The sequence below is a fragment of the Nycticebus coucang genome, chromosome 2, assembly GCF_027406575.1.
Source record: "Nycticebus coucang isolate mNycCou1 chromosome 2, mNycCou1.pri, whole genome shotgun sequence".
Lineage (NCBI taxonomy): Eukaryota > Metazoa > Chordata > Mammalia > Primates > Lorisidae > Nycticebus > Nycticebus coucang.
Window position 1 is genome coordinate 139,150,155 of NC_069781.1, and position 72,089 is coordinate 139,222,243.

The window sequence follows — 72,089 nt, forward strand, 5'->3', positions numbered from 1 at the left end:
GTTCTTTTCTTGCTAATACGTTTGAGTTCTCTGTGGATTCTGTGTATTAGACCTTTATTGAAGGTATAACCTGCAAATATTTTCTCCCATTCTGAGGGATGTCTGCTTGTTTTACATACAATGTTATTGGCTGTGCAGAAGCTTTTTAGTTTGATCAGGTCCCAGTAGTGAATTTTTGATACTGCTTCAATTGCCTGGGGAGTCCCCCTCATAAAATATTCACGCAGGCTAATCCTTCAAGAGTTTTCCCTGCACTTTCTACAAGTATTTTTATAGTTTCATGTCTTAAGTTTAAATCTTTTATCCAGTGAGAGTCTATCTTGGTTAATGGTGAAAGATGTGGGTCCAGTTTCAATCTTCTACAGGTTGCCAGCCAGTTTACCCAGCACCATTTGTTAAATAGGGAATCTTTTCCCCACTGGATGTTTTTAATTGGCTTGTCAAAGATCAAATAATGGTAAGTAGCTGGATTCATCTCTTCGTTCTCTATTCTGTTCCAGACATCTACTTCTCTGCTTTTGTGCCAGTACCATGCTGATTTGATCGCTATTGATTTATAGTACAATCTCAGGTATGGTAGCATGATTCCTCCTGCTTTGTTTTTATTGCTGAATAATGTTTTGGCTATTCGAGGTTTTTTCTGATTCCATATAAAATGAAGTATTATTTTTTCAAGATCTTTAAAATATGACAATGGAGCTTTAATAGGAATTGCTTTAAAATTATGTAATGCTTTGGGTAGTATGGACATTTTAACAATGTTGATTCTTCCCAGCCATGAGCATGGTATGTTTTTCCATCTGATAACATCTTCAGCTATTTCTTTTCTTAGAGTTTCATAGTTTTCTTTGTAGAGATGTTTCACGTCCTTTGTTAGGTATACTCCCAAATATTTCACCTTCTTTGGCACTACTGTGAAAGGAATAGACCCTTGACTGTTTTCTCAGCCTGGTTATTGTTGGTATATATAAATGCTGCAGACTTATGGGTGTTCATTTTGTAGCCTGAGACATGGCTGCATTCCTTTTTCACTTATAAAAGTTTTCCAGTAAGATCCCTACTGTTTTCCAGATATACAATCATATCATGCGTGAAGAGTGAAAGTTTGATCTCTTCTGACCCTACGTGGGTACCCTTTATTGCCTTTTGTTCCCTAATTGCAATGGCTAAAACTTCCATTACAATGTTAAAGAGCATTGGAGACAAAGGGCAACCTTGCCTGGTTCCTGATCTAAGTGGAAATGATTTCAATTTAACTCCTTTGAATATGATATTGGCTGTGCATTTGCTGTAGATGGCCTCTATCAGTTTAAGAAATGTCACTTCTGAAGGAGAGCAAGATGGCGGCCGAGTAACAGCTTCCTTGCATCAGCGTACAGTGAGTCTGAAGAGATAGGACTCCAGGCATCTCTGGCTGGTGGGATCTGCCTATCATCAACCCTGTGAGGATACAGGGAGTCAGCGAGACTTCTGGACTAGAAGAGGAGAACTAAAACATTGGAAAACCGGCAAGTGGTCACATGTGTTAAATCGGTCAAAACCCGCCCGCAACTTCCACAGGCATGAGAACTTAAAGAGCAACAGGAAGTGAAAGGAAATTAGGGCAAGGAAACAGATTAAAGAAATCACTAATGAGGAAGAATCAGCAGAAAACTCCAGGCAACATGAAGAACCAGTCCAGAACAACCCCGCCAAGGGACCATGAGGTAGCTACTGTAGAGGATTCGACCTGTAAAGAAATGTTAGGAATGGCAGAAAGGGAATTTAGAATACACATGATGAAAACAATGGAGAAATGATGGAAACAATGACGGAAACTGCTAATTAAGTGGAAAATAACCAAAAGGAAATCCAAAAACAGAATCAAATAAGGGATGAACGATATGAAGAATATAAAAAGGATATAGCAGAGCTGAAGTAACGGAAACAGTCAATTAGCGAATTTAAAGATGCAATGGAAAGTATCAGCAACAGGTTAGACCATGCAAAAGAAAGAATTTCAGAGGTAGAAGACAAAGTTCTTGAGAGGGAGGAGACAAGATGGCGGACTGAAGCCAGCTTTCAACAAAGGCTCCCGTCCAGAAGGAGAGTTAAGGGACAGGAATTTAGTAAGTATCCTGGTGGACTTGAGCCTCACCAAGAGAGAAGGCTGAAGAACGCACATCAACACCGCTGAGGCAAGTTGTGATCACAAGGACGCAAACAAAAGGTACAAAATCCACTACCAAGCGGACGGGAGTCCCCCTCCCCCATGAGACTGGCTCTAGAGCCCCACAATTTAACAAGTGGGCAAAAATTAAAGGCCCTCCCACTACACTCCACGGGAGAGACCTTCTAAAAACTGGACCTACCTCCCCTACTGGGGTGCCGTGGCGTTCTCCTGCCGGACATAGGGCTGAATAAAACTTTGGGAATCCTCTGCCGGCAACCCTGAATCCCCGGCGCTCCCCTCCCGCCCACTGAGGTCTGGAGGCCTGTCCCCCAGGACTTCGGATCCTTGGGTGATTTCTCAAGGGGAGTGGACAGTCCCCGAGTTGCGACTGGTCAGCATTGACTCTGAGGCGCGCGAGTGAGGAGAGGGCACCGGGCTGATGGGGAGTCACGCCTCGCGGCACTTCCCTGCGGTGCAGTGCAGCAACCCTCCCCAGGCATACAGGGCCTAAGACTGAATCAGACTCTGGCCTCCCCGCTGAGAGCTGAGAACCCCTACTCTCACTCGGGGTCCGAGGGCCTATCCCCCAGGAGTTTGGCTCCTTGGGTGATTTCTCAAAGGGAGTGGACAGTCCCCTTGAGTGCGACTGGTCAGCATTGACTCTGAGGCGCGCCGAGTGAGGAGAGGGCACCGGGCTGAGGGGGAGTCACGCCTCGCGGCACTTCCCTGCAGTGCAGTGCAGCAACCCTCCCCAGGCATACGGGGCCCAAGACTGAATCAGACTCTGGCCTCCCCGCTGAGAGCTGAGAACCCCTACTCTCACTCGGGGTCTGAGGGCCTATCCCCCAGGAGTTCGGCTCCTTGGGTGATTTCTCCAGGGGAGTGCACAGTGTCTGAGCTGCGTCAGGTCAGCGCTGACTGTGGGACACGTGAGCGAGGAGAGGGCACTCTGCTGAGGGGAAATCAAGCCTTGGCGGCACTTCCCTGCGGTGCAGTGCAGGAGCCCTCCCCGGACCGTAGTATTGCGTGAAACTGAATGAAACTCTAGCTTCCCCCCGCCCCACTCCCAATCGGGGTCTGGGGGCCCATCTCCCAAGAGTTCTGATTCTTGGGGGATCTCTTAAGGGGTGTGGACCCAGCACAAACTGCGGCCGCTCAGTGCTGACTCTGGGGCGCGGGACAGAGGAGAAAAGGGTCGCCTGAGTGCCCACACCAGAGCAGCAGTTCCCTGGAGGTAGATCAACAGCCGTTTTTTCTTTAACGGCAGAACGCTCACTTCTGGATATTCTGAGGCCACACCCCCTGTCTCCCTGGGCAACCAGAGGAGGCCACCGGTGACACGGCTCACAAACCCGGAAGCCTCCAGGGCGGGGCCGACCAAGAGAGGTGTTCAGACGCAATTCTCCAGCAGCAAAGACGTTTGAACTCAAAACAGCCCGTCTCCTGTAGGCGACGACAGGAACAGAGACAGAACCTCACAAAGTTGTCTGTTCTGTTCTGTTCTGTTAGCAGCATCCATCAGGGACGGGGCTAAGCCTGAGTGAACACCTCCTTCCCATCACCTGCATCAAACACTCAAAGATGTCAGGCCCCATCTCCTCCTGCTAGATAGCGGCAGTCTGCGGGGGCCTGGCAGACTTCCTTGCGATTCAGGCAGGTGCAAACCCCTGGAGTGTCTGTTCACTGCAGGCATCTGGGTTAGCCATCTGCAGAGATACCAGTGACTGGGTCCGACGGAGGGGCAAAGTGGGGAAGGAGACGTCAACCTTCCCAGACTGCTCTGTTTGCTGGGTGGCTCCTCCTGACTCCACGCTGCACTGGGGTGAGCCGTGTCAGAGGAGTCACCAGGCCCCTGTGATCCAGTTCCCAGAGACCTCTTGAACCCTTCCACCCGAGACAAGTGCCGATTGAGACAGTTGATTCGGACCTTTTGAACTGGGCTAATAGACTGAGGACTCTTCAGGCGGTGCCCTGGGTGTGCGATTGTAGGACGGTTTGATTCTCCTTTTCCAACTGGGGCCAGAGGTGGGCAGGCGGGGTGACTTAATTGCTGATTTTTCCACACAGCTGAGACTTCAAGCCAGAGTAGAAGTTGCAATAGGATCGAACAGAAACCAGCTGAAAACAAGACAGAACCACTTTGCTCCACCACACCAGACAGGGCCCCAGTTTCTCAGGCCAGAACACTGTACGGGCCCTCGATAAAACCCCAGGGGAAAATCCAAAGGGAGTAAAATAACAATGGGGCGGAATCAGCGGAAAAACTCTGGTAACATGAATAACCAGAATAGATCAACCCCCCCATGAAAAGATACGGCAGATGTGATTGAAGATCCCATTCATAAACAACTGGCTGAGATGTCAGAAGTCGAATTCAGAATTTGGTTTGCAGACAAGATTAATAAAATGGAAATAGGAATTCGAGGAGAAATTCAAAAATTGTCGCAAGAATTTAACGAATTTAAAGACAAAACCACCAAAGACTTAGACACACTGAAACAAGAACTTACAGCCCTCAAAGATATGAAAAATACAGTAGAATTCCTCAGTAACAGAATGGAGCAAGCAGAAGAAAGGATTTCTGACATTGAAGATAAAGTCTTCGAACGCTCCCAATCTCTCAAAGAGGAAGAGAAATGGAGAGCAAAAACGGATCACTCACTCAGAGAGCTCTCAGATAATTCGAAAAAAAACAACATAAGGGTTATAGGAATTTCGGAGACTGATGAAGTAGCTGCCAAGGACACAGAGGCCCTTCTACATGAAATTATGAAAGAAAATTTTCCAGACATGCCTAAAGAATCTGAAATTCAGATAGCAGACAGCTTCAGAACCCCAGCACGATTCAACACCAATAAGCCATCTCCCAGACATATCATAATTAGCTTCACTAAAGTTAACATGAAAGAGAAGATTCTCAAAGCAGCCCGGCGAAAGAAAACTATAACGTACAAGGGTAAGAATATTAGAATAACTGCAGATCTCTCTGCTGAAACTTTTCAAGCAAGAAGAGGCTGGTCATCAACTTTTAATCTACTAAAGCAAAAAAACTTTCAACCCAGGATCTTGTATCCAGCTAAACTGAGTTTCATCTATGATGGAGAAATTAAATACTTCAATGACATTCATATGTTGAAAAAATTTGCCATAAGTAAACCAGCTCTTCAGGATGTTCTCAGACCTATCCTCCACAATGACCAACCCAATCCTATACCACAAAAGTAAACTCACTCAGAATCTTCGGATCAAACTCCAACTTCCACACTGGTGAAAGGATTAAAAATGTCCACTGGACCTTTGAAAAACTCGATACCCAAAATTCCACGAGACTTATCAATACTCTCCATCAATGTGAATGGCTTAAACTGTCCTCTAAAGAGGCATAGGTTAGCTGACTGGATACAAAAACTCAAGCCAGATATTTGTTGCATACAAGAGTCACATCTCAACTTAAAAGGCAAATACAGACTCAGGGTGAAAGGATGGTCATCCATATATCAGGCAAATGGTAACCAGAAAAAAGCAGGTGTTGCAATTTTATTTGCAGATACAGTAGGCTTTCAACCATCAAAAGTAAGGAAGGACAAGAATGGTCACTTCATATTTGTTAAGGGTAATACTCAATATGACGAGATCTCAATTATTAATATCTATGCACCCAACCAGAATGCACCTCAATTTATAAGAGAAACTCTAACAGACATGAGTAACTTGATTTCCCCCAGCTCCATAATCGTTGGAGATTTCAACACTCCCTTGACAGTGTTGGATCGATCCTCCAGCAAGAAGCTGAGCAAAGAAATCTTAGATTTAAACCTAACCATCCAATATTTAGATTTAGCAGACATCTACAGAACATTTCATCCCAACAAAACTGAATACACATACTTCTCATCAGCCCACGGAACTTACTCCAAAATTGATCACATTTTAGGTCACAAGTCTAACCTCAGTAAATTTAAAGGAATAGAAATTATTCCATGCATCTTCTCGGACCATCATGGAATAAAACTTGAATTTAGTAACAACAGGAATCTGCATACCCATACAAAAACATGGAAGTTAAATAACCTTATGCTGAATGATAGCTGGGTCAGAGATGAGATTAAGAAAGAAATCACCAATTTTTTGGAACAAAACGACAATGAAGACACAAACTATCAGAACCTCTGGGACACTGCAAAGGCAGTTCTAAGAGGGAAATTTATAGCACTGCAAGCCTTCCTCAAGAGAACGGAAAGAGAGGAAGTTAACAACTTAATGGGACATCTCACGCAACTGGAAAAGGAAGAACATTCCAACCCCAAACCCAGTAGAAGAAAAGAAATAACCAAAATTAGAGCAGAATTAAATGAAATTGAAAACAAAAGAATAATACAACAGATCAATAAATCAAAAAGCTGGTTTTTTGAAAAGGTCAATAAAATAGATAAACCTCTGGCCAACCTAATCAGGAAAAAAAGAATAAAATCTCTAATATCATCAATCAGAAACAACAAAGACGAAATAACAACAGACTCATCAGAAATCCAAAAAATCCTTAATGAATATTACAAGAAACTTTATTCTCAGAAATATGAAAATCTGAAGGTAATAGACCAATACTTGGAAGCATGCCACCTTCCAAGACTTAACCAGAATCAAGTGGAAATGTTGAACAGACCCATATCAAGTTCAGAAATAGCATCAACTATACAAAACCTCCCTAAAAAGAAAAGCCCGGGACCAGATGGTTTCATGTCAGAATTCTACCAAACCTTTAAAGAGGAATTAGTACCTATATTACTCAACCTGTTCCAAAATGTAGAAAAAGAAGGAAGACTACCCAACATGTTCTATGAAGCAAACATCACCCTGATCCCCAAACCAGGAAAAGACCCAAAAAGAAAAGAAAATTATAGACCAATATCACTAATGAATATAGATGCAAAAATATTCAACAATATCCTAACAAACAGAATCCAACAACACATCAAACAAATTATACATCATGACCAAGTTGGTTTTATCCCAGGGTCTCAAGGCTGGTTCAATATACGTAAATCTATAAATGTAATTCAGCACATAAACAAATTAAAAAACAAAGACCATATGATTCTCTCAATTGATGCAGAAAAAGCTTTTGATAATATCCAGCATCCCTTCATGATCAGAACACTCAAGAAAATTGGTCTAGAAGGGACTTTTCTTAAACTGATAGAGGCTATCTACAGCAAACCCACAGCCAATATCATATTGAATGGAGTTAAATTGGAATCATTTCCACTCAGATCAGGAACCAGACAAGGCTGCCCACTGTCTCCATTGCTTTGCAACATTGTAATGGAAGTTTTAGCCACCGCAATTAGGGAAGAAAAGGCGATCAAGGGTATCCATATAGGGTCAGAAGAGATCAAACTCTCGCTCTTCGCAGATGATATGATTGTGTATCTGGAAAACACTAGGGACTCTACTACAAAACTCCTAGAAGTGATCAAGGAATACAGCAGCGTCTCAGGTTACAAAATCAACATTCATATATCGGTAGCCTTTATATACACCAACAACAGTCAAATTGAAAAAGCAGTTAAGGACTCTATCCCATTCACAGTAGTGCCAAAGAAGATGAAATATTTGGGAATTTACCTAACAAAAGACGTGAAAGATCTCTATAAAGAGAACTATGAAACTCTAAGAAAAGAAATAGCTGAAAATGTTAACAAATGGAAAAACATACCATGCTCATGGCTGGGAAGAATCAACATTATCAAAATGTCCATACTACCCAAAGCAATATATAATTTCAACACACTCCCTATTAAAGCTCCACTGTCATATTTTAAAGATCTTGAAAAAACATTACTTCGTTTTATATGGAATCAGAAAAAACCTCGAATAGCCAAGACATTACTCAGAAATAAAAACAAAACAGGAGGAATCACACTACCAGACCTCAGACTTTACTACAAATCGATAGTGATCAAAACAGCATGGTATTGGCACAAAAACAGAGAAGTAGATATCTGGAACAGAATAGAGAACCAAGAGATGAATCCAGCTACTTACCGCTATTTGATTTTTGACAAGCCAATTAAAAACATTCAGTGGGGACAAGATTCCCTATTTAACAAATGGTGCTGGGTGAACTGGCTGGCAACCTGCAGAAGACTGAAATTGGACCCACACCTTTCACCATTAACTAAGATAGACTCTCATTGGATTAAAGATTTAAACTTAAGACATGAAACTATAAAAATACTAGAGGAGAATGCAGGGAAAACCCTTGAAGAAATTGGTCTGGGTGAGTATTTCATGAGGAGCACCCCCCGGGCAATTGAAGCAGCTTCAAAAATACACTACTGGGACTTGATCAAACTAAAAAGCTTCTGCACAGCTAAGAACACAGTAAGCAGAGCAAGCAGACAGCCCTCAGAATGGGAGAAGATATTTGCAGGGTATAACTCTGACAAAGGTTTAATAACCAGAATCCACAGAGAACTCAAACGCATCAGCAAGAAAAAAACAAGGGATCCCATTGCAGGCTGGGCAAGGGATTTGAAGAGAAACTTCTCTGAAGAAGACAGGCGCAAGGCCTTCAGACATATGAAAAAATGCTCATCATCTTTAATCATCAGAGAAATGCAAATCAAAACTACTTTGAGATATCATCTAACTCCAATGAGACTAGCCTATATCACAAAATCTCAAGACCAGAGATGTTGGCGTGGATGCGGAGAAAAGGGAACACTTCTGCACTGCTGGTGGGAATGCAAATTAATACATTCCTTTTGGAAAGATATATGGAGAACACTCAGAGATCTAAAAATAGATCTGCCATTCAATCCTGTAATTCCTCTGCTGGGCATATACCCAGAAGACCAAAAATCACAACATAACAAAGATATTTGTACCAGAATGTTTATTGCAGCCCAATTCATAATAGCTAAGTCATGGAAAAAGCCCAAGTGCCCATCGATCCACGAATGGATTAATAAATTGTGGTATATGTATACCATGGAATACTATGCAGCCTTAAAGAAAGATGGAGACTTTACCTCTTTCATGTTTACATGGATGGAGCTGGAACATATTCTTCTTAGTAAAGTATCCCAAGAATGGAAGAAAAAATACCCAATGTACACAGCCCTACTATGAAACTAATTTGGGACTCTCACATGAAAGCTATAACCCAGCTACAACTTAACAATAGGGGGAAGTATGAAAGGGGGGGGTGGGGTAGAGGGAGGGGAATCGGTGGGATCACACCTGTGGCATATTATAGGGGTATTTGCGAAACTTGGTAAATGTAGAATGTAAATGTTTTGGCACAGTAACTGAGATAACGCCGGAAAGGCTATGTTAACCACTGTGATAAAAATGTGTCAAATGGCTTATGAAGTGAGTGTATGATGCCCCATAATCATATCATTGTATACAGTTATGATTTAATAAAAAAATTAAAAAAAATAAATAAATAAATAAAAAAAAAAAAAAACAAAGTTCTTGAGATAACTCAGATACTAAAAGAGGCAGAAAGGAAGAGAGAGAAAGCAGAACGTTCACTATCAGAATTATGGGACTTTATGAAGCGTTCCAACATATGAGATATAGGAATCCCAGGAGGGGACGAAGAATGCCCCAGAGGAATGGAAGCCATACTAGAGAATATTATAAAAGAACATTTCCCAAATATCACCAAAGATTCTGACACACTGCTTTCAGAGGGATATCGGACCCCAGGTCGCCTCAACTCTAACCAAGCTTCGCTAATACACATTGTGATGAACTTGTCCAAAGTCAAGACAAAGGAAAAGATTCTGCAAGCTGCCAGGAGTAAGCGCCAGTTGACCTACAGGGGCAAATCCATCAGAGTGACCGCAGACTTCTCTAATGAAACTTTCCAAGCAAGAAGACAATGGTCAACTACCTTTAATCTACTTAAACAGAACAATTACCAGCCCAGAATTCTGTACCCTGCTAAGCTAAGCTTAAGAATTGACGGAGAAATCAAATCATTTATGAATATACAAACATTGAGGAAATTTGCCACAACAAGACCAGCTCTGCAGTAAATACTTCAACCTGTTCTGCACACTTACCACCACAATGGATCAGCAGCAAAGTAAGAACTCAGAAATTAAAGGACAGAACATAACCTCCACACTGATGCAAAAGATAAAACTAAGCAATGGACTCTCACAAAATAAGATGAATAGAATACTACCACACTTATCAATTATCTCAATAAATGTTAATGGCTTGAATTCCCCACTGAAGAGACATAGATTGGCTGACTGGATTAAAAAACACAAGCCATCCATTTACTGTCTATAAGAAACACACCAGGCTTCAGAAGACAAATTAAAGCTCTGAGTCAAGGGTTGGAAGAAAATTTTTCAGGCAAAAAGTTTGAGAAGAAAAGAGGAGTTGCAATCTTATTTTCAGATTCATGTGGATTTAAACCAACTAAAGTCAGAAAAGACAAAGGTGGGTGTGGCACCTTGGCTCAAGGAGTAGGGCACCGGCCCCATATGCCAGAGGTGGTTGGTTGAAACCCAGGGCCTGGCCAAAAACCGCAAAAAAATAAAAGACAAAGATGATCACTTTATATTGGTCAAGGGAGAAATACAACAAGAAGATGTTTCAATTCTAAATATTTATGCACCCAATTTAAATGCTCCCAGATTCTTGAAATAGACCTTATTCAGTCTGAGCAATATGATATCTGATAAGACCATAATAACAGGGGACTTCGTAAAGCCATCTATTCCTGGAATTTTCTTTTTAGGGAGATTTTGTATAGTTGATGCTATTTCAGAACTTGATGTAGGACTGTTCAACATTTCCACTTCGCTCTGGCTAAGTCGTGGTAGGTGGTGTACTTGCAGGTATTAGTTGATTTCTTTCAGATTTTCATATTTCTGAGAGTAGAGTTTCTTGTAGTATACGTTAAAGATTTTTTGAATTTCTGAGGGGTCTGTTGGTATTTCATCGTTACCATTTCTGATTGATGAAATTAGAGATTTTACTCTTTTTTTCCTGGTGAGGTTGGTGAAAGGTTTATCTATTTTTTTGATCTTTTCAAGAAACCAACTTTTGAATGTATCGATCTGTTGTATAATTCTTTTGTTTTCAATTTCATTTAGTTCTGCTCTGATTTTGGTTATTTCTTTTCTTCTGCTGGGTTTGGGGTTGGAGTGTTCTTCCTTCTCCAGTTGCTTGAGATGTCCCACTAAGTTATTAACTTCCTCTCTTTCCATTTACTTGAGGAAGGCTTGCAGTGGTATAAATTTCCCTCTTAGGAATGCCTTTGCAGTATCCCGGAGGTTGTGGTAATTCATGTCTTGATTGTTTTGTTCCAAAAATTTGGTGTTTTCCTTCTTAATCTCGTGTATAACCCATCTGTCCTTCAGCATAAGGTTGTTTAGCTTCCATGTTTTTGTATGAGTATGCAGGTTCCTGTTGTTATTGAGTTCAACTTTTATTCCATGATCATCTCAGAAGGTGCTAATAGTAATTTCTATTTTTTTAAATTTGCTGAGGCTAGTTTTGTGGCCTAGGATGTGGTCGATTTTGGAGTATGTTCCATGGGCTGATGAGAAGAATGTGTGCTCAGTTTTGTTGGGATGAAATGTTCTGTAGATTTTTGTTAAGTCCAGATGTTGAACTGTTGAGTTTAAATCTAAGATTTCTTTGCTTAGCTTCTTTTTGGAGGATCTATCAAGCACTGCTAAAGGGGTGTTAAAATCTCGAACTAATTTGGAAGTGGAGGAAATCAAGTTGCTCATGTCTCTTAGAGTTTCTCTTATAAATTGAGGTGCATTGTGGTTGAGTGCATAAATATTAATAATAGAGATCTCATCATATTGAGTATTACCTTTAACAAATATGAAGTGTCCATCCTTATCCTTAATTATTTTTGTTGGTTTAAACCCTATTGTGTCTATGAACAAGATTGCAACAACTGCTTTCTTCTGCTTTCCATTTGCCTGGAATATAGATGACCATCTGTTCACCTTGAGTCTATCATTGTCTTTTAATGTAAGATGTGATTCTTGTATGCACAGATATCTGGCTTGATTTTCTGTATCCAGTCAGCCGACCTGTGTCTCTTTAGAGGACATTTTAAACCATTCACATTAATTGAGAATATTGATAACCTTTTTGAGAGTCCAGTGGACATTTTTAATCCTTTTGCGACTGTGAAAGTTAGAATTTGATCAAAATTATCTGGGTGAGTTTACTTTTATGGTGGAGGATTATGTTGGTCTTTATTGAGGATAGTTCTGAGATTATTTTGGAGAGCCGGTTTAGTTATTTCAAATTTCTTCAACATGTGAATGTCATTGAAGTATTTACTTTCTCCGTCATGAATGAAACTCATTTTAGCTGGGTATAGGATACTGCGTTGAAAGTTATTTTGTTTTAGGAGATTAAAAGTCGATGACCATCCTCTTCTAGCTTGAAAAGTTTCAGTGGAAAGATCTGCAGTTATTCGAATATTCTTCCCCTTGTAGGTAATGCTTTCCTTTCATCTGGCAGCTTTCAGAATTTTCTCCTTCATATTAACTTTAGTGAAATTGATTGTGATGTGTCTGGGAGATGTCTTATTCGGGTTGAGTCATGCTGGAGTTCTGAAACTGTCTGCTATCTGAATTTCAGAATCTCTTGGCATGTCTGGAAAGTTCTCCTTCATAATCTCATGGAGAACAGACTCTGCCTTGCGAAGCCACTTCGTCGCTTTCAGGGATCCCTATAAGATGAATATTAGTTTTCTTCGAATTATCCCAGAGATTTCTGAGAGAGTGATCTGTTTTTTGCCCTCCATTTCTCATCCTCTTTGAGAGTTTGGGAACCTTCAAAAACTTTGTCTTCAATGTCAGAAATCCTTTCTTCTGCTTGCTCCATTCTGTTACTAAGGGATTCTACTGTGTTTCTCAGATCTTTGAGGGATGCAACTTCTTGTCTCAATGTGTCAAAATCTTTGGTCATTTGGTCTTTGAATTTGTTGAATTCTTGAGATATCTTTTGGGTTACTGCTTGGAGTTCTAATTCAATCTTATTTGATATCCAGATTCTGAATTCAATTTCTGACATCTCAGCTATTTGTTTGCGCATGGGATCTTGTTCTCTGTCTGCTCCATTGATCCTTGGGGGAGTTGATCTACTCTAATTATTCATATTGCCAGAGTTTTTCTGTTGATTTTGTCTCATGATTGTTTCACACCATTGTCTCTGCCCGTCCTCAGAGTTGTGGAGGAGTCTCTCCAAGATTAGATCCCAGCGGGATCACTCTATTGTTGCTTGATCTTTGTAGGGAGTGACCCTGTGTAGTTCCTCTGGGGCTTCTCCAGGTAGGGAGTTCTGGTTATGGAAGCAGCTCCGGCATGTGACACATCGGATCCAGCAATAGGGCGGGAGGTGATGCGTGTTTCTGGAGGTGCCTGGCTCCTGGTGCCTTTGGCACAGAGAGTCCAATTCTCTGGCCAGGAGAAGGGCTCTGCATAGAGGCAGGGAGGTCTCCAGAGAGCTCGCGGCTACCAGTATCCCTGGCCAGACGTGCGGGCCAATGTGGAGGCTGGGAGGAAACAGGGGGGAGGATGCAGTGGTGCACAGCTCCCACAGTTCCTTGTTAAGGCATGTGGAGGCCCGGTTGGTGTGGGGTCATGGCATAGATCTTATGGAGGTCCGGGCAGCACCAAGCCCAGGAATTTGAGATTGGTATTAGCTTTGACACCACAGTAATCTACCCAGGGCAACATCTCAAGCCTCCAGTGTGCCAAAACCATCTCACTCTGCCCCTAAGTGTTAAGGCTATAAGGCAACTCTGTCCCTCCTTTAGGCTGCTCAGTCCCTAGGTTACTAGGTCCCACCCAATTCTTGCTGTGGGACCCTGAAGGCAGACCTTGCCAGGGCAGTTCTTTCACACAATGGCTTCCTGCAGCCCTGCTCAGTGGCTCTGTCTGGGGCCTCAGATGATGCCCAGAGTTCTCTGCACTCCTGCTGAAGCTCTCCCCAAGGCACTTCAACTGAGTACCAAGTCCAAAAACACCGAAACAGTTCACAGGTAAGGTCTTTCTGGTTTGCAGTCTCACTGCTGCTTGTACTTACAGTTGCTGGCGTGATTAAATCGATCAAACACACACAACCACTTGCCAGTTTCCCACTGTTTTTGGCCTCTTGTGGGGGGTCCAGAAGTCCCTTTCTGACTCCCTGTATCCTCAAAGGGATGATTATAGGCAGATACCACCAGCCAGAGATGTCTGGAGTCTTATTTCCCCAGACTCACTGTGCCCAGTTGCAGGGAAGCTGTTACTTGGATGCCATCTTTAATCCCTAGACTCTGGTCGGAATTGTATTTAAACTAGAAAAATGGAGAAAGAACAAAGGAAAAAAAAGAAAAGAAAAAATCTGTAGGGAAAAGTTTGAAATTAAAAAACAAAACAACAAACAACAAAATAAACAAAAAGAAATAAACAAAAAGCAGTATATATATCTTGTTGAATATTGTCTGGGCAACAGGTGGTCTTCTGTAGTATGAGATGTTAATCGCAGTGCTGATAAGACTGGAGGCCTCTACTGATTTCTCAAACCCCACAGGCTGGAGACCCTAAATCTCTCTTCAACCCTCTTAAAAGTCACTTTAAACTTCTAAACTTGGCTAAGCAGAAGCTTTCCCAGGAAAGTGCTTGTTGCTGGGATCACTGCTGAAGTGGCTATCCACTTACCCAGTGTGCCAAAACCTGTCTCACTCTGCTCCTGAGGGTTAAGGCTGTAAAGTGGCTCAGTCCTTTAGGCGGCTCAGTCACTAGATTACTAGCTCCCGCTTGATCCTTGCTCTGAGACCCTGAGGGCAGAGCTTGCCAGGGCAGATCTCTCACAATGGCTGCCTGTGACCCACAGACAAACACTATCAGCTCCGTCCAGCTCAGCGGCTCAGTCTGTGGTTCTAGACAATGCCCAAGGTTTTCCACACTCCTACCCAAGCTCACCCCAAGGAAGTTCAACTGAGTTCGAAGTCCAAAAACACCAAAACAGTTCACAGGTAAGGTCTTTCCAGTTTGCAGTCTCACTGCTGCTGTACTTACAACTTCTGGCAGGACAGATCAAACACATGCAACCACTTGCCAGTTTTCCCTGTTTTTGTCCTCTTCTTGGGGTCCAGAAGTCTCTTGCTGACTCCCTGTGTCCTAAAAGGGATGATTATAGGAAGATCCCAAAAGCTAGAGTTGCCTGGATTCTTATCTCCCCATACTCAAGGTGCCCAGTTGCAGAGAAGCTGTTATTCAGCTGCCAACTTGCTCCCCGCCCCCGAGATTGTTATTTCTTTATCAACTAACTGGAGACAATACAAACTAACCTTCACCTTACACTTAATAAACTGACAGCCTGTGTTAAATTTTACCGGTAAAATCTAAAATCCACATGTGGTCCTAGTTCTCTTAGTAAGCCCCTCTATAGGGTGCCTTGTATCCCTGCTTTAGTTCTCACTTTCAGATCCTAAGTTTTTGGTGTCTAATAATATTCATACAGAATTGAATTCAGGCCCTAACAATTTCTCTCCCATGAAAGCTCTCCCACCTCTAACCTGACTTTCAAGACCATTCACTTTCTTTCTTTCTTTTTTCTTTTTTTATTGTTGGGGATTCATGAGGGTACAAAAAACCAGTTACACATATTGCATTTGTTAGGTGAAGTCCTTCTTATAATTGAGCCTTGCCCTTCAAAGGTGTGTCACACACTGAGACCCCACCCCCAACCCTCCTTCCCTGTCTTTTCTTTCTTTCCTCCACCCCCGCCCTCCTTCTCTCTCTCTCTCTCTGCTCTGCCCTTCCCTCAGCCCCACTGTATCATTAATTGTCCTTACATCAAAATTGAATACATAGGATTCATGCTTCTCCATTCTTGTGATTCTTTACTAAGAACCATGTGTTTCACGTCCATCCAGGTTAATACAAAGGCTGTAAAGTCTCCATTTTCTTTTAAGTCTCCATTTCTTTTTTAAATGGCTGAATAGTATTCCATGGTATACATATACTACAGCCTGTTAATCCATTCCTGGGTTGGTGGGCATTTAGGCTGTTTCCACATAAGTGTCCTTATGATAAAAGGATTTTTTCCTTCTGGGTAGATGCCCAGTAATGGGACCGCAGGATCAAATGGGAGGTTTAGCTTGAGTTCCTTGAGGTTTCTCCATACTTCCTTCCAAGACCATTCACTTTCAATCCCTCCCCGTTAATGATCCAGGTAAGCTCTGATAGGCAGGGAATCACTCTTCCTATAATCCAAAGGAAGTACTTTCAGAAGAAGATACCTCCACCCAAAACCCAAAAGTTTACTGAACTCATTTCAAATAGATTTTTTTTTTTTTGTAGAGACAGAGTCTCACTTTATCACCCTCAGTAGAGTGCTGTGGCATCACACAGCTCACAGCAACCTTCAATTCCTGGGCTTAGGCGATTCTCTTGCCTCAGCCTCCCGAGTAGCTGGGACTACAGGTGCCCGCCACCACACCCGGCTATTTTTTTTTGTTGTAGTCCGGCCATGGCCGGATTTGAACCAGTCACCCTTGGAATATGGGGCCAGTGCCCTACAACTTAGCCACAGGCACCGCCCTAGGTTTTTAATTTTACAACAGGAAGAGGAAAATGTAAAGATGGTGCTCTTTATAGTGAACTAATTATTAAATCATAGTCTTTCAACAAGAACCAAAATCTGTCTCTCTACCAGCTTTCTTTCTCTTGCCATTGGACACACCCCAACTCTTGCAGATTTCTATTTCCACAAACTATTCAGGAATGCAAGCAACCAAAAGGAAATGCAAACTCAGGCTGGCACCTTTAGCTCAGTGGGTAGAGCATCAGTCACATACATCGAGACTGGCAGGTTCAAACCCAGCCTGGGCCTGATAAAACAATAATGACAACTGCAACAAAAAAAATAGCTGGGTGTGTGGTGGGCACCTGTAATCCAAGTTATGTGGGAAGCTGAGGCAAGAGAATCACTTAATCCCAAGAGTTGGAGGTTGCTATGAGTTGTGACACCACAGCACTCTACCCAGGGTGACAACTTGAGACTCTGTCTCAAATAAAGAAAGAAAGAAAGAAGTGTAAATTCTCTTTACATTTCGCCAACTCCATTGTTTTTTAGAATTTGTTCCTTTTCTATTATTGATTAAATTATAACTGTGTACATCAATGCATTTATGGGGTACAATGTGATGACTTGATATACAATGTGGAATTATTACATGTAACTGATTAACATAACCATCTCCTCACTTACTTATTTGCTGTGGTAAGACATTTATGCTCTATTCTTAATAGTTTTTAAATGTATCATTGCATTATGCACATTAGGTGAGTGTCCCCAAATACCCTCCCTCCTCCCAACCTCCCCCTTACTATCCCCTTTCACTCATCTCCTCTCCTTCTTTCTGGACTATAGTTATGTTTTGCCATTCCTATGAATGTGTAGGTGATTATATACTGATTTCATAGCAGTATTGTGTCCATTGGATGCATTTTTTTTTCCATTCTTGAGATACTTTACTAAAAATAATATGTTCCAGCTCCATCCAGGTAAACATAAAAGATGTGAAGTCTCCATCTTTTTTATGGCTGCATAGTATTCCATAGTATACATATACCACAATTTGTTAATCCATTCATGGGTTGATGGGCACTTGGGCACTTTTATGACTTGGCAATTATAAATTGGGCTGTAATAAACATTTTGGTGCAAATGTCTTTGTTGTAAAGTGACTTTTTCATATCTGGGTATATACCTAATGGAGGAATTGCAGGATCAAATGATAAATCCACTTTTAGTTCTTTGAGTATTCTCCGAATTTATTGCCAAAATGGTTGTATTATCTTGCATTCCTACCAGTAGTGTACAAGTGTTCCCTTCTCTCTACATTCATGCCAACATCTGTAGTTTTTTGGTTTTGTGATGTTGGTTCCTCTTACTGGAGTTAGATGATATCTCAAAGTTGTTTTGATTGGCATTTTTCTGATGATTAAAGATGATGAGCATTTTTTTTATGTGTTTGTAGGCCACATGCCTGTATTCTTCAGAGATGGTTCTGATCAAGTCTCTTGCCCACATAGAAAGGGGGTTATTTGTTCTTTTCTTGTTGATTAGTTTGAGTTCTCTGTGGAGTCTAGTTATCAGACCTCTGTCAGAAACATAACCTGCAAATATCTTTTCCTTTTCTGAAGGCTGTCTGTTTGCTTTACTTTGCTCTTGGCTGTGCAGAAGATTTTTAGTTTGATACCAGTAATATATTTTTGTGTTGCTTCAATTGCCAGGAGGGTACTTCTAATAAAAAAATTTACCAGGCCAATTTGTTCAAGTGTTTTCCCTGGAGTCTCTTCTAATATTTTTATAGTTTCATGTATTAAGTGTAAATCTTTTATCCAGTGAGAATCAATCTTTGTTAATGATGAGAAATGAGAGTCTAGTTTCATTCTTCTACAGGTCACCAGCCAGTTCACCCAGCACCATTTGTTAAATGGGGAGTCTTTCCCCCAATAAATGTTCTTGATAGGCTTATCAAAGATCAAATGATGATAACTGGCTGGGTTCATCTCTTGCTTCTCTATTCTGTTCCGTAAATCTATCTCTCTATTTTTGTGCCACTACCAAGCTGTTTTGATCAGTATAGATTTGTAGTATAGCCCAGCGGTTCTCATCCGGTGGGTCACGATCTACAGGAACTGTATTAATGGGTCGCAGCATTAGGAAGGTTAAGAAACACTGGTATAGGCTAAAGTCTTCAGCCCTGCCCAGGCAGGTCTCTATCACGTTCTTCAACCTGCCTGAACCTCTGCACTCTCCAGTCTTGTTTCTGGGTACATGCCACTGTAGACCTTCCACTAATCTACCAACTCCAACGGACTTCTCTGCACGTCCAAGAGGCTAGAAAATATTTGAATTATCTCAACACCATCATTTTTGATCAGGCCTGGATTTGAGTCAGGTAGTAAAGTGATAGGATTCAATTTATTTACCTATTTTTAAGGTGACTTCAGCCTAAAGTCTATACAAGTGACTTTAGTGTAACAAATCAGACTTTAGCATGATTTATTTTTATTTCTGAGTAATGTATTGGCTGTTTGAGGTTCTTACTTTAAGTCTCAAGAGATTTGTGAGTGTACCAGCTGACACCTGGAAAAAATGTCTATCTTCAACTTTGCTTGAGTCAAAACAGACACAGCATTCACATTCACAATACTTTATGAATTTGAGTTAAATTACTCTTTTCTATCCTCCCCTTCCCAGTTAATTCAGCTATCCACTGGACCTCAGAAATGACATTCTTCCTCTCTTTAAGATGCCATGCCATGCTCTTGTTCTGTCACTCCTTTTTCTCTCCTCCCCACGCTCCCTTCTTTAAGCCTCTGCTCTCTTTCTCTCTTGATCATCTCTTCCCTCCACACCCCAAACTGGAACTCCCTTTTTGCCAAGGCAGACCTGATACCCAATCTTTACTCTCAGACCTCTTACCCTTTTATCACCATACTCACTGACAATCTCACTTACCACCTAGAACAAACTAAGCTCTGTCTCTTCCCCAAAACACACTTAGTTACATGATTACCTGTACAAGCTCTCACCAGAACAACTCTGGCAGGAACCCTTTCCACCTAGGATACTGAAGAAGCCCCCAAGAAATATGCAGAAACTCAGGAACTGCTTCTGTCCATCAACTTTTCCACTTGCCTTGATGACTTTGTCATTGTTTTCCTATACAGAACCTCTGCAACACAATTCCCACAACTCCCCAAACCCTCTCCCAATATGCCCCCAACCCTGCACAGCCCTTCCAACATCTGACCCATTACACTGAGGACAGTTACAGATGTACTTGGTAGAAGTAGTTTCAGAGGACTGACCATCATGCCTATCACCCCTCTTAACAAGAGTCAGGAATGTTGGGGCCCTAATGTAGCCCTACACAAATCCTCCTCATCCTACTCCCCTTCTGGAACAAAAGACTATAAAGGACCTAGCTAGCCCCACCCCAAAACTTTGCACCAAAAGACCCTAGTCCACCAAAATCCTCCAGTAGACAGTAGAATTTTCCTACAGTCAGCCACCATTTGTTGTGCTGTGTGGCAGAGGATCACTCAGTTTCACATTATCCAGAGGCCCTGGATAAAAGATTCTAGGGTCTTTACATCCCAAATTTTCATGGCTCCATTGATGCCAGTAGTACAAAATTTTCCCATGGCCCCATATAGAAAGGGCCTCCAACCATCCTCAATGTAGGCATGATCTTCGTCCCTGCCCAGGCAGGTCTCTATCACATTCTTCAACCTGCCTGAACCTCTGCACTCTCCAGTCCTGTCTCTGTGTACATGTCACTGTAGACCTTCCACTAATCTACCAACTCCAAGGGACTGCTCTGTGTGTCCAAGAGGCTAGAAAATACTTGAATTATCTCTATACCATCATATTTGATCAGGCCTGGATTTGAGTCAGGTAGTAAAGTGGCAGGATTCAAATTATTTACTTACTTTTAAGGTAATTTCAAATTATTCAAAAGGAGGTATGGATACCATCCCATTCATCCTGCTGTTAGCCACATGCCCCTTTCTGCTGCAAGAGAGTCAGATTTTGGTGAGGCTCATACACAGTAATGACCTGGCCCACAGTAAATTTATCTACATTTTTAAGGAAGTCACAGGTGGAAACCACAACTCTCAGACAAGGCAGCCAGACAGCTGATGTTTTATCAAATTGGTGAGACAAGGAGGCCATTATTTGGTTTTCCATCCTCACCAGTTGGAGCAGTACCCCCAGGCCAACTCTCGTACATGCACAGGAAGAAAGGCTTGCGAGGTCTAGGTATGGTGTATTATTCAGAGTCTTTAAAGTTCAAAAATCTTTCTTGTACTCTCCATCCCAAATTAAAGGATCATCTTCTGGCTTTTTTCAGGCCTCATATAGAAGTTTGACTATTAGTCCAAAGTTGGGGATTCAAAAAAAGCAATATCCTGCCATCCCTAAGAAACCTCTTAGCTGACTTTTCATTTGGGGCCTAGGGAATAATTATATTTTATCATCCAGTTAATAAAGTCTTTTTACTTGGTTCTACAAGGCAGTCCAACAAGTTAATATATTTTTGGCAAATTTAAGCCTTAAATCTGGAGTCCTGATAGCCAGCTTTAGCTAAATGATTTAAAGTCATAATAGGATTTTTTCAGACAAGCCTCATAAGCTTTTCCAGTAGTTAAAAGATCATTGTACCACTTTCTTTTTCTTTTTATTCAGTATTTTAATTTAATTTTCCACTAGACAAATTTACATATCTCCCTCACCCTTTTCTTTAAGTTAGTGTGACAATTCTCCATAATAAACTACTTAAAGCAGTGGTTCTCAACCTCTGGTTCGTGACTCCTTTGTAATAATGAAAATACAACCTGCGTATCATATATGTACATTATACTTCATAACAGTAGCAAAATTACAGTTATGAAGTAGCAATGAGAATAATTTTATGGTTGGGGGTCACCACAACATGAAGAACTGTATTAAAGGATTGTGGCATTAAGAGGCACTAGGAAAGTTGAGAACCACTGACTTAAAGGAAGCTTTGGTCAAGAATGGAATGAAATAGCAAAAAAAAAAAAAAAAAAAATCACTGCTGCTTTAAAAAAAATCAACACTTTCACCAATTTTATACTCAAACAAAACCACACAATATCTGCATGATATGTATTTTTAGTGTTTCCTTGGGGCTGGCTTTTCTCACTATCCAATGGCAGAGCTATGGTCAGCCACTGCTTGTTGTGCTGTTTAGCAGAGGCTCACTCAGTTTCACATTATCCAGAGGTGCTGGATAGAAGATTATAAGGTCTTGAAATCTCAAATGGTCATGGCTCCATTGATGCCAATAGTGCAAAATTTGTAACAATCTTACTCCACCTCATAAATAGACACTCAAGTGATGCTATTCTGGTGCAGCGTCTCCAGGGCTGCACTGTGGTCCTTGTTCATGGCCCTCTTGTCCATGTTGCAGAAATGTTCCATGGAAGACATGTGCTGGATGCTCTGTTTGGAATGTCTAACTTGGACACAAAGGTCAAGCAGCTGGGAACATCTTAAAGAGCATTGGGCAGCAGTCATGGCCAGTAGTCATGGCCAGCAGCCACATACTATTCTCCAAGACAAATGATACACTCAGGAGTGGCAATAACTCTGTTTTCAGAGTTGGGACTTGTATACTTTTTGAGACATTAGCAGCAGACATGGTGCTCTATGACTGACCCAGGCTAGGAGGTTCCCACTGATGGAGAAGCTGACCCCATGGACCCAGCCATCTGTGCCATTGACCCCAAACTCTGACATCAGCTGACCAAAAGGCATCTTTCTGTCCCAGGGTGTACTGGCTGGCTTTCCATCCCTTCTTTAAGATAGGCAGAAAACACTCTGCATTTGAAGTCACATGATCCCACTACAAGCAAAACATTGTTGGGATGCCAATCCAAGCTGAGGACTGTGGAGCAAATCAGCTTTTTAAATGTGTTTGCTTACCCACCAGTCATTTTCGGACTCAAAGTAACAAACAGAAATGAGTCATGCTCCACTTCCCACAGCAAATTTGTTCTCTAAGTGGGGCCCCTTCACAAAATTGGCTGCACAATTAATTCTCAGTAACACCAGTGTTGGCTTCCAGACATCATCTTTCTGACTCCAGACATAAGCATTGCCATCTGCCCTGCAAGTGACGATGCAGTCACTTTTGGGAGCCCAGTTAATACCTGTGATGTGTCCGTTGTGCTCCTTGAGTTCATGAGCTTTTATCCACTGGCTTCTGTTTTTCTTATAGATGTGCACTTCGTGATTATTGGGGCTACGGACAATTTGGTATGATCCCTGTTCCAGGCATGACAAGTGAATGGCTCTATTAAAAATGATGCAGGGATATGATTCTTAGAGTTTTCAAAGAATAGAAAGCTGGAGTGGGAGAAAGTTGGATGGGATCAGAGCGGAGAATTCACGGACTCTAGTCACTCAATGCAAACAGGCTCCACAGGAACAGGCGGAGGATTGAGGCCCAGAGTGAGAGGCTGACCGATCCCCCTTTGCCCCATTTTCTATCCTCTCCCCACTTTTATTTTCACCTAGGGATCTTGGGAAATTAATATTCCTTTCTCCAGATGGAGTTTATAGCCAGGGCTTCCCCAAAAGAGGGTAATTTTTTAAAACCTGTGGAAGCACAGCCCAGGTTTTGAGACTTTTCTGAGTTTCTGGGCCCCGATACTCAAAAGCAAAGATTTTCTCTGAATTGGGTGTTTATGGTATATAGAAAAAGTGTTTTGTTTTTTTGTTTGTCTTAATGCGACACTGAATACTAACTTGATTCCAGGGGCAAAGCATCCAGAAGTGTATGTGGATTCAGGACTGTAGGGTGAATGTCCTGAACAATCTCATTAATGACTCTTAAGTCTTAGACAAACTCATACTCTTTTGTGCCTGGCTTTCTTACTGGCAAATTATAAGTAGCAAGTTCAAATAAGACCATATTTCCAAAATTTGTCAATCAGAGGGCAATTTCTTCTAATGCCTCTTTTGTCAAATAATACTGATTCCTCTGAGGCTCTGGTGAGTTTGGTTTAAGAGTTATTTATGCCAGGGTTAGGTAGGGATTTCCCTGATCCACACTGAGGGTTAACTTGTTCCTCTGTTTCTGATGGCCAAGATCTGGATTATGGGGCTGGTTTACCATCTGCCAGATGTGTTCATGGGGCAAAATTAGCTGAAGATGGTTGGCAACTGAGGAAGAGGTTATATGTGCTTTCAATTTTATAGAAATGAGCCACCACTCCTGGCACCACCTGAAGATTTATATCTACCAAGGGGAGACCCTGATACTTACCATAAACCTCCAGGCTGGTTCCATTTAAATCACCAAATATGTAAGCAGGGTGATGGTACCAGTAGTCAAATACTTATGCAGATTAAAATTGGCTTTTATTAACAATATCTAGAATCTGGTGAAGACATTGTTTTTAAAGCCCATCTTACTTTTTGAGAACTTTATAAGGTTTTTATGTTTTTTTCCCCAAAGTTATTACTTAGCTATATATTATTAAGTCCTTTTGTCTCAAGTTGTAAGACACTATCACTAAATCCTCTTGTCTCAAGCAGTAGGACATTAACTATACACCATTAACCTTCTTATTTTAAGTGATAGGAAACTATTTATGCATCACAAAATCCTCTTAGGTCAAGTTTTAAGATACTTAACACCATTTGTCACATTTCTAAATTTCTCATGCTTTTATCTGTTGTTTTATCTCAAAATGGTATTCACAGCACTCGCATCTTTGACTGTCTGCTAACTAGTTAGATCATTAAGTGACTTTACAGATAACGGAGGGGGGTTAAGTTTTTTCTTTCTTGTTTACACTATTAAGCACAGGAATTTATAGTGTTGGTTGGGGTGACATATATATACTACCAATGAAAAACTGGAATACTACTCCATACGTGGAGGTAAGGAAAAATATGTTTGGAATACAGTCTGATATTCATGGGACTATCAATTAAGTTGACAGAGAAATTATACTTCTTCTAGGTCTTTCTGAAAGTTTTGACCTATTGACATATAGCGGGTGCAACAAAGTAAGACTCCAATAGACACTGTACACTGTTCAATTCCAAATTTCATTTTAGTGACACAAATTCCAATTCATTCTTCTGTTTCTCTCTGTGAGTTTGAGTCACAATGTTCCTTATTCACTATCATGTTGCCCATTAGATCCATATAGCCAGGGGTGGAGTCGTGATGGGGTAACTGCAGGAGAAATGAAATATTTTTGAGGAAAAACTCATAGTTAAACAAGAAAATTTATTCTCCGAAATACGATAATCTGAAGGATATTGACCAATACTTGGAAGCACATCACCTTTCAAGACTTAGCCAGAATCCATACAAAATCTTTCTAAAAAGAAAAGCCCGGGACCAGATGACTTCACTTCAGAATTCTACCAAACCTTAAAAAGGAATTAGTACCTATATTACTCAACCTGTTCCAAAATGTAGAAAAAGAAAAAAGACTACCCACCACATTCTAAAAAGCAAACATCACCAAGATCCCCAAACCAGGAAAAGACCCAACAAGAAAAGAAAATTATAGACCAATATCACTAATGAATATACATGAAAAAATATTCAACAGATCCTAACAAACAAAATCCAGAAACACATCAAACAAATTATACATTATGACCAAGTTGGTTTTATCCCAGGGTCTCGATGCTGGTTCAATATATGTAAAGTATAATTACAATATATGTAAAGTATAAGTATAATTCAGCACATAAAAACTAAAAAACAAAGACCATATTATTCTCCCAATTGATGAACAAAAAGCTTTTGATAATATCCAGCATCCCTTCATGATCAGAACACTTAAGAAAATTGGTATGGAAGGGACATTTCTTAAAGTGATAGAGGCCACCTACAGCAAACCCACAGCCAATATCATATTGAATAAAGTTAAATCAAAATCATTTCCACTCACATCAGGAGACAGACAAGGCTGCCCATTGTCTCCACTGCTCTTTAACATTGTAATGGAAGTTTTGGCCATCACGATCAGGGAAGAAAAGGCGATTAAAAGTATCCATATAGGGTGAGAAGAGATCAAACATTCACTGTTCGCAGATGATACAATTGCATATCTGGAAAACAACAGGGATTCTACTACAAAACTCTTACAAGTGATCAAGGAATACAGCAGTGTCTCAGGTTACAAAATCAACACTCATAAATCGGTAGCCTTTATATATACCAACAATAGTCGAACTGAAAAAACAGTTCAGGACTCTATTCCATTCACAGTAGTGCCAAAAAAGATGAAATATTTAGGGTGTTTATCTAACAAAGGACGTGAAAGATCTCTATAAAGAGAACTATGAAACTCTAAAAAGAGAAATAGGTGAAAATGTTTACAAATGGAGAAATATACCATGCTCAAGGCTGGGAAGAATCAACATTGTTAAAATGTCCATACTACCCAAAGCAATATACAATTTTAATGCAATACCTATTAAAGTGTCACTGTCAAACTTTAAAGATCTTGAAAAAAATAATACTTCATTTTATATGGAATCAGAAAAAACCTCGAATAGCCAAGATAATACTCAGAAATAAAAAGAAAGCAGGAGGAATCATGTTATCAGACCTCAGACTATACTAATAAATCAATAGAGATCAAAACAGCATGGTACTAGCACAAAAACAGAGAAGTAGATGTCTGGAACAGAATAAAGAATAAATAAAGATGAGTCAAGCTACTTACCGTTATTTGATCTTTGACAAGCCAATTAAAAACATTCAGTGGGGAAAAGATTCCCTATTTAACAAATGGTGCTGGGTGACCTGGCTGGCAACCTGCAGAAGACTGAAACTGGACCCACACCTTTCACCATTAACTAAGATAGACTCTAACTGGATTAAAGATTTAAACTTAAGACATGAAACTATAAAAATACTAGAAAAGAGAGTGCGGGAAAAACCCTTGAAGAAATCAGTCTGGGCGAGTATTTTATGAGGAGGACCCCCCAGGCAATTGAAGCAGCTTCAAAAATAGACTACTAGGAACTGATCAAACTAAAAAGCTTCTGCACAGCCAAGAACACCGTAAGTAAAGCAAGCAAACAGCCCTCAGAGTGGGAGAAGACATTTGCAGTTTATGTCTCCGACAAGGGTTTAACAACTAGAATCCACAGAAAACTCAAACATATAAGCAAGAAAAGAACAAGTGATCCCATTTCAGGCTGGGGAAGGGATTTGAAGAGAAACTTCTCTGAAGAAGACAAGCACATGGCCTACAGACACATGAAAAAATGCTCATCATCTTTTATGATCAGAGAAATGCAAATCAAAACTACCTTGAGATACCATCTAACTCCAGTAAGTTTAGCCCATATCACAAAATACCAAGACCAAAGATGTTGGCTTGGATGTGGAGAAAAGGGAACACTTCTACACTGCTGGTGGGAATGCAAATTAATACATTCCTTTTGGAAAGATGTTTGGAGAACACTAAGAGATCTAAAAATAGATCTTCCATCGAATCCTATAATTCCTCTACTAGGTATATTCCCAGAAGACCAAAAATCACATTATAACAAAGATATTTGTACAAGAATGTTTATTGCAGCCCAATTCACAATTGCTAAGTCATGGAAAAAGCCCAAGTGCTCATGGATCCACGAATGGATCAATAAATTGTGGTACATGTACAACATGGAATATTTTGCAGCTTTAAAGAAAGATGGGGACTTTACCTCTTTCATTTTAACATGTATACAGCTGGAACATATTCTTCTTAGTAAAGTATCTCAAGAATGGAAGAAAAGGCATACAATGTACTCAGCCCAACTATGAAACTAATTTATGGCTTTCATAGGAAAGCTATAACCCAGTTATAACCTAAGAATATGGGGAAGGGGGAGAGGGAGGTGAGGGAGGGGGAGGTTGGGTAGAGGGAGGGTGATTGATGGGATTACACCTGCAGTGCATCTTACAAGGGTACATGTGAAACTTAGTGAGTGCAGAATATGATTATCCTAACACAATAACTAAGAAAATGCCAGGAATGCTATGTTAACCAGTGTGATGAAAATGTGTCAAACTGTTTATAAAACCAGTGCATGGTGCCCCATGATCGCATTAATGTACACAGCTATGATCTAATACTAATAAAAAAAAAATCAAAGCTCATAGTTATTAAACATGGCTCATCACATGCAGAAAAATGTTACAAAGTTTATGGAAATTATATGGAAGAATAGATACAAGGCAGAGTATGTGAAGAGAAGAAGGGCAGTGGTACTGAAACTGAAAACAGTTGTCAGCTTTCCCATTGCCTCATATCATTGCTTTAGGAGAATTTCCAGGCTGTGGTGTAAAGTGAATTTTGGAAGACTCTCTGAGTTGATAAGAAGATGGGACTTAAAGTCTGTAGAATGGTAATAATGCTGGATAGTAAGAAACAGGAAGTTTATTCATGCCAGTGCCTATGCAGGCTGAGTACCATCATTAGCCCCTGAGATTTGATTTATAGAGTAGGTGCAGTACAGATAAAAACAAAAGAACAACAACAACAAAACCCACAAAAACATAAAAGGAAGCCATTTGAACCAACTTGGCCTTCAGCCCTTTTATTTATGACTGTAAAACCTCAAAGTCCTTTACATGACACAGTCATCTTGCTACAAGCATAAGGATGTTGGGACAGTCCTTAGAGATAAGTAAATGATAGGTATAAGAAGATTGAATGGGGGGGCGGAGCATGATGGCAGACAGGACGGACGTGTAGCCCACCTGTCCCAAGACATCAGGTGAGAGGAAAGGGGCCTGGACCTTCCCGGTGTGTGGATTATTGCAGCGGACAGACAGCTGGAGAAACTCAGCGAACTGGAGATTGCTATATATGAGCGGTAATTTAAAACCACAGAATCTGTTGTAGAGATTCTTCCCTGCTCGGCCATGCTGGCCAACAGGCCCCTCACCTACGGAGGTCAGAAGCTTGTAAATGCTGACAAAACCCAATTGACAAATATTTATTCCTGAACTGAGGGAGGCATCTGAAAGGAGAGCCACTCAAAACCATGGGGAGCTGGGAAACCTGTTAGACAATTGAAGGGAAGGGATCCTGCCTGGGAAACAGACATTTTGAACTACCCAAAAGGGCGGGCACCTTTCCCCCAGGTGTTGGAGGGGGATGGCAGTTCAGGCTGAGGGGCGATCTGGCGGGTGCTGATCCAAATGGAAAATGCTCAACCATAAAACTCAGAATAAGGTCCCCGAGCACTCCAACCATGGGAACCAGCTGAATCCGCCAACCTGGCGCCACCCGGCTACCGCCACTGAAACTGCTAAAGCCGTGGACAGAGCCGTGGGAGCCAGCTCCAGCCAGCTGGAGCTACAAGCCTGCCAACGACCGCAGGAACACAGCACCACTCTCCCCACAGCCAATTGCAGTCACCAGTTTGCAGGAGGACCTGGGAGCAGAGTAGAAAGACTTAAGGGGCCTGGACACTTGCAATGAGTGGGAAGGTTGGTCGCAAGTGCTGTCTGGAAGGGAACAGCAGAAGTTACACAATTCTTGGGCGACAAACTTTTACAGAAATTATAAAATGGCGATTGGCCATGGAAGGTGTTTACCATGGTAACAACATAAACTGAGAATCAGGTATAAGCCTCGGAATCACTCACAGCGCCATCTGGTGTCCAGAAAGTATATTGCGGTATGAATATATTCCTACGAAAGTTGATCCCTACAGCAGACATATAGATGTATATGGGTATATTTCTACACGCAAAGATATTTTTGTAGTTGGTGCCTTTTTTTTCTTTTTTCTGGTTGTTGTTTTGGGGGGGGTTTGTTTTGTTTTGTCCTGTTTTTTCCTCACCATTTTCTTGGACGAGCTTTCAATAATTTTTTATTATTACTTTATATATAGATATCTTTTTTATTTCTATGTTTTCTAATTTTAATTTCTTCTTTCTTCTCTTTTAAGATCTCTACTAACACCACTTTTTTCCCTCGTTTTTTCTTTCTTTCAATTATTTTACAATTATCACTATTTTATTGCAGTTGTTTTTATATTGCTGTTGTCATGGGTGTTGTCTGTATGTCTGTGTGTTTCTGTCTGTTTCTGTATCTATGGGCCCATGTACCTGATGACCTTTGTATCTGTTTGTTTGTTCATTTGGTCTCAATGAGCTTAGTGTTACGACCTGCAACTCTGAGCTGCCAGCACTCCCCTCCAATCTCACTCCGTGATCTGAAGACCTGCCCCCCCAGGAGTCCAGATTCTTGGGTTAACTTTCAAGAGGTGTAGACAGGAACTGGACTGCAGCTGGCCAGTGCTGATTCTGTAGCTCAGGAGTGAGAAGACGACGGTCGGCTAAGAGGGAATCACACTGGAGCAGTGGTGCCCCAAGGTGCAGAGCATCAGCCATCTGAAACAATAACAAGGCCCACTCCCAGATATCCCACAGCCTCTCCTCCTGTCTCCCTGGGCAAACAGATGAGGCCGAGCATCTTCTCTGATGGCAACCACCACGGAACAGACCTGGGACTGAAACACAGGCCCCGTGAGTAAAGGGTTTGCCTGAGGCGGTATTGACCTGGGTGGAACATGTGGACTAGAAAACACACCCACAGAGCCAGAAAACTCCCAGGGTGGGGCTGATCCAGGCTCTACTGAGCCTAAGATGCACCTGGCCCTCAGGGAATCACCAGCCTACAGACAAAGGAGACCAAGAGGCTACAGCCGACAACTAATCGTGCTGCAAATACAAACCAGCAGGAGTAAAGACAGGGCCTGAGGCACAGGTTCTGGGAACACAAATCAGCCTCTACTCTGCTGAGGAATCTAGCAAGGTCAGAAAAAACACACAGGGTTGTTCTGTTCACCCAGTAACATAAACTAAGGGTGGGACTGGAACTGAGTGAACACCTCCAGCCTCCATCAAGTGCCTGAGGTCGACAGGCCACACCACACCCTGCTGGATAAAGACAGAGAGCAGAGATGTAGATGAGCAGACACAGACCACCCTGTGACATAGGCAGGTGCAAACCTCTCGATTATCTGCTTACTGCAGACAACTGACTAGGTAACAGCCCTGTGGGGCTAGCAGCAACTGGGTGTGACAGAGCTTCAATCTGGGGAAGGAGGCATCAACCTTCCCAGACTGATCTATTTAGTGGGTGGCTCCTCCTGACCCCTCACAGCACTGGAGCAAGCCATAGTAGAGCAGTCATCAGACCCCTGTGATCCAGTTCCCAGGGACCTCTTGAACTCTCCCACCCAAGACAGCTGCTGACTGAGACAATTGATTTGGACCTTTTGAACTGAGCCAATAACCTGGGGACTATCCAGGTGGTACCCTGGGTGTGTGATTGTAGGAAGGTTTGATTTTCCTTTTCCATTCATTGCCTGTGGTGGGTGGGGTGAATTAATTGCTGGTATTTCTCCACAGCTGAGACTTCAACCCACAGTAACTGTTTCACTTGGGTCAAATAGAAACCAGTTGAAAACAAGACAGAATCACTTAGCCCCTCTACACCAAATAGGGCCCCAGTTTATCAGGCCACAGCACTGTACGGGTCCTCGACAAAGCACCAGGGGGGAAATCTAAAGGAGTAAAACAATCAAGGGGTGGAATCAGTGGAAAAAGTCTGGTAAAATGAATAACCAGAATAGATCAACGCCCCCAAGGAAGGATATGGCAGATGAAATTGAAGATCCCATTCATAAACAACTGGCCGAGATGTCAGAAAACAAATTCAGAATTTGGATGGCAAACAAGATTAACAAAATGGAACTAGAAATTCGAGGAGAAATTCAAAAGCTGTCTCAAGAATTTAACGAATTTAAAGACAAAACTAGCAAAGATTTAGACACACTGAAGCAAGAATTTGCAGCCCTCAAACATCTGAAAAATACAGTAGAATGCCTCACCAACAGAATGGAGCAAGCAGAAGAAATAATTTCCGACATTGAAGATAAAGCCTATGAACGCTCTCAAATTCTCAAAGAGGAACAGAAATGGAGAGCAAAAACAGATCATTCTCTCAGAGAGTTCTGGGATAATTCGAAGAAGGGAAATATCTGAATCATTGGAATTTCTGAAACCGATGAAGTGGCCTCGCTGGGCACAGAGGCCCTTCTACAGGAAATTATGAAAGAGAACTTTCCAGACATGCTTAGAGATTCTGAAATACAGATAGAAGACAGCTTCAGAACCCCAGAAAGACTGAATCCAAATAAGACATCCCCCAGGCATATCATAATTAGCTTCACTAAAGTTAATATGAAGGAGAAAGTTCTCAAAGCTGCCAGGCGAAAGAAAGTTATTATGTACAAAGGCAGGAATATTAGAATGACTGCAGACCTCTCTGCTGAAATTTTTCAAGCCAGAAGAGGTTGGTCATCGACTTTTAATCTCCTAAATCAAACTAACTTACAACCCCAGATCTTGTATCCAGCTAAACTGAGTTTCATCAATGATGGAGAAATTAAATACTTTAATGACATTCATATGTTGAAGAAATTTGCCATAACCAAACCAGCTCTTCAGGATATTCTCAGACCTATCATCCATAAAGACCAACCGAATCCTATACCACAAAAGTAAACTCACTCAGAAACTTCTGATCAAACTCCAACTTCCACACTGGTGAACAGATTCAAAATGCCCATGGGACTTTTGAAAAACTCGATACACAAAACTTCACCAGACTTATCAATATTCTCCATTAATGTGAATGGCTTAAACTGTCTTCTAAAGACGCATAGGCTAGCTGACTGGATACAAAAACTCAGGACAGATATTTGCTGCATACAAGAATCACATCTTAACTTAAAAGACAAATACAGACTCAGGGTGAAAGGATGGTCATCCATATTTTAGGCAAATGGTAATAAGAAAAAAGCAGGTGTTCAATCTTATTTGTTGATACAATATGCTTTAAACCAACAAAAGTAAAGAAGGACAAGAATGGTCACTACATACTTGTTAAGGGTAAGACTCAATATGATAAGATTTCAGTCATTAATATCTATGTACCCAACCAGAATGTACCTCAATTTATAACAGAAACTTTAACAGACATGAGCAACTTGATGTCCTCCAGCTCCATAATAGTCAGAGATTTCAACACCCGTTTCGCAATCCTCCCACAAGAAGCTGAATAAAGAAATCTTAGATTTAAACCTAACCATCCAACTTTTGGATTTAGCAGATATCTACAGAACATTTCATCCCAACAAAACTGAATACACATACTTCTCATCACCCCACGGAACTTACTCCAAAATTGATCACATCTTAGGTCACAAGTCTAACCTCAGTAAATTTAAAGGAATAGAAATTATTCCATGCATCTTCTCAGACCATCATGGGACAAAACTTGAGCTGAGTAACAACAAGAATCTGCAAAACATACAAAACAAGAATCATACAAAACATACAACAAGAATCATACAAAAACATGGAAGTTAAATAACCTTATGTTGAAGGATAGCTGGGTCAGAGATGAGATTAAGAAAGAAATCACCAATTTTTTGAAACAAAATGATAATGAAGACACGAACTATCAGAACCTCTGGGACACCGCAAAGGCAGTTCTAAGAGGGAAATTTATAGCACAGCAAGCCTTCCTCAAGAGAACGGAAAGAGAGGAAGTTAACAACTTAATGGGACATCTCAAGCAACTAGAAAAGTAGAACATTCCAACCCCACACCCAGTAGAAGAAAAGAAATAACCAAAATTAGAGCAGAATTAAATGAAATTGAAAACAAAAGAATAATACAACAGATCAATAAATCAAAAAGCTCGTTTTTGGAAAAGGTCAATAAAATAGATAAAACTTTGGCCAAGCTAATCAGGAAAAAAAGAGTAAAATCTCTAATCTCATCAATCAGAAACAACAAAGGTGAAATAACAACAGACACCTCAGAAATCCAAAAAATTCTTAATGACTATTACAAGAAACTTTATTCTCAGAAATATGACAATTTGAAGTAAAATAACCAATACTTAGAAGCACGTCACCTTCCAAGACTTAGCCAGAATCAAGTGGAAATGTTGAACAGGCCCATATCAAGTTCAGAAATAGCATCAACCATACAAAATCTCCCTAAAAAGAAAAGCCCGGGACCAGATGGTTTCACGTCAGAATTCTACCAAATCTTTAAAGAGGAATTAGTACCTATGTTATTCAACCTGTTCCAAAAGGTAGAAAAAGAAGGAAGACTATGCAACACGTTCTATGAAGCAAACATAACCCTGATCCCCAAATCAGGAAAAGACCCAACAAGAAAAGAAAACTATAGACCAATATCACTAATGAATATAGATGCAAAAATATTCAACAACTTCCTAAGAAACAGAATCCAGCAACACATCAAAAATATACATCATGACCACATCGATTTTATCCATGGGTCTTAATGCTGGTTCAATATACTTAAATCTATAAATGAAATTCAGCACATAAACAAATTAAAACACAGAGACCATACGATTCTCTCAATCGATTTAGAAAAAGCCTTCGATAATATCCAGCATCCCTTCATGATCAGAACACTTAAGAAAATTGGTATAGAATGGACATTTCTCAATCTGATAGATACCATTTACAGCAAACACACAGCCAACATCATATTGATTGGAATTATTTCCACTCAGATCTGGAACAAAACAATGCTGCCCATTGTCTCCATTGCTTTTCAACATTGTAATGGAAATTTTAGCCACCACAATTAGGGAAGAAAAGGTGATCAAGGGTATCCATATAGGGTCAGAAGAGATTAAACTTTCGCTCCTCGCAGATGATATGATTGTATATCTGGAAAACACTAGGGACTCTACTACAAAACTCTTAGAATTGATCAAGGAATACAGCAGTGTCTCAGGTTACAAGATCAACATTCATAAACCGGTAGCCTTTATATATACCAACAATAGTCAATTTGAAAAAACAATTAAGGACTCTATGCCATTCACAGTAGTGCCAAAAAAGATGAAATACTTGGGAGTTTATCTAGCAAAGGACGTGAAAGATCTGTATAAAGAAAACTATGAAACTCTAAGAAAAGGAATAGATGAAAATGTTAACAAATGGAAAAACATACCATGCTCATGGCTGGGAAGAATCAACATTGTTAAAATGTCCATGCTACGCAAAGCAATATATAATTTCAATGCAATCCCCATTAAAGCTCCACTGTTATAATTTAATGATCTCAAGAAAACAATACTTCGTTTTGTATGTAATCAGAAAAAAACTTGAATAGCCAAGACATTACTCAGAAATAAAAACAAAGCAGGAGGAATCATGCTACCAAACCTCAGACTATACTACAAATCGATAGTGATCAAAACAGCATGGTATTGGCACAAAAATAGAGAATTAGATATCTGGAACAGAATAGAGAATCAAGAGATGAATCCAGCTACTTACCGTTATTTAATCTTTGACAAGCCAATTAAAAATATTCAGTGGGGAAAATATTCCATATTTAACAAATGGTGCTGGGTGAACTGGCTGGCAACCTGCAGAAGACTGAAACTGGACCCACACTTTTCACCATTAACTAAGATAGACTCTCACTTGATTAAAGATTTAAACCTAAGACATGAAACTATAAAAATACTAAAGGAGAGTGCAGGGGAAACCCTTGAAGAAATCTGTCTGGGCGAGTATTTTATGAAGAATACCCCCCGGGCAATTGAAGCAGCTTCAAAAATACACTACTGGGATTTGATCAAACTAAAAAGCTTCTGCACAACCAAGAACGCTGTAAGTAAAGCAAGCAAAGAGCCCTTTGAATGGGAGAAGATATTTGCAGGTTATTTCTCTGACAAAGTTTTAATAACCAGAATCCACAGAGAACTCAAACGCATTAGCAAGAAACAACAAGGGATCCCATCGCAGGCTGGGCAAAGGACTTGAAGAGAAATTTCTCTGAAGAAGACAGGCGCATGGCCTTCAGACATATGAAGATATGCTCATCATCTTTAATCGTCAGAGAAATGCAAATCAAACCTACTTTGAGACATCATCTAACTCCAGTAAGACTAGCCTATATCACAAAATCCCAAGACCAGAGATGTTGGTGTGGATGCGGAGAAAAGGGAACACTTTTGCACTGCTGGTGGGAATGCAAATTATTACATTCATTTTGGAAAGATATATGAAGAACACTTAGAGATTTAAAAATAGAACTGCCATTCAATCCTGTAATTCCTCTACTTGGCATATACCCAGAAGACAAAAAATCACATCATAACAAAGATATTTGTACCAGAATGTTTATTGCAGCCCAATTCATAATTGCTAAGTCGTGGAAAAAGCCCAAGTGCCCATCGATCCACGAATGGATTAATAAATTGTGGTATATGTGCACCATATAATATTATGCAGCCTTAAAGAAAGATGGAGACTTTACCTCTTTCATGTTTACATGGATGGAACTGGAAAATATTCTTCTTAGTAAAGTATCTCAAGAATGGAAAAAAAAGTACCCAATGTACTCACCCCTACTATGAAACTAATTTAGGGCTCTCACATGAAAGCTATAACCCAGTTACAACCTAACAACAGGGGGAAGGGGGATCGGGAGGGGAGGGAGGGGGGATGTGGCTAGAGGTAGGGGTACCTGTGGGATCACACCTGCGGTGCAGCTTACTTGGATATATGTGAAACTTAGTAAATGTAGAATGTAAGTGTCTTAGCCCAATAACTGAAAAACGCCAGGAGGCTATATCAACCAGTGTGATGAAAATGTGTCAAACGGTTTATGAAGCTAGTGTGTGGTGCCCCATGATCATATCAATGTACACAGCTATGATTTAATAATAAAAAAAAATGCAAAGAGGGAAAAAAGAAATAAAAGAAGAAGATTGAACCACCTCTGTGGACACCAACCTACCCTTTCTATGTTATTTTGTTATGTGTTGCTGATAAATTAAAGTACTCCCCTGGGCCATCAGGTGACATAGTGATATTCGACAATGCAACATGTGGCACTTTTTCTAACATGAGTTCACAAACTTAACTGTCAGAACTCATATCTTCTATGTGGTTTACATGGAGTGTAGTGTTGCTTTTTATATACATTTAAATTAAATTAAATTATACCTAGGCTGTCATACAGTATATGACAGATGCTATTTTTTTCAATTAAATATTGAAAATTGAAATTCTCTGTGTACCATATCAAAGAATAGAGACTCTGACTGAAGCCTATGGCTTATCTGAAGAAATAAATGCCCAATTATTAAGTTAGAGTATTAGTAGCAATAAAATAATAGTGTTCTTAGTTCATTGTTTGTTCATAGGTCATAAGCCTTGAAGAAATGACCGCAATCCTTGTGTAAGTGTTTTTAGCCTAGTAGCCTAAAGATTTACATACTTATGCAGTAGACAGATGCCACTGATTCTCAGAGATTCATACTGCATGAATGTATCCTTCACAAAAGCATGTGTATTTCATTCAGTCATGTTGGCAGTAGGGCATTCCTAATTCCAAACCCTAAATAAATCCTGTCTGGAATCCTGAATGTTTTCTTCTCTCATCTTAATGCCTTTTTGTTGTTGTTGTTTGTTTGTTTAAGGTAAAGAAATCCTTGTTAAACCCAGGTTCTGGAATCCTGCTTCATTAGCCAACATAGCCCTTTGTTCACACAGGAATGGTGTCAAGGACTGTGAAAGGTTCAGTATAAACCTGTGAAAACCGTAGGATCAATTAAATAATTAGAAGCTGGGTAAAATTTTGGCTCAGACAACACAAATGAAAATATCATAAGAATGATTTTTTAAAAAATTAAGCTAGATGAAAATAATAAATTAAATATTACAATTTCCTCTCTATATGCCAATATCATGAAAATATTTGAAGAGACATATACATTTTTGAAATAGTATTTTTTTATATTACTAAGTACTAAAAATAACTTTAGTAATCACTCATTAAAAATCAGGTGATACAAGTGAAGGGCAAGATGGTGGACTGAGAGCTGCTTCCGAGGGAGGCTCCTGTCCAAAAGGAAAGATAACATCCATAAACAGCCCAATTAAGCTGAAGACTGGGAGCCCAGCCAAGAGAGAGATGATAACTGCAGGTCACCTCTGCTAAGGCAAGCTGTGACACCAAGAAACCAAGCTTCAGTTACAAAATTCATCTGGAAAGAGGAGTGTCCATCCCCTCCCACAAGAAAGCTGTGGTTTTTCTTTGTTTTTCTGTCTCCTTTCTTTTCTCTCTTCATTTGCTCCTGCAGGTTTTCTACAGACAAGTGGCGAACTGTGGACCTCTTGCCTCACCCCACGGGTGAGTGCTATCAGAAATGGGGACTACTTACTCAGAATAACCTTGCCATGACTCTGAACACTCTTGCTAGGCAAAAATATTGAAGATCTTCCCTACCATTCTGAAATTCCAGTACACCCTTCCCCCCCTTACCCGATGAACCAGAAGCCTAACCCCTGCTGAGACTGAGGGAGGAGGTTCTTGAGCAGTGCCCCCTATACCTCTGATAGACCAAGCACCCCCTAAGCAAGAGACTCTGGGGACCATGCCACACACACCCATAGGAACTCCACAGGCAGACGCGCAGCCTCACAAACCTCACCCCATGCACTGCGTCTACCCAGACCTCTGAAAGAGCTGCACCATGACCCATAACTCGTGCCCACCTAGACCTCCATACAACTGCCCACATGACCTGCACCCCACGCCCACCAGGACCTCCATACGAGTGGTGCCACGACGTGCGACCCACACCCACCTGGACATCCATATTCCCGCCTTGGGCAGGGACTCACTGGCTTCCAAGCAGCACCCTCCCAGACATTAGTATTCCCGCCCCAAGCAGGGACTCCCTGGTGGCCGAGCGGCGCCACAACCCACCATACACGCCCACCAAAACCTCTGTATGAGCAGTGCCATGACTTCAACCTGTGACCCGCACCTGCTCAGACTTCCAAATGCCCACCCCAGCCAGGGACTCACTGGATGCCAAGCAACACCTGCCTGGGCCTCCATATTCCTGTCCCAGCCAGGTACTTGATGGAGGCTGAGCAGTGCCATGACCCGCAACCAGTGCCCGCCTGGGCATCCATATGCCCACCCCGGCCAGGGACTTGCCACAGCCATGCGAAACCATGACCTGTGCCCGTGGCTGCCGGGCCTCTGCACACCCTAACCAGGAACACCAGGAGTCTTGTAAAACTGCATCCTCCCTCCCATACCCTCCCTTCCTCCACAACGGCCTGCTCATCTGGCCAGAAACTCTGGTAGCCACCAACCCTCTGGAGCCCTTCCTGACTCTGCCTGGAGCCCTTCTCCTGGCCAGAGACTGCTGGAGCCTTGGGCTCTCTGTGCAAAAGTGACCGGGCACTAGGCACTCCAAGAACCGTATGCACCACCACCACCACCCTATTGCCAAATCTGGGTGTGTCACACTCTGGAGCTTCTGGAACAACCAGAACTCCCTGGCTGGTGCAGTCCCAGAGGAGCTACATAGGGTCACTCCATAAAAAGACCCAGCAACAATAGAGTGATCCCGCTGGGGTCTAATCTAGAAGAGACATCTCCCCAACTCTGAGGACAGCCAGGGGAATGGTGAAAAACAATCATGAGGCAAAATCATTGGAAAAAATCTGGCAATATGAATAATCAGAGTAGATCAAATCCCAAATAAAACAACAAGGCAGACACAGCACAAGATTCCATGCACAAACAAATAGCTGAGATGTCAGAAATCAAATTTGGAATCTGGATAGCAAATAAGATTGAATTAGAATTTCAAGCAGTAACCCAAAAGATGTATCAAAAATTCAACGAGTTCAAAGGCCAAATGACCAAAGGGTTTGACACATTGAGACAAGAAGTTGCAGCCTCAAAGATCTGAGAAATAAAGTAGAATCCCTCAGTAACAGAGTGGAGCAAGCAGAAGAAAAGATTTCTGACATTGAAGACAAAGTTTTCAAACACTCCCAAACTCTCAGAGAGGAAGAAAAATGGAGGGTAAAAACAGATCACTCTCACAGAGAGCTCTGGGATAATTCAAATAAAAACAATATTTGTCTTATAGGGATCCCAGAAAGCAAAAAAGTGGCTTGACAAGGCACAGAGTCTTTTCTTCATGAGATTATGAAAGATAACTTTCCAGACATGCCAAGAGATTCTGAAATTCAGATAGCAGACAGTTTCAGAACTCCAGCACGACTATACCTCAATAAGACATCAACCATAAACATCATAATCAATTTCACTAAAGTTAATATGAAGGAGAAAATTCTGATAGCAGCCAGACAAAAGAACACCATAACCTACAAGGGGAAGAATATTAGAATAACTGCAGAAACCTCCTGCTAGAAAGTTTCAGAAATCTCTCTGCTGAAACCTCCCAGCTAAAAGAGAATGGTCATCGACTTTTAATCTCCTAAAACAAAATAACTGTCAACACAGGATCCTGTATCCACCTAAACTGAGTTTCATTTATGATAGATAAATTAAATACTTTAATGAAATTCACATGTTGAAGAAATTTGCCATAAGATCTCCAGGATATTATCAGACCTATCCTCCATAAAGACCAACGTAATCCTCCACCACAAAAGTAAACTCATTCAGAAACTTTTGATCAAATTTCAACTTCCACAGTCACAAAAGAATTAAAAATGTCCACAGGACTCTCAAACAGCTTATCAATATTCTCAATTAATGTGAATGGTTGAAAATGTCCTCTAAAGAGGCACAGGTTGGCTGACTGGATACAAAACCTCAAGCCAGATACCTGCGGCATACAAGAATCTCATCGTACCTTAAAAGATCAATAGAGACTCAAGGTGAAAGGATGGTCATCTATACCCCAGGAAAATGGAAAGCAGAATAAAGCAGGCAATGCAATCCTATTCGCAGATACAATAGACTTTAAACCAACCAAAATAAGGAAGTATAAGGATAGACACTTCATATTTGTTAAAAGTAATACTCAATATAATGAGATTTCAAGTAATAATATTTATGCACACAACCAAAATGCACCTCAATTTATAAGAGAAACTATAACAGACATGAGCAACTTGATTTCCTCCAGTTACATAATAGTTGCAGATTTTAACACCCCTTTAGCAGTGCTGGATAGATCCTCCAAAAAGAAGCAAAGCAAAGAAATTTTAGATTTAAACTTAACCATTCAACATCTGGACTTAACAGACATCTACAGAACATTGCATCCTAACAAAACTGAATACACATTCATCTCATCAGCCCACAAAACATACTGCAAAATTGAACACATCCTAGGTCACAAATCTAACATCAGCAAATTGAAAAAAAAAGAAATTGTTCCTTGCATCTTCTCAGACCATCATGGAATAAAGTTGAACTCAATAACAACAGAAATCTACATACACATACAAAAACATGGAAGCTAAATAACCTTATGCTGAAGGATAGATGGGTTATAGATGAGATTAAGAAGAAAATCACCAAATTGTTAGAACAAAACAACAATGATGATGTGAATTATCAGAACCTCTGGGATACTGCAAAGGCAGTCCTAAGAGGGAAATTTATAGCACTGCAAGCCTTCCTCAAGAGAATGGAAAGAGAGGAAGTTAATAACTTAATGGGACATCTCAAGCAAGTGGAGAAGGAACAACATTCCAACCCCAAACCCAGCAGAAGAAAAGAAATAACCAAAATCAGAACAGAATTAAATGAGATTGAAAACAAAAGAATTAGACAACAGATCAATAAATCCAAAAGCTGCTTTTTGAAAAGATTAATAAAATGCATGAACCTTTGGCCAACCTAACCAGGAAAAAAAGAGTAAAATCTCTAATTTCATCGATCAGAAATGGTAACGATGAAATAACAACATACACCTCAGAAATTTAAATAATTCTTAACAAATATTACAAGAAACTTTACTCTCAGAAATATGAAAATCTGAAGGAAATCGACCAATACTTGGAAGTACGCCACCTACCAAGACGTAGCCAGAATGAAGTGGAAATGTTGAACAGGCCTATACCAACTTCTGAAATAGCATGAACTATACAAAATCTCCCTAAAAAGAAAAGCCCAGGACCAGATGGCTTCACGTCAGAATTCTACCAAACCTTTAAAGAAGAACTAATACCTATACTACTAAACCTCTTCCAAAATATAGAAAAAGAAGGAATGCTACCCAACACATTCTATGAAGCAAAAGTCACCTTGATCCCTAAACCAGGGAAAGACCCAACAAGAAAAGAAAATTATAAACCAATAACACTAATGAGTATTGATGCAAAAATACTCAATAAGATCCTAACAAACGGAATCCAATGACACATCAAAAAAATTATATACCATCACCAAGTGAGATTTTTCTTAGGGTCTCAAGGCTGGTTCAATATACGTAAATCTATTAATGTAATTGAGCACATAACCAAAATAAAAAATAATGACCATATGATTCTCTCAATTGATGCAGAAAAAGTTCTTGATTATATCCAGCATCCCTTCATGATCAGAACACTTAAGAAAATTGGTATAGAAGGGACTTTTCTTAAACTGATAGAGGCCATCTACAGCAAATTCACAGCCAATATCTAATTGAATGGAGCTAAATTGAAATCATTTCCACTTAGATCAGGAACCAGGCAAGATTGCCCATTGTCTCCATTGCTCTTTAACATTGTAATGGAAGTTTTATCCATTGCAATTAGGGGAGAAAAAGTGATCAAGGGTGTCCACATAGGGTCAGAAGAGATCAAACTTTCACTCTTCTCAGATGATATGATCGTATATCTGGAAAACAGTAGGGATTCTACTACAAACTTTTAGAAGTGATCAAGGAATACAACAATGTCTCGGGCTACAAAATCAACACCCATAAAAAAACAGTCAAGGACTCTGTTCCTTTCATAGTATGGCAAAGAAGATGAAATATTTGGGAGTATACCTAACAAAGAATATTAAAGATCTCTATAAAGAGAACTATGAAACTTTAAGAAAAGAAATAGCTCAAGATGTTAACAAATGGAAAAACATATCATGCTCATGACTGGGAAGAATGAACATTCTCAAAGTATCTATACTACCCAGAGCAATATATAATTTTAATGTAATTCCTATTAAAGCTCCACTGTCATGTTTTAATACTGAAAAATAATACTTTGTTTTATATGGAATCAGAGAAAACCTCCAATAGCGAAAACATTACTCAGAAATACAAACAAAGCAGGAGGAAACATGCTACCTACCTGAGACTGTACTATAAATCGATAGTGATCAAAACAGCATGGTACTGACACAAAAACAGAGAAGTATATGTCTGGACAGAATAGAGAACCAAGAGATGAATCTAGTTACTTACCGTTATTTGATTTTGACAAGCCAATGAAAACGTTCAGTGGGGAAAAGATTCCCTATTTAACAAATGGTGCTGGGTGAACTGGCTGGCGACCTGTAAAAGACTGAAACTGGACCTACACCTTTCACCATTACTAAAGATAGACTCTCACTGGATAAAAGATTTAAACTTAAGACATTAAACTATAAAAATACTTGAAGAGAGTGCTGGGAAAACTCTTGAAGGAATCGGCCTGGATGAATATTTCATGAGGAGGACTCCCCAGGCAATTGAAGCAGCTTCAAAAATACATTACTGGGACCTGGTCAAACTAAAAAGCTTCTGCACAGCCAAGAACATAGTAAGTAAAGCAAGCAGACAGCACTCAGTATGAGAGAAAATATTTGCAGGTTATAACTCTGACACAGGGTACTAACCAGAATCCACAGAGAACTCAAACGTATTAGCAAGAAAAGAACAAGTGATCCCATCTCAGTGTAGGCAAAGAAATTGAAGAGAAACTTCTCTAAATAAGGCAGATGCACAATCTACAGATTCATGAAAAAAAGCTCATCATCCTTAATCATCAGAGAAATGCAAATCAAAACTACTTTGAGATATCACTTAACCCCAGTAAGAGTAGTCCACATAATAAAATCCCAAAACCAGAGATGTTGACGTGGATGTGGAGAAAAGGGCACACTTCTACACTGCTGGTGGGAATGCAAACATGGAAATTTTCATTTTTTTTAATTCACTATGGAGCTTGGTAAGGAGAGCACTGTCAACACTGTTGCTGCCCCATGTGGGTTTCTTGCCATTTCCATCCTCTTTGTTACCCAGGTGATAATTACTATTATCTTAAATTTTTATTTTACCATTAGAAATTTCTTCCTTGTTTTTTCTCTAAATTTATCTTTGTAAATAATATCCTATTTAATTTTTCTTGTCTGCATCCATACATAATTACGTGTTTAACTCTATGTTTCCTGTAAAATTATTAAAAAAAAAAAAAAAACGGGTGGTGCCTGTGGCTCAAAGGAATAGGGCTCTGGCCCCATGTATTGGAGATGGTGAGTTCAAACTTGGCCCTGGCCAAAAACTGCAAGAAAAAATAAAAAATTAAAATAAATAAAAAAATCATCAGAATAACCATCCCATGAAACATTCTGAAAAATAACTCACCAGTTCTTTTCATAAAGGTTGAGATCATGCAAAAGAAGTGTAGACCTAGAACCTGCTCCAGATTGGACAGAAGATGACATGGCAGAAAACCCCTGACATGGTGCCGAGTGATTCCCACCTCTTGGTGTACAAAATACACAAGAACTTGTATTCTAATCCTTTTGATGTAAATTTGGGAAGAATCATTCTAATAACCCAGGCCAAGTAATGTCATGTGTGTGGCTATATGTTACATGAGACTTGGATTTCTCTATTGCTACAAATCTCTTTGTTGGTGGAGTTGATGAATATTTCTGCCATGTGGGAGGAGCCAAGATGGGAAAGGATTTAATGGAGACTGTGGTCAACATCCGGCTAGGACCTGAGGACCTTGGTCCCATGGCCTGCCTACAGTTTATAAATTATACATGTAATGAATATAAGTACCCTTTTAAAAAAGTGTATATAATTTCAGAGATAGTTTGAATACCTTATAATAGCAGAAAAATCCAAAATTTTCCCTCCTGTCTATTGTATCTTTTCTACCATTCACTTCACTTTTACACTTGCATAGTATGTATGTATGGTGAACATTTAAGCATGTAATAAAATTCATTATTGCTATTTAATATTTAACAAATTAACATTTGTTAGATTAATTAATAATATGAAAAATAAAAGTTAGGATCACCACTTAAAAATTTTAAAAGAAGTCTGTTATGCCAAGAAAGACAGGAAAATCAGGCAAAATTCAGAATGAACAAACTCAAAAAGTAGGAAATGAGTGGAAGACAAAAATCAATTCAAAGATAGCACAAGAACTACAAGATAGTAACAAATATGGTGGATAAAATCAACTACATAAAAAACTACTTTGACAGCCAATGCTTTAAAAGCATCAATGAAAAATCATAGGTTGCCAGAGTGGATGGGAAAATAACTCCAACTATGCTGTCTATCAGAAACAAAATTTAAATATATAAACACTCCTGGATTAAAGAGGAATAGAGGAAAAAATATAACACGCTACCATTACTTGAAGAAATCCAGACCACTTATATTAATTTTTTTCAGAGAAGACTGTAAAGCAAGTAAACAGATCTGGAATTAAAAAGAGCATCAAGTAAGAATAAAAAGGATAATTTACCAAGAAGATAAAAATTGTCCTTAACATGTACATTGGTATATTAATGGGGTGACAAATTAGGTGAGGGAGAAACTGAGAACTTAAAAAAGAAATAGTTTATTATTATTATTGGAGTTTTCAACACCCTCTATCAGATATTAACAGATACATCAGGTAGTAAATCAGTGAGCACATAGTTTATCTAAACAACACCACGAGTCAACTCAATATATTTTATAAATTTAAGCTACTTAATCCAGTCATGGGTAAATGCACATAATTCACTAGTCCACAAGGATTTCTCCACAAGAATGACCATACTCCATGTCTCGAAATGCACCTTATTAAAATGAATGTACACTATCAGCCTAATGAAATTAAATAAGTCAATAACAGAAATAGAACTAGAATATTACAAAAACATAAGAGTAAATAATATATTTCTAAACACAACATGGCCCAAAGAAGAAATTTGAAGATCTATTGAACTATTTTAGATGAAATTATGATGAAAACAGAACAAATCAAAATTTATGCATTAACAATATAAGAACTTAAAGAAAATTTTATTGAGGGCATTTCTCTCCATTTGAAAGGAAGAAAAATCTAAGTTTTCACCATAGGAAAAGAGAAGAGGAAAACATTAAATTCAAAGCAAGCAGTAGAATAGATGTACTGTTGTAAAACTGGTACAAAACAAAATAAAAGATAAAACAACATATTGTTCAAAGGCTTAATGATAGCAATAGTTTTAGAATGTACAAGTATCCAAAAATTAAGAAAGAAAACACAATAGGCCACAGAAAACACTAGCATAAGTACGTGCAGAGGTGCCTCTGACTAAAAGGATGACATGCTAGTTTTCAAAAGTGATCAAGGAGGAGGTAAGATTGCTGACTGAATCCAGCTTTCAACAGAAGCTCCTGTCCAGAGGAAGGGATATTGGTCAATATGAACACAGTATTGCTGAAGGTTGGGAGCTGAGCTGAGAGAGAAGATTGATAAGTGCACGTCACCCCTGCTGAGGCACCATGCAACTCCAAGGAAGCAAATTACAGATACAAAACCCATCCTAAAGAAGGTGAGAGTCCATTCCTTCCCTCAAGAGAGTGGTTTGCTGTGTGCTTTCTACAAGTGAGCAGTGAACAGACGACCTCTTGTTTCAACCCACAGGAGAGAACCGCTGAAGGCTAGAACTCCTTCTCCAGAAAGATCCCGCTGTGAGCCTGGGAATACTCTTGCCTGGCATAAAGGTTGAACAAAAATTTTCCCTGCTATTCTGAACTCCAAGTCCACCTTTCCTTACTTGCCTAGTGGTCTGGAAGCCTACCCCTGAAGAGTCCAAGTGTCTGGTGGTTCCTTGTTAGAGCTGGGCATTGCATGGGCTGCAGCACAGCTGCACTGAAACTATGACTTGAGTAGAAGTGGAGAGACTCATAAGGAGGGGGACTGACCTGGCACTGCAAAAGTGTGGAGCAGCAGCAGGACAGAGGCAGCAGTATGAGGGAAGGTGCAGGCACACACGGCAGCACTTGTGATGCAGCAGCAGAGCCAGTGGCAAACTCCCACTGGGGTCAAATTTTGGAAAGACACCTCCCCAATTCTGTGGTTGGCCAGAGGGAGACAGACAGACCTTGCCATGCAGGGGTACCAGAGGAGTGTGGCTGGGGTAGAGCTGCAGTCTCTGAGGGAGAGAAACACACACTGTGACAGTGACCCCCAGCTCAGAACAGACTCGGGAGGAACACTCCTCAGTTTCCAATGAGCACCAGAAGGAGTCAGGCTTGAGTTCCTCCTGCCTATGTTGGCAGAGAGCAGCAGTCTGGTTGAGGAGACACTGATTCCACTTTGACTCTGGCAGGCATAAATCCCTTGCACATTTGCTCATTGGAAGGAAGTGGGCCACAGCCCCACAGGGTTACAAGTGACTGGGTGTGGCTGGTGTGCAAGGTGAGGAAGGAGGTGTGAACCCTCCTGGACAAACTCTTGCTGGGCAGGCTTTTCTGACTCCACAGAGCACCGGAGCAATTAAAAATTGAGCTGCCTGTTGTTCCCTGCTGTCTCATTGCTGGAGACATTTTGAACTCTCCCACTTGAACAGCAATTGTGCTACTTGAGACAATTGATTTGGAGCTCTTGACCTGGGCCAGCCACCTGGGTACCTGTCAAGGTAGAGCCCTGGTTGTGTTGTACAGGGAGGGACTGAGTCTCCTCTTCCAGTTATTGCCCATAATGGGTGGCTTGTCTTAATTGCTTGTATCTCTCCTCAGTTGGTATTTCAACCCAAAGCTGCCGATTCATTAGGATTTGATAGAGTTGGCTGAATACAAGACAGAACCACCTAACCCCATCACAACAATCAGGTCCCCAGAGTCACAGGCTGCAGAACTGAAAAGGACCTTTGTAAAGCTGTAGGGAAAAAGCCACAGTCATTAGTCCCAGTTCTTTGATAAAGGGCTGGTTACCTACAACTCCAGGAGCCCTCAATCCAAAGTCACCTTACAAGCTTCATTAGCCAAACTGTGAAATAATCATGAGGTTGAACAGCAGAAAAACTCTGGCAACATGAATAATCAGAATAGATCAACTCCTCCAAGGAACAACAAAGGAGATACACCAGAAGATACCATTCGTAAACAAATGGCTAAAATTTCAGAAATAAAATTCAGAATATGGATGGCAAATAAGATTAATAGAATAAAAGTAAAGTTGGAAGTAGAAATTCAACAAGTAGTTCAAAAGTTGTCTCAAGAAATCAATGAATTCAAAAACAAAATCTCCAAGGATTTGGACATAATGAGAAAGAAATAGTAGAGATTAAAGAAATGAGAAAGTTGTTAAAGGACCTAAAAAAACAGTAGAATCCCTCAGTAATAGAGTGGAGCAAGCAGAAGAAAGGATCTCAGAAGTTGAAGAAAAAGCTTTTAAATGTTCCCCAGAGGCAGAGAAGTGGAGAGAAAAAACACATCATTCACTGAGAGAGTTGTGGGATAATTCCGAAAGATCAAACATTCATCTTACAGGAATTCCTGAAAGAGAAGAGGATGGTCCTAAAGGTACAAATGCTCTACTTCAAGATATAATGGAGGAGAATTTCCCAAGCATGGCAAGAGATACAGAAATTCAGATAGCAGAAAGTTTCAGAAACCCAGCATGACTCAATCCAAATAAAATATCTCCTAAATACATTGTAATTAATTTTGCCAAAATTAATATGAAGGAAAAAATTCTGAAAGCAGCCAGACATAAGAAAAGTATAACCTACAAGGGGAAGAATATAAGAATGACTGCAGATCTCTCAGCTGAAATTTTTCAAGCCAAAAGAGGATGGTCATAAACCTTCATTCTCCTAAAGCAAAACCACTTTCAGCCCAGGATCCTGTATTCAGCTAAAATGAGTTTCACATCTGTTGAAGAAATCAAATATTTTACTGACTTACACATGTTGAAGAATTTTCCCATAACTAAACCAGATTTCCAGGATATTAAAAATATCCACTGAACACTTGAAAAACATGACAACCAAAACACTACCATGCTTATCAATACTCTTAATTAATGTGAATGGCTTAAATTGTCCTCTAAAGAGGCGCAGGTTGGCTGACTGGATACAAAAACTCAGGCCAGATATCTGTTGCGTACAATAATCTCATCTTACTTTAAAGGATAAAAATAGACTCAAGTTGAAGGGATAGACATCTATAATTCAGGCAAATAGAAACCAGAAAAAAATCAGAGGTTGCAATTTTATTTGCAGATACAATAGGCTTTAAACCAACAAAGGTAAGGAAAGATAAGGATGGTCACTTCATATTTGTCAAGGGAAACACTCAACATGAAGAGTTAGAAATTATTAACATTTATGCACCCAACCAGTATGATCCTCAATTTATAAAGGAAACCCTAGCAGATATGAACAATTTGATATCTCCTTGCACTATAATAGTTGGGAGATTTTAACAGCCCTTTGGCAGTATTGGATAGGTCCTCCAAGAATAAAAAAAAGAAATATTAGACTTAAACTTGACCCTACTATAAATGGACTTAACAGAAATCTACACAACATTTCATCCTAATAAAACTGAATACACTTTCTTCTCATCAGCCCATGGATCATCCTCCATAATTGATCACATCTTAGGTCGGTGTAACCTCAGCAAATTTAAAAGAATAAAAATTATTTCATGTACTTTCTCTGACAATCAAAAAATAAAAGTTGAACTCAACAACAACAGGAATCTTCATACTCAAACAAAATCATGGAAACTAAATTACCTTATGCCACTTTATTTAGATGAGATTAAGAAGGGAATTACCAAATTTTTGGAACAAAATGACAATGAAGACACAAATTATTAAAACCTGTGGAATACTGCAAAGGTGATCCTAACAGGGAAATTTATAGCCTTGCAAGCTTTCCTCAAAAGAACAGAGAGGAAGTCAACAATGTAATAGGTCATCTAAGCAACTGTAAAATGAAGAACACTTCAACCCCAAATCCCACAGAAGAAAAGAAACAACCAAAATTAAAGCAGAATTAAATGAAATTGAAAAATAATCATTCAGAAAATCAAGGAATCAAAAAGTTGGTTTTTTGAAAAGATTAACAATATTGATAAACCTTTGGCTAACTTAACCAGGAACAGAAAGCTAAAATCCCTAATATCATCAGAAATGATACAGGAAAATTAACAACAGACACCTCAGAAAATTTTTAAAAAATCCTTAATTATTACTACAAAAATCTCTACTGTCAGAAATATAAAAATCTGTAGGAAATAGACAAATGGGAGCATGCCACTTACCTAGACTCAGACTGAACGAAATGGAAATGTTGTATCAAGCACTGAAATAGCATATACAAAATCTCCCCAAAAAGAAAAAAAAATTCCAGGATAAGATGGCTTCACATCAGAATTCTACCAAAACTCTGAAGAGGAACTAGTAACAATATTACATAACCTTTTCCAAAACATAGAAGAAGAAGGAATACTTCCCAAACATTCTATTAAGCAAATATCACCCTGATCCCCAAATCAGGAAAGGATCTAACAAAGAAAGAAAAATTATAGACCAATATCATTGATGAATATTGATGCAAAAATATTCAATAAAATTCTAGCAAACAGAATTCAGCAGCACATCAAAAAAATTATACACCATGACCAAGTTGGTTTTATCCCATGGTTACAAGTTTCGCTCAACATACATACATCTGTAAATATAACACAACACCTAAAAACCAACAATATGATTCCCTCAATTGATGCAGAAAAAGCTTTTGATAATATCCAGCATCCTATCATGATCAGAACACTTAAGAAAATAGTATTAATGTAATCAATTTTGATATGAGGACAATTAATGGGTGGGAGGAAAAGCAGAAAGAGGGACGGAGGGAGGGGTGGGGCCTTGGTGTGTGTCACACTTTATGGGGGCAAGACATGATTGCAAGAGGGATGTTACCTAACAATTGCAATCAGTGTAACCTGGCTTATTGTACCCTCAATGAATCCCAAACAATAAAAAAAAAAAAATAGTATTAGATGGGTCATTTCGTAAACTGATAGAGGCCATCTAAAACAAACCCACAGTTTCCATAGGCTGGGGATAAAAGGTTGAGAAACTTGACATTGTCTTCTGCAGAGTGCGTGTAGCAACAGATCAAAGAAAAATGGGATGAAACCGTGCTCTTTCCCACCCTGTAGACTTCCTCCAGTTGCTTTTGTCTTGTGGGCTTCTGTTGGGTTTGGTGTTTCCGCTCCAAAGACGCAGCCTGGGTTCCGATGCAGCTCACTCCCTGCCATATGGGTCATGGAATTCTAAACATGAGGCAGGAAAATCATTAGGGAGAGAGACAAGTTGGCGGACTGAAGCCAGCTTTCAACAGAGGCTCCCTTCCAGAAGGAGAGTTAAGGGACAGGAATTTAGTAAGTATCCTGGTGGATTTGAGCCACACCAACAGAGAAGATTGAAGAACGCACATCAACACCGCTGAGGCAAGCTGTGATCACAAGGACGCAAACAAAAGGTACAAAATCCACCACCAAGCGGATGGGAATAGCCCTCCCCCATGAGACCGGCTCAAGAGCCCCACAATTAAACAAACAGGCAGAAATTAAAGGCACTCCCACTACACTCTATGGGAGAGACCTTCTAAAAACTGGACCTACCTCCCCTACTAGGGTGCCATGGTGTTCTCCTGCCAGGCATAAAATTGTATAAAACTTTAAAACTTCTTTGCCGGCAACCCTGAACCCCCAACACTCCTCTCCCACTCATGGAGGTCTGGAGGCCTGTCCCCCAAGAGTTCAGATTCTTGGGTGATTTCTCAAGGGGAGTGGACAGTCCCCGAGCTGCAAATGGTCAGCGGTGACTCTGAGGCACACAGGTGTGGAGAGGGCACCCGGCTAAGGGGGAGTCATGCCACGGGAGCACTTCCCTGAGGTGCAGTGCAGCAGCCCTCCCCATGCATCAATACGGGCAGGCATAAAACTGAATGAAATTCTAGCTTCCTCCCACTCCCACTCGGGGTCTGGGGGCCTGTCCCTCAGGAGTTCAGATCCTTGGGTGATTTCTCGAGGAGAGTGCACAGTGCCTGAGATGCGACTGGTCAGCACTGAGTCTGAGGCACGCGAGTGAGGAGAGGGCACTCCACTGAGAAAGTCACGCCTTGGCGGCACTTCCCAGTGGTGCGGTAAAGCAGCCCTCCCTGGGCAAAAATACGGTCAGGCATCAAACTGAATGAAACTCTAGCTTCCCCACACTCTCACTCAGGGGTCTGTTGGCCTGCCCCCCAGGAGTCTGGATTCTTAGGAGATCTCTCAAGGGGTGTGGACATAGCATAAACTACAGCTGCTCAGTGCTGACTCTGGGGCACGAGACAGAGGACAAAGGGGTCAGCTGGGTGCCCACACAAGAGCGGCAGTTTCTGGAGGCAAATCAACAGCCCCTTTTTCTTTAACAGCAAAACGGCTCACTTCTGGATATTCTGAAGCCACAACCCCTGTCTCCCTGGGCAACCAGAGGAGGCCACCAGTGAGCAAAGGATTTGCCTGACACTGCTCACAAACTGGGGAAGCTTCCAGGGCAGGGCCAACACAGAGTGGTAATTGGACACAAACCTCCAGCAGCAAAGACGTTTGAACTCAGAACAGCCCGTCTTCTGTAGGCGATTTTAGCAGAAACCGAGACAGAACCCTGCAAAGTTGTATGTTCTGTTCTGTTCTGTTAGCAACATCAATCAGGGACGGGGCTAAGCCTGAGTGAACACCTCCCTCCCACCACCTGCATCAAGCACTCAAAGATGTCAGGCCCCATATCCTCCTGCTAAATAGTGGCAGGCTGCAGGGGCCTGGCAGACTTCCTTGCAATTCAGGCAGGTGCAAACCCCTGGAGTATATTTTCACTATAGGCAACTGGGTTAGCCATCTGCAGAGATACCAGTGACTGGGTCCAACGGAGGGGCAAAGTGGGGAAGGAGACATCAACCTTCCCAGACTGATCTATTTGCTAGATGGCTCCTCCTGACTCCACACAGCACTGGAGTAAGCCATATCAGAGGAGTCACCAGACCGCTGTGATCCAGTTCCCAGAGAACACTAGAACTCTCCCACCCGAGACAGGTGCCGATTGAGACAATCGATTTGGACCTTTTGAAATAAACTAATAGACTGAGAACTTTTCAGGTGGTGCCCTGGGTATACGGTTGTAAGAAGGTTTGATTTTCCTTTTCCAACTAGTGCCAGAGGTGGGAAGGCGGGGTGACTTAATTGCTGGTTTTTCCACACAGCTGAGACTTCAAGCCACAGTAAAAGTTACAATAGGATCGAACAGAAACCAACTGAAAACAAGACAGAACCACTTAGCCACACCACACAAGACTGGGCCCCAGTTTCTCAGGCCACAACACTGTACGGGACCTCGATAAAGCCCCAGGGGAAAAATGAAAGAGAGTAAAATACCCATGGGGCAGAATCAGTGGAAAAACTCTGGTAACATGAATAACCAGAATAGATCAACTCCCCCAAGAAAGGATACGGCAGATGTGATTGAAGATCCCATTCATAAAAAACTGGCTGAGATCTTAGAAATCGAATTCAGAATTTGGATTGCAGACAAGATTAATAAAATGGAATTAGGAATTCGAGGAGAAATTCAAAAGTTGTCTCAAGATTTTAACGAATTTAAAGACAAAACCACCAAAGACTTAGACACACTGAAGCAAGAATTTACAGCCATCAAAGCTATGAAAAATACAATAAAATTCCTCAGCAACAGAAGGGAGGAAGCAGAAGAAAAGATTTCTGAAATTGAAGACAAAGTCTTCAAACGCTCCCAATCTCTCAAAGAGAAAGAGAAATGGAGAGCAAAAACTGATCACTCACTCAGAGAACTCTCAGATAATTTAAAGAAAAGCAATATATGAACAATTGGGATTTCGGAGAATGATGAACTGGCCTCGAAGGGCACAGAGGCCCTTCTGCATGAAATTATGAAAGAAAACTTTCCAGACATGCCTAGAGAATCTGAAATTCAGATAGCAGACAGCTTCAGAACGCCAGCACGATTCAACCCCAATAAGTCACCCCCAGGCATATCATAAGTAGTTTCACTAAAGTTAACATGAAAGAGAACATTCTAAAAGCAGCCCGGCGAAAGAAAACTATTACGTACAAAGGAAAGAATACTAGAATAACTGCAGATCTCTCTGCTGAAACTTTTCAAGCAAGAAGAGTCTGCTCATCAACTTTTAATCTCCTAAAGCAAAATAACTTTCAACTCAGGATCTTGTATCCACCTAAACTGAGTTTCATTCATGATGGAGAAATTAAATACTTCAATGACATTCATATGTTAAAGAAATTTGCCATAAGTAAACCAGCTCTTCAGGATATTATCAGACCTACCCTCTACAATGACCAACCCAATCCTATACCACAAAAGTAAACTCACTCAATACTCTCCATTAATGTGAATGGCTTAAACTGTCCTCTAAAGAGGCATAGGTTAGCTGACTAGATACAAAAACTCAAGCCAGATATTTCTTGCATACAAGACTCACATCTTAACTTAAAAGACAAATACAGACTCAGGGTGAAAGAATGGTCATTAATTTTTGAGGCAAATGGTAATCAGAAAAAAGCAGGTGTTGCAATTTTATTTGCAGATACAGTAGGCTTCTAACCATCAAAAGTAAGGAAGGACAAGAATGGTCACTTCACATTTGTTAAGGGTAATACTCAATATGATGAGATCTCAATTATTAATATCTATGCACCCAACCAGAATGCACCTCAATTTATAAGAGAAACTCTAACAGACATGAGTAACTTGATTTCCTCCAGTTCCAAAATTGTCGGAGGTTTCAACACTCCTTTAGGATTCTTGGATTGATCCTCCAGTAAGAAGCTGAGCAAAGAAATCTTGGACTTAGACCTAACCATCCAATTTTAGATTTAGCAGACATGTACAGAAAACTTCATCCCAACAAAACCGAATACACATACTTCTCATCAGCCCAAGGAACTTACTCCAAAATTGACCACATTTTAGGTCACAAGTCTAACCTCAGTAAATTTAAAGGAATAGAAATTATTCCATGCATCTTCTCGGACCATCATGGAATAAAACTTGAATTGACTAACAACAGGAATCTGCATACCCATACAAAAACATGGAAGTCAAATAACCTTATGCTGAATGATAGCTGGGTCAGAGACGAGATTAAGAAAGAAATCGCCAATTTTTTGGAACAAAACGACAATGAAGACACAAACTATCAGAACCTCTGGGACACCGCAAAGGCAGTTCTAAGAGGGAAATTCATAGCACTGCAAGCCTTCCTTAAGAGAACGGAAAGAGAGGAAATTAACAACTTAATGGGACATCTCAAGCAACTAGAAAAGGAAGAACATTCCAACCCCAAACCCAGTAGAAGAAAAGAAATAACCAAAATTAGAGCAGAATTAAATGAAATTGAAAACAGAAGAATAATACAACAGATCACTAAATCAAAAACCTGGTTTTTGAAAAGGTCAATAAAATAGATAAACCTCTGGCCAACCTAATCGTAAAAAAAGAGTAAAATCTCTAATATCATCAATCAGAAACAACAAAGACGAAATAACAACAGACTCCTCAGAAATCAAAAAAATCCTTAATGAATACCTTAAGAAACTTTATTCTCAGAAATCTGAAAATCTGAAGGAAATTGACTGATACTTGGAAGCACGCCACCTTCCAAGAGTTAGCCAGAAACAAGTGGAAATGTTGAACAGACCCATATCAAGTTCAGAAATATCATCAACTATACAAAACCTCCCTAAAAAGAAAAGCCCAGGACCAGATGGTTTCACGTCAGAATTCTACCAAACCTTTAAAGAGGAATCAGTACCTATACTACTCAACCTGTTCCAAAAGGTAGAAAAAGAAGGAAGACTACCCAACACATTCTATGAAGCAAACATCACCCTGATCCCCAAACCAGGAAAAGACCCAACAACAAAAGAATATTATAGACCAATATCACAAATGTATATAGATGCAAAAATATTCAGCAAAATCCTAACAAACAGAATCCAGCAACACATCAAAAAAATTATACATCATGACCAATTTGGTTTTATCCCAGGGTCTCAAGTCTGGTTCAATATACGTAAATCTATAAATGTAATTCAGCACAAAAACAAATTAAAAAACAAAGACCATATGCATCAGCAAGAAAAAAACAAGGGATCCCATCGCAGACTAGGCAAGGGATTTGAAGAGAAACTTCTCTGAAGAAGACAGGCACACGGCCTTCAGACATATGAAAAAATGATCATCATCTTTAATCATCAGAGAAATGCAAATCAAAACTACTTTGAGATATCATCTAACTCCAGTGAGACTAACCGATATCACAAAATCTCAAGACCAGAGATTTTGGCGTGTATGTGGAGAAAAGGGAACACTTCTGCACTGCTGGTGGAAATGCAAATCAATACATTCCTTTTGGACTGATATATGGAGAACACTCAGAGATCTAAAAATAGATCTGCCATTCAATCCTGTAATTCCTCTGCTGGGCATATACTCAGAAGACCAAAAATCACAACATAACAAAGATATTTGTACCAGAATGTTTCTTGCAGCCCAATTCATAATTGCTAAGTCATGGAAAAAGCCCAAGTGCCCATCATTCCATGAATGGATTAATAAATTGTGGTATATGTACACCATGGAATATTATGCAGCCTTAAAGAAAGATGGAGACTTTACCTCTTTCATGTTTACATGGATGGAGCTGGAACATATTCTTCTTAGTAAAGTATCTCAAGAATGGAAGAAAAAGTACCCAATGTACTCAGCCCTACTATGAAACTAATTTGGGGCTCTCACATGAAAGCTATAACCCAGTTACAACCTAACAATAGCGGGAAGTGGGAACGGGAGGGGAGGGAGGGGTAGAGGGAGGAGTTTTGTGGGATCATACCTGTGGTGCATCTTACAGGGGTATTTGAGAAACTTGGTAAATGTAGAATGTAAATATTTTGGCACAGTAACTGAGATAATGCCAGGAAGGCTATGTTAACCATTGTGATGAAAATGTGTCAAATGGTCTATGAAGCGAGTGTATGATGCCCCATGATCATATCAATGTATACAGTTATGATTTAATAAAAAAATAATAAAAAATAAAACAAACCCACAGTCAATATTATATAGAAAGGAGTAAAATTGAAAACATTTCTCCTCAGATCTGGCACTACACAAAGATGTCATTGTTCTACTATGATGCAACATAGTAATGAACGTCTTAGCCATTGCAGTCAGTTAAGAGAAGGCAATCAAGGGTACCCAAAGAAGGTCAGAAGAAATCAACCTCTCTCTCTGTGCAGATGATATGATCTTATACCTGCAAAACCCAGGGACTCAACTACAAAACTCTTAGAAATGATCAAGGAATATAGCAGCATCTCAGGGTGCTCAGGACCAAGTCAGTAGCTTTTATATGGACCAACAATAGTTGAGCTGAAAAAAGTAGTCAAGGACTCTATTCCTTTAACAGTAGTGCCAAAGAAGATGAAATATTTGGGGAATTACCTAACAAAGGACGTGAAAGATCTCTGTAAAGAGAACTATGAAACTCTGAGAAAAGAAACAGCTGAAGATGTTAGCAAATGGAAAAACATACTGTGCTCATGGATGGGAAGAATCAAAATTGTTAACATGTCCACACTACTCAAAGCAATATACAAATTGAATGTAATTCCTATTAAAGTACCACTGTCACATTTTAAAGATCTGGAAAAAAAATAGTACTTCCTTTTATAAGAAATCAGAAAAAAACTCAAATAGCCAAGACATTATTCAGAAATAAAAACAAATCAGGAAGAATCATGCTATCAGACTTCAGGTTATACTACAAATCTATAGTTATCAAAACAGCATGCTACTGGCACAAAAATAAAGAAATAGATGTATAGAACAGAATAGAGATCCAAGAAATGAACCCATCCACTTATCATCATTTGATATTTGATAAGCCTATCAAAAACCTAAATTGGGTGAAATATTATCTATTAACAAATGGTGCTGAGAGAATTGGCTGATGACTTGTAGAAGACTGAAACTGGATCCTCACCTTTCACCATTAACAAAAATTGATTCTCACTGGATAAAAGATTTAAACTTAAGAATGAAACTATAAAGATACTGAGGCAGAGCATGATGGTGGATGGGACAGATGTGTAACCCACCTCTCCCAAGTCATCAGGTGAGAGGAAGAGGGGTCTGGACCCTTTCCCCGTGTGGATTATTGGTGTGGACAGAAAGCTGGAGATGTGCAGTGAATTGGAGGATTGTTGTATATGAGGTGTAATTTAAAATCATGAACTCTGTTGTAGAGATTTTCCCTGCTTGGCCGTGCTCCAGCCTTGTCCTCCAGCGGGCCCTTCCCTCATGGAGGACAGCAGCCTGCAACTCCTAGCAAAACCCAATTGATGAAAATTTATTCCTGAGCTAAGTGTGGCACCCCAAATAGGAGCCAGTCAGAATCACAAGGTGCTAAGCAACCCGTTAGAAAATTGAAGAGAAGGGATCCCACCTGGGAAACACACATTTTGAATTATCCAAAATGATGGACCCCTTCTTCCAGAACAACAGGAGTGATTAAATAGACCGGACCATTCCTGGTGTAGAATATTGGAATAGGCTGGCAGGTCAGGCTGCACTGAACTGGTGGGTGGCTGGACTCAAAACTCCAGATTCAAGTGAGACTTGAGCCACAAAAACTGAGGATAAGGTTTACATGTGCTGCAGCTGCAGGGCCAGCGGTGGCTGCGGGAGCCAGCAGCAGCTAAAGCCGGTGGTAGCCAGCACCCTCCCCCACAGCTGATTGCAGTTGTCAGTCTGAAGGAGAACGTGGGAACAGAGTAGAAAGATTCGTGAAGCGTGGACTCTTGCACTGAGTTGGGACATCGGATAGGAGTGCTCTATGGAACAGAGCAGCTAAGGTTACACAACAATTAGATAATAAACTTTTACAGAAACTCCAAAATGGCGACCAGCGAGGTAGGGTGATTACTGGGGTAACAGTATAAACTGTGAATCAGGTATAAGCCTGGGAACCACTCACAGTGCCACCTGGTGTCCAGAAAGTATATTGCATTATAAATATATTCCTATGAAAGTCAATCCCTACATCATACATATAGATTTATATTCCTACCTATATACAAGAGTAATACTTTTGTGGTTGCTGCCTTTTTTTTCTTTCTCACTATTTCTTGGAGGAACTATTGTTAATTTTTATTATAATTTGTATATATATACTTTTTATTTTTATTTTTTCTATTTTTAATTTTTTCTTTCTTCTTTTTTAACAATTTTATGAACACCACTTTTTTTTTCTCTTACTTCTCTCTTCCTCTTCTTCCCTCCTTATGGATTTTGAAAGTGCTTACATCAGATTTTTAGAGGGTTTTTTTGTTTGTTCGTTTTGTTTGTATCATTTTTACCTTTATTTCTCAATTATTTTACAATTGTCATTATATTTTTAATTTCTTTATTTTTATTGTTAAATCATAGCTGTGTACATTAGTGCAATCAAGGGGTACAATATGCTGGTTTCAAATACAGTCTGAAATATTCTCATCAAACTGTTCAATGTAGCTTTCATGGCATTTTCTTAGTTATTGTATGTAGACATTTGTATTCTTATTGTAGTTGTTTTTTGCTGTTGTTGTCATTGTTGTTGTCTGTATGTCTATGTGTTTCTGATTATTTGTGCATCTATGGGCTTTTGTGTCTGGTAGCCTTTTTATTTGCTTATTTGCTCATTTGGTCTCAATGAGTTTGGTGTTTTGACCTGCAATTCTGAGCCCCCAACACTCCCCTTAACTCTCATTCTGAGGTCTGGAGGCCTGTCCCCCAGGAGTCCAGATTCTTGGGTGATTTGTTGAGGGCTGTGAAAAGAGCCTGGACTGCAGCTGGTCAATGCTGATTCTGTGGCACAGGAGTGAGGAGACGATGATCGGCTGAGAGGGAATCATGCCGGAATGGCAGTGCCCTGAGGTGTGGAGCAACAGCCATTTTTGACAACAATAAGGGTCCACCCCCAGATATCCTGAAGCCACACCCCCTGTCTCCCTGGGAAACCAGAGGAGGCCGGGCATCTTCTCAGATGGCAACCACCATGGAACAGACCTGGGATTGAAACACAGGCTCCGTGAGTGAAGGTTTTGCCTGAGGTGGTATCGGCCTGGGTAGAGTGCGGGGACTAGAAAACACACACAGAGCCAGGAAATTTCAAGGCTGGGGCTGACCCAGAGGACTGCTTTACTGAGCCTAAGATGCACCTGGCCCTCAGGGGATCATCAGCCTATAGACAAAGTCAAGAGGCTTGAGCTGACAGCTAATCGTGTTGCAAATACAAACCTGCAGTAGTAAAGACAGGGCCTGAGGCACAGGTTCTGGGAACTCAAATCAGTTCCTCTTCTGATTGAGAATGAAGTGGAATGTAGCAGGGACAAAGAACAACTCTCTCAAAGAACAACTCTCACAAAGTTGTTCTGTTCTGCTAGTAACATCAATCAGAGGCAGGGCTGGAACTGAGTGAACACTCCCCAGCCTCCATCAAGTGCCTGAGGTTATCAGGCCTCAATGCCCCCTACTAGATAGAGGCAGAGAGCAGCAGCCTGACACAATAGATACAGATTTTCTTGTGATTCAGCCAGGTGCAAACTTCTGGGGTATCTGCTCACTGTAGACAACTGGGTCACAGCCCTGCACGGCTATCAGTGACTGTGTGTGACAGAGGTGCAAGGTGGGGAAGGAGGCATCAACCTTCCCAGACTAATCTACTTGTTGTGTGGGTCCTCCTGACTTCACAGAGCACCGGAGCAAGTCATATCTGGGTTGTCACCAGACCCCTGCAATCCAGTTGCCAGAGACATTTGAAAATCTCCCACCTGAGACAGGTGCTGACGGAGACAATTGATTTAGACCTTTTGATCTGAGCCAATCGCCTAAGAACTATTCAAGTGGTGCTATGGGTATATGGCTTTTTGATTTTTGGAAGGTTTGATTTTCCTCTTCCAGTTGCTGCCTGTGGGGGACGGGTTGACTTAAATGCTGGGATTAATCCTCAGCTGAGACTTCAACCCAGAGTAACTGTTTCACTAGGGTTGAACAGAGACCAGCTGAAATCAAGACAGAACCATTTAGCCCCACCACACCAAATAGGTTCACAGTTTCTCAGGCCGTAACACTGTATGGTCCTCGAAAAAGCTCCAGGGGAAATGTCAAATGGTGTAAAATAATCATTTGGCGGAATCAGCGGAAAATCTCTGATAACATGTATAACCAGAATGATCAACCCCCCCAAGAAAAGATATGGCAAATGTAATTGAGGTTCTCATCCATAAACAGCTGACCGAGATGTGAGAAATCGAATTCAGAATTTGAACGGAAAACAAGATTAACGGAATGTAGGAAAATTTGGAATTAGAAATTCGAAGACCAATTCAAAATTCAGAATTAGAAATTTGAATAGAAATTCAAAAGTTGTCTCAAGAATTTAATAAATTTAAAGACAAAACCACCAAAGATTTGAAAGCATATTTTATATCACGACAAAGTCAGTTTTATCCCAGGGTCTCAAGGCTGCTTTAATATACGTAAATCTATAAGTATAACCAGTACATAAACAAATTAAAAAATAAAGACCATATGATTCTCTCAATTGATGCAGAAAAAGCCTTTGATAATATCCAGCATGCCTTCATGATTAGAACACTTAGGAAAATTGGTATAGAAAGGACATTCTTAAATTGATAGACGCCATCTACAGCAAACCCACAGCCAATATTGTATTGAATGGAGTTAAACTGACATCATTTCCACTCAGATAAGGAATCAAACAAGGCTTCCCATTGTCTTCACTGCTCTTTAACATTGTAATGGAAGTTTTAGCATTGCAATTAGGAAAGAAAAGGTGATCAAGTGTATCCATATAGGGTCAGAAGATATCAAACTTTCACTCTTCCCAGATGATATGACAGTATATCTATCTGAAAAACCCCAGGGATTCTACTACAAAACTCTTAGAAGTGATCAAAGAATACAGCAGCATCTCAGGTTACAAAATCAACATTCATAAATTGGTAGTGTTTATATATACCAACAACAGTCAAGCTGAAAAATTAGTTAAAGACACTATTCCACTCACAAAAGTGCCAAAGAAGATGAAATATTTGGGAGTTTATCTAACAAAGGACGTGAAAGATCTCTATAAAGAGAACTATGAAACTCTAAGAAAAGAAATAGCTGAAAATGCTAACAAATGGAAAAACATACCATGCTCATGGCTGGGAAGAATCAACATTGTTAAAATGTCCAAACTACCCAAAGCAGTATATAATTTTAATGCAAATCCTATTAAAGCTCCACTGTCATACTTTAAAGATCTTGAAAAAATAATACTTTTTTTTATATGGAATCAGAAAAAAACTCAAATAGCCAAGACATTACTCAGAAATAAAAGCAAAGCAGGAGGAATCATGCTACCAGACCTCAGACTATATTATAACTCGATAGTGATCAAAACAGCATGGCAGTGGCACAGAAACAGAGAAGTACATGTCTGGAACAGAATAGAGAACCAAGAGATAAATCCAGGTACTTACCGTTATCTGATCTTTGACAAGTCAATTAAAAACATTCAGTGGGGAAAAGATTCCCTATTTATGGGAGGCGTCTGTGGCTAAGTCGGTAAGGCACTGGCCCCATATACCGAGGGTGGCGGGTTCAAAACTCGGCCCTCGGCAGTTTTTGGAACTGCAACCAAAAAATAGCTGGGCGTTGTGGCGGGTGCCTATAATCCCAGCTACATGGGAGGCTGAGGCAAGAGAATCGCTTAAGCCCAGGAGTTGGAGGTTGCTGTGAGCTGTGTGATGTCATGGCACTCTACCAAGGGCCATAAAGTGATACTCTGTATCTACGAAAAAAAAAAAAGAAAAGAAAAAGAAAAAGATTCCCTATTTAACAACTGGAGCTGAGTGAACTGGTTGGCTACCTGTAGAAGACGGAAACTGGACCCTCACCTTTCACCATTAACTAAGATAGACTCTCACTGGATTAAAGATTTAAACGTAAGACATGAAGTATAAAAATGCTAGAAGAGAGTGCAGGGAAAACCCTTGAGGAAATCGGTCTGGGCAAGCATTTTAGGAGGAGGATCCCCCGGGCAATTGAAGCAGCTTCAAACATACACTACTGTGACCTGATCAAACTAAAAAGCTTCTGCACAGCCAAGAACACAGAAAGTAAAACAAGCAGACAGCCCTCAGAATGGGAGAAGATATTTGCAGGTTATGTCTCCACAAAGGTTTAATAACCAGAATCCACAGAGAACTCAAATGTATAAGCAAGAAAAGAACAAGTGATCCCATCACAGGGTGGGCAAGGGACTTGAAGAGAAACTTCTCTGAAGAAGACAGGTACACGGCCTACAGACATATGAAAAAATGCTTAAGTTATTTAGTCATCAGAGAAATGCAAATCAAAACTACCTTGAGCTACCATCTAACTCCAGTGAGATTTGCCCATATCACAAAATCCCAAGACCAGAGATGTTGGTGTGGATGTGGAGAAAAGGGTAGACTTCTACACTGCTGGTGGGAATGTAAATTAATACATTCCTTTTGGAAAGATGTGTGGAGAACTCTTAGAGATCAAAAAATAGATCTGCCATTCAGTCCTATAATTCCTCTACTAGGTATATACCCAGAAGACCAAAAATCACATTATAACAAAGGTTTTTGTACCAGAATGTTTATTGCAGCCCAATTCATAATTGCTAAGTCATGAAAAAAGCCCAAGTGCCCATGGATCCACAAATGGATTAATAAACTGTGGTATATGTACACCATAGAATATTAGGCAGCCTTAAAGAAAGATGGAGACTTTACCTCTTTCATGTTTACATGGATGGAGCTGGAACATCTTCTTCTTAGTAAAGTATCTTAAGAATGGAAGAAAAGGTATCCAATGTACTCATCCCTTCTATGAAGCTGATTTATGGCTTTCTTATGAAAGCTATAACCTAGTTATAACCTAAGAATATGGGGAAGAGGGAGAAGGAGGGGTGGGAGGGTTGAGGATGGGCAGAGAGAGGGTGATTGGTGCAATTACACCTGCAGTGCCTCTTACAAGGATACATGTGAAACTCAGTAAATGTATAATATAATTTTCCTAACACAATAACTAAGAAAATGCCAGGAAGGCTTTGCCAACCAGTGTGATGAAAATGTGTCAAACTGTGTATAAAACCAGTGTATGATGCCACAAGATCACATAAATGTACACAGCTATGATTTAATAAAAAAAAACGTATGAAACTATAAATATACTTGGAAAGAGTGTAGGAAAAACACTTGAAGAAATTTGTCTGGAAGAATATTTTATGAACTCGACCTCCCGAGCAATTGATGCAACACCAAAAATATATTACTGGGATTTGAACAAACTAAAAATCGTCTACACAGCCAAGAACACTGTAACTAAAGCAAGCAGACAGTGCTCAAAATGAGAGAGGATATTTGCAGATTATATGTATGACAAAGTTGATAACTAGAATCCACAGAGAAATCAAACTGATTAGTAAGAAAAGAACAAGTGATGCCATTTCTTTATGGGCAAGAGACTTGAACAGAAGCTTCTCTGAAGAAGACAGGTGCATGAGCAAATGAAAAAATGCTCATCATCCTTAATTATCAGAGAAATTCAAATCAAAATTATTTTGAGAAATCTTGTAATTTCGGTAAGAGTAGCCCACATAACAAAATACTGAAACTACAAAATTTGGCATGGATGTGGAGAAAAGGAAACACTTCTTCACTGCTAGTGGGAATTCAAGCTAATACATTCCTTTTGGAAGGAAGTTCTGAGAACACTTAGGGAACTTAAAATAGACCTGCCATTTGATCTTGCAATTCCTGTACTAGGTATACATCCAGAAAACCAAAACTCATTTTACAACAAAGATATTTGCACCAGATTGTTTTTTGCAGCCCAATTCATAATTGCCAAGTCATGAACACAGCCCAAGTGCACATCGACACATGAATGGATTATTAAATTGTGGTATATGTATACCATGGAATATTATGCAGCCTTAAAAAAGATAGAGATTTTACTTACCTTTTTTATATTTACATGGATGAAGCTGGAACATATTTTTCTTAGAAAAGTATCTCAAGAATGGAAGAAAAAGTATTCAAGGTACACAGTACTATTATGAAACCAATATATAATCACCCACACTTTCATATGAAAGATAAAACTCACCTATAGCCCAGAATGAAGGAGGGAATAGGAGGGTGAGGGTAGGGTAGGGGGAAAGCCAGGTGTTGTGAGGGTAATCATTTGGACCTCACCTATGATGCATATTGCAAGGGTACATGTCAAAACTATTAAGAGTAGAATATAAATGTCTTAACACAATAAGTAAGTGAGGTGAAGGCTATGCTAAACATTTTGATACAAGAATTCCAAATTGTATATAAAATCAGCACATTGTACCCCATAAATGCATGAATGTGCACAGTTATGACTTAATTTAAAAAAGTAAAAATTAAATAAAATCATTAAATACATATTTATATATCTCATTTACAGGGTGTGAAATTTGTTACCCCCAAAATTACTTTAAATGATAATTACAACCTTAGTAAACTGCTAAGATAAATAAGTTTGAATAACAATATATGTTTAAAACCAGCAAATATACATTCTGCCTCTGTCTGTATATCTTTCTGTTTGTACATCTACATAAATTGTGTGCCTGTGATATTACACCACTCAAAGTACACAAAGGGCTCTAATTGATTGGCTTAAAAAAATAAAAAGTAAGCACTTAGTATTTTATCAGGAAAACAGAAATGAATTCAAATGCTGTTTTGTTAATATGACTTTGGTAGGCTTTGATAAATAAAACTAGTTTTACAATTGTTATTAAAGTTGAAATGTTTAAAGGTTATAAAATTTCTACCTCCGTGCTATTTGTAAATTTTGCTACATTTCACTATGAGCTTATTTTCTTAATTTCAAGCCTCTGAATTCTGAGGTCTAGATAGGTAGCTGTGGGGAGGCCTATGAACTTGTTCTCAGTACTTATACCAGCAGCTACAGGGCACAGTATAGCTCACATGGTCCCTTCCCTGATGTAGCTTTTGCCCAGTTATTCCAGGAGAAGTTGAATCCTCCAGTTATCATGTTTTCTATCTTTTCACCCGGTAAATGAATTAAGGACACAGATAAGTCCTGTCCTTTACAGTCATCCTTAATGCCACATGGCCAGGTGAGACTTTGGAGGACAAGGAAAATCATCAGCGATAGTACCCAAATTGTGGTTTCAGAGCTCTTGTCAGTATCTTAAAGCATTCAAGTCTGTTATGTTAATCTAGGATGCAAATCATAAAATGACTGAATCATTTGCAAGATGCAATACTTTGGCTGTCTATGATTGTTTCAGAAACTGAATCTTTTCTCTGTCAAAGATTAAGATTTTTCCCTCGTAATTCTTCTAATTATCAGTTTGGCAAAGTGAATTATTAACTTTTTAGTAAACTTTTATGCTATTTTATGAAAAATAAGGGAGGATAAAAAGATTAGACAAAGGGGGGATAAAAATATTAGACAAAGGGGTAGTGCTTGTGGCTCAAAGGGGTGGGGTGCCAGCCCCATATGCTGGAGGTGGCAGGTTCAAACCCAGCCCCAGCCAGAAACTGCAGGAGAAAAAAAAAAAAAAGATTGGACAAAAATATGGGGAATAAGAAAGAGTAGACAAAGAGAAATAGCATTGTTTTAGAAAGGATACAGGATGGTATACTTTTGTCCTGAAATAGAATGAATGGGGGAGGCAGGCAAGATGATGGCCAACTGAAGCCAGTTTTCAATGAAGGGTCTCATTCAGAGGGAGAAATGATGACCAGAAATAACCCAATGAAGTGGAAGATTGGGAGCTGAGCTGAGAGAGAGGATCGATAGGTTCACATCACCCCTGCTGCAATAAGCTGAAACTCTAAGGAAACAAATTACAGGTACAAAACTCATCCCAAAGAGGACAGGAATCCTTCCCCTCCACCCCCACAGGAGAGCAGCTTGAGGTGAGTAGAGAACAGAGGATCTTTTGTTTCACCAAAGGGGAGAGAACACTAAGGGCCAGGACTCCATCCACAAAGAGATACCACTACAAGCCCCAGCAGTCTCTTGACTGGGCCAAAAGTTGATCTAATATTCTCCCTACCTTCTTGAACTCCCAATCCACCCCTCCCCCCCTCTCCTGGCAGTCTGGAAGACTACCCACTGCAAAATCCGGAGTGTTTGGCAGATTTTTGCTAGGGCGGGGCACCTTATGAGTTGTGGGACAGTTGCACTGAAACTATAACTTTAATAAAGGCGGGGAGTCACAAGGGAGAGAGATTTTCCCCATATTGGAAAAAGCATAGCTCAGGACCTGCTCTACCAAATACTGGGGACTGCAGCTCACTGGTTCTTTCCCTTGGCAGCTCGCAGTGGGCAGCTCAGCTCCCCAGTAACAGGCAGCTAAGGTAGCAACTCCCACCCAGCTCCTGTGACCCATGCAGCCCATGGCCAGAGACTCTGCCCCTGGCTCCTCACCTAGCTCCTGCAACCCAAAGCCAGGGGTGGCGAACCCACCCTTGGGCTTCTGGCCAGCCTCCTGAGACCTGTCTTCAGGCCAGGGACTCCTGCTTGGTTCCTGCAACTCCTGGTGACTCCACCCTCCAGATTCTCACCGGGCTTCAGCAGCATGAGGATGGGGGTGCATGGCCCTGCCCTCAGGTTTCCTGCTCATGTCCTGTGACCCTTGCAGCTGGTACCAACACCCTCCAGCTCCCCACCAGCTCTTGCAACTTGCACACAGCAGTACTCCAGACCCAAAGCACCAACTCCAACAGTGGCAGTGCTGCCCCTGACAGTGTTGGTGGTTCCGTGGTCCCTCTCACTGGGGTCAAATTGAGCTGCCAGTGGACCCCCATTGCCTATATGCTAAAGACTTTTTGAACTCTCCCCCCAATCAGTGTTTGCATTGACCAGGACAATTGATTTAGGACTCTTGACCTGGTCCAATCACCCAAGAACACAATAGGGTTGTATCCTGGTTGTGTTGTTGTGGGAGTGTGGGATTCTACCCTTCCAGTTGTCACCTGTGGGGTGTTGTGGAATGTCTTAGTTGCTTATATATTTCCACAGCTAAGATATTTCAACCCAAAGGAACTGATTCACTAGGATTGGTAAGAGACTAGCTGAATACCAGTCAGCGCCATCTAGCCCCACCACACCAACGTCCCCAGAGTTTAAGTCTGCTGTACTGAATGGGACCTTTTTAAAGCTCTTAGGTAAAAGTCTCAATCACCACTCCCAGTTCATTGGTAATGGGCTGGTTAATTACAATTCCGGGAGCCCGCTATTCAATTTTAACTTGTCAGCTTCTCTAACCAAATGGTGAAAAATAATAATGGGTAATAATCAGCATAAAACGCTAGCAACATAAACAATCAGAGTAGACCAACTCCACCAAGGAAAGACAAAGGAGACAGAACAGAAGATCCCATTCATAAACAAATGGCTGACAATTCAGAAATCAAATCCAGAATTTTTATTGCAAATAAGAATAACAGAATGGAAGTAAAGATGGAATTAGAAATTCAAGGAGAAATTCAAAACTTATCTCAAGAATTCAATGAATCCAAAGACAAAATCATCAAAGATTTTGACACATTGAGGCAATAACTTGCAGCCCTCAAAGATCTGAGAAATACAGTAGAATCCCTCAGTAACAGAATGGAGCAGGCAGAAGAAAGTATCTCTGATATTAAAGACAAAGCTTTTGAATGCTCCCAAACCCTCAAAGAGGAAGACAAGTGGAGAGCAAAAATGGATCATTCCCTGAGAGAATTGTGGGACCACTCCAAAAGAGCAAATGTTCACCTCATAGGAATCTCTGAAGAAGAAGATGGTCTAAAAGGCACAAATACTTTCTCCTCAATGTTATTTGAGGAGAAATTCCCAAACATGGCAAGAGATACTGAAATTCAGATAGCAGACAGTTTCAGAATCCCAGCACACTCAATCCAAATAATGCATCTTATAGACATAGTGTAAATAACTTTGCCAAAGTTAATATGAAGGAGAAAATCCAACAAGCAGCCAGACATAATAAAAGCATCACCTACAAGGAGAAGAATATTAGAGTGACTGCAGATCTCTCCGCTGAAACTTTTCAAGCCAGAAGAGGATGGCCATCGACCTTCAATCTCCTAAAACAAAACAACTTTCAGCCCAGGATCCTGTATCCAGCAAAATTGGGCTTCATTTATGACAGAGAAGTTAAATACTTTAATGACATACACACATTGAAGAAATTTTCCATAACCAAACAAGGTCTTCAGGATATCCTCAATCCCATCCTCAAAACCATCCTCCATAATGATCAGCACAATGCTCTACCACCAAAGTAAACTCACTCTGAAATTCTTGACCAAACCCAATTTCCAAAGTGGTGAAAAGATTCAAAATCTCCACTGGACTTTTGAAAAACTTGACAGCCAAAATACTGCTAGGCTTATCAATAATTAATGTGAATGGCTTAAACTGTCCTCTAAAGAGGCACAGGTTAACTGACTGGATACATAAACTAAGGGCAGATAGCTATTGAATACAAGAATCTCATCTTACCATAAAGGATAAATATAGACTCAGGGTGAAGAGATGGACATCTGTAATCCAGGCAAACAGATATCAGAAACAAGCTGAGGTGGCAATGTTATTTGCAGATACACTACACTTTAAACCAACAGAAGTAAGGAAAGATAAGGATAGTCACTTCATATTTTAAGGGAAACATTCAACATGATGAGATGTAAATTATTAACATTTATGTGCCCAACCAGAATGTTCTTCAATTTATAAGGGAGACCCTAACAGACATAAAAAATTTAATATCTTCCAGCACTCATAATAGTTGGAGATTTTAACACTCCTTTGGCAGTGTTGGATAGATCCTCCAATAAGAAACTAAGAAAAGTAATTTTGGACTTTACCTATGCAAGAATTGCATCTAACAGACATCTAAAGAACATTTCATCCTAACAAAACTGAATGCACATTCTTCTCATCAGCCCATGGAACATCCTCCAAAATTGATCACATGTTAGGCCACAAGACTAACCTCAACAAATTTAAACATATAAAAATTATTCCTTGTATTTTCTTGGATCATCACACAATATATTTGAACTCACCAATAACAGGTATCTTCATATTCATACAAAGACATGGAAACTAAATAACCTTATGATGAATGACAGCTGTGTCATAGATGAGATTAAGAAGGAAAATGCCAAATTCTTGGAACAAAGCAATGATGAAGACATGAATTATCAGAACTTGTGAGATACTGCAAAGGCAGTCCTAAGAGGGAAATTTATAGCATTGCAAGCCTTCCTTAAGAGAACAAAAAGAGAGGAAGTCAATAACTTAATGGGACATCTCAAGCAACTGGAAAAGTAAGAACATTCCAACCCAAAACCCAGCAGAAGAAAAGAAATAACTAAAATTAGAGCAGAATTAAATAAAATCAAAAACAAAAGAATTATTGAAAATATCAATGAATCAAAAAGTTGTTTTTTAAAAAATTCAGCAAAATTGATAAACCTTTGGCCAACCTAACCAAAAATGTAAAATTAAAGTCCCTAATATCATCAATCAGAAATGACAAATGCATAATAACAGACACCTCCGAAATTAAAAAAATCCTTAATGAATACAACAAACTTTATTCTTAGAAATATGAAAATCTGAAAGAAATTGACCAATACTTAGAAAAACGCCAACTTCCTAGACTTAAGAAGAAAGAATTGGAAATGCTGAATTGACCTATACCAAGTACTGAAATAGAATCAACTATTTGAAATCTCCCAAAAAATAAGACTCCAGGACCAGATGACTTCATATCAGAATTCTTCCAAATCATTAAAGAGGAACTAGTACCTATATTACTTAACCATTTCCAAAACATCAGAAAAGAATGAATACTTCCCAACACATTCTACAAATCAAATATCACCCTAATTCTCAAACCAGGAAAAGACCCAACAAGAAAAGCAAACTATAGACCAATATCTTTAATGAACATAGATGTAAAAATATTCAATAAGATCCTAGCAAACAGAATCCAGCAATACATCAAATGAATTATACATCATGACCAAGTGGATTTTATCCCAGGGTCTCAGGTTGGTTCTATATATTTAAATCTATAAATATAATACATCACATAAACAAAATAAACAAAGATCACATGATTCTCTCAATCAATGCATAAAAAGCTTTTGACAATATCCATTATTCTTTCATGATCAGAACACTTAATAGGTATAGAAGGGACTTTTCTTAAACTGATAGAGGCCACCTATAGCAAACCCACAGCCAATATTGTATTGAATACAATTAAATTGAAAACATTTCCACTTAGATCAGGAACCAGGTAAGGTTTCCCATTGTTCCCACATGCTTTTTAACATTGTAATGGATGTCTTAGCCATTGCAATCAGGCACGAGAAGGCCATCGAGGGTATACCAATAGGGTCAGAGGAGATCAAACTCTCATTCTTCACAGATGATATGATTTTATACCTGGAAAACCCCAGGGACTCAACCACAAAACTCTCATAAGTGATCGAGGAATACAGTAGTGTCTCAGGATAAAAATCAATACTGTTGGTTTTATATATACCAACAATAGTCAAACTGAAAAAACAGTCAAGTACTCTATCCCCTTTCACAGTAGTGCCAAAGAAGATTAAATATTTGGGAATTTACCTAACAAAGGACATGAAAGATCTCTATAAAGAGAATTATGAAACTCTGAGGAAAGAAATAGTTGAAGATGTTAACAAATGGAAAAAAACATACCATGCTCATGGCTGTGAAGGATCAATATTGTTAAAATGTCCATACTACCTAAAGTAATCTACAGATTTAATGCAATCCTTATTAAAATACCACTGTCATACTTTAAAGAGCTTGAAAAATTAGTGCTTTGTTTTACATGGAGACAGAAAAAAACTTGAATAGAAAATACATAAATCAGAAATAAAAAAAATCAGGAAGTATCATGTTACCAGACTTCAGACTATCCTATAAATCTATAGTGATTAAAACAGCATGGTACTGGCACAAAAACAGAGAGGTAGATTTATGG

At 40.0% G+C, this 72,089-nt stretch overlaps 1 pseudogene; it reads right to left on the reverse strand.

The window, feature by feature from the left end:
- Positions 1-20,271: 20,271 nt before the first annotated feature.
- Positions 20,272-58,780, reverse strand: LOC128560048 (actin-related protein 2/3 complex subunit 1A-like; annotated as a pseudogene).
- Between the last annotated feature and the right edge of the window lie 13,309 nt (positions 58,781-72,089).